A 71,821-nucleotide genomic window follows, 5' to 3' on the forward strand; every position below is an offset into this window, starting at 1 on the left:
TTAAACGGTCGTTGAATTCAAAATTGGATGAAATATACTTTAATGAGCCTGTTTGAGTGTAAATGTTGTTCATAAACCTTCTAGATCTTCTGTGCTTAAATGTTGTAGCCAGGATTCTACGGAGTTCATGGCTGAACTAGCGGACTGAACTGAACATCAAGACAAATTAGCATATAGCTGACATAGTTTAGTCTTGTATGTAGAATATTTCATATTATTTCACATAATATCATACAAACTTAATTTCGAGAGCAAAAGTTCCATTTACGAACAGAAATTCCATTAACGTAATGAGTCCATATGGGTTAAGGAGTTTTTTTCCTGGAAATTATTCAGATATTCTTATATTTTTAATTGTGCATTCTTGTAGGATTTTTCGAAGCATTAATTGATGAATTCTCGCGAAAAAAATCTGATTTTCATGTAAAATTTTGTGCAGGAATCATCCAGTGTTTCCAAAGGCAATATCATTGGATATATCTTCATAAGTTGTTTTTTTCATTCGAAGACTTCTAGAAATATTTCAAAGGATTCTTGCGGAGATTTGAAATCTTTTGAAGGTTTACATCCGAATATTTGACAACCTGTGATCAAATTGAGCTGTTTGCTTAGGGAAGTAAGGATTTTTCTGTTAATCTAGTTGAAAATGGAAATTCAAACCATTAACATTTTGCTATCTGAAGCGCCTGTTCTCAAATAACGACTGCAAACCGGCCTCAAAAACAAACTAGGCGTTCTGCAAACTGCTCAACTGATCGTGACATAGTCATATTGCCAGTTGTTGCGTCGTGTGATGATAAGAAACGCGATACACATGTGCAAAAGTGACCACCACGGCAGGACTTTCAATTCAATTCCGTTGGCGGCAGTGAGCTGGTTAGTACCGGCCGGTTTCCGTCCCATTCGAGTTCTGGACGCCGTCGAGAGTAGTCAGTCGTCCGTCCCAGTTGTCGATTGTCCGTCCCAATCGAGTCTCCGAGTCCGGGCGGCCGGCGCGTTGGCTAAATTAATCGATTACGCGAAGTTATATTCCGCCACCATAAAATAAATTACTTTAAATTGTCCGCGAAGCGTGGCCTGGCGGCAAAAGAGAGCAAAAGTGATCTTCCGCGTGTGAAAAGAAGCCCAGGAAAACGGGGAACTCAGAACAAAACGTAAACAAGTTTGTACAAACAAAAAGTTTGTCGTCCGCCGTCCACTCGGGCCGAATATCTACATATGCCTAGTGGTAGAACGGCGTGCCACTTCACAGTTTTTCATAAGAACCAAATTCGTGATAGAAAAAGTTTTGATAAATGATGTCTTCAGAGAATTTTTTCGGAATGTAACAATCGGGAACTAATGAACTCAAACTTTTTGGTATCTTCCTTCACAAGACAGACGTCCTTAGCGTAAGAAGAACCTCCTCAAATCATACATTTAGCATCCATGCTTTGTACCACTTTTGGTACCGACGGCACTAATTGGGGTTCTGGAAATTTCCTCCAGTTTTCTGGAAAAATCCCCGTGTCACACGGATATCGAACAAAAGTCTTGCTTTTCCTTAAGCATTAATATTGTTTAGATTACTTTTGGCAAATTTAACTAAATAATATTCTCGAGAAAGCCCTTGTTTGAGAAGAAATTTGCGATCTTTAATGGTGTGTTCTTGAAAACAAGTAATTTTGTTTTTAGTATGATTCCATTTATCGATATCGAGTCATGGAACATCGACTCATTGAGGTTTAATTGAAATCAATTTTAGATGATCAATTTATTAATGTCTTCTGAAGAAAAGCGTTTTCGATTGATTTGAACAACTATATCGAGTTAGAGAACCATGGTAAAAGTTGATTTTCATGGTTACCTCGATGGTATCTTGGATCGCAGTTGCACTGGTTTTGTGTTCTGTAACTCGATACTTCCCTAACTCGATGGCCCTCTCAATAAAAAGTTGATTGTAGAACATAATTGAAATCTTAAAAATTTACAAACAAAAATATAATCGTTCACAAATAATAACCCATATATCTTAAACTCCAAAAGATAGAGCTAAAGAAGGGTTGTTCAGCAAATTATCATGCTTTAAAATTATCTAGGTACAACTTTGTCGAATTTTCATTTTTGTAAAATAATGCAAATCTATCTCGCTGTTAGGAAAATTCATCAAAAAAATAATGCATTCCTAAGAGCAGTTCCAAAAAACTTCCTTGAAGATATCATACCTGTGAAAACAACTTTTCGGGGGTAAAATATTTTCGACCACGAACTTATGGCTCAGGAAGCACTGTGACTTATATAATGGGCGTCTAACAGAGTGATAAATCGAGCGAGGAAGCGAGTGCATAATTGAGTTCAGAACTGCTCGAATCTCCTAATTGAATTGAGTCGTTGGATCGAACTTACCGAACGGGGACCCACTTCTGAAGTTTTCGAGGCTAATTGGGCAGTGATTAAGTGCGTTGACAACGGCGCTGAATTGGAGGATATCGATCGCCCACTTCACGAGATTGCCTTCACGTCAACGGTTAAGGTCAGCAGAAGACGCGTCGTGTGAGAAGCACACGACTCAATTTTCGGATGCTCAACTGCTGATTCACGCTTTGTTGTTCCGTAGTTAGTAAATTTTATAACCGAACAAATAGAAGATTAGCAGCGTCGTTTGCCCAATTGCAAATATTTACCGCAGTAAAAGGTAGTATTTAAAATTTTCCAGAACGACATTTGATGATAGCTAAAATATAAGTGCGATCATTTCAGTCTTGAGCAGTTAGTGATCGTGAAAATAAAGTTCCATTCAGGTCGACGCGAATGTGGAACAGTACTAAAACGCAACACAAATCGCGACGAGTAGTAAATAAATGGGTGTTTAGAAGTAGTGAATAATTGAAATTAAGCGTAAGCATCAATTGAATGAAAACTAATGGTGTTATTGAACTGAACCGATCAATTGATAAAAACTAATCATATTGTTTTTGTACTCAATCAGTTTCAAGCTACATGAAATATAATCAAATTATATAGTGGAAGATATTTAAGCCATTTCATAATTTAATTCATAATTCAAAAAATACTGGTTGTGTGATCCCGTTACCCATCTTTGGTAAATATTATCGCTACAAGTACAAAAATAAATTTGAAAATAAGAGAATGAATTTTGACATAACATTTTGATAATGGCCAATCAAAAAAAGGAGGCTCAACAATCAGGAAATGGCTCGATTTCTGTAAATTAATACATCGTCGAATGGTTTTACTCCAGGAATAGTATTGCACATCCAATTTATAGCATTTGCAACATTTTAAGTTTTACTTAGTTTGCAAGCTGTCCATCAAATACTTCTTTCATATATGATGAAAAGTAACACACGAATCCATGAAAAATGAATGTATTTTGAGACACTGGTGAAAAAATTACTAAGATATCATATAATAAATCAAGCTGTCCGAAACTGGGGGATGAGAGGTGCGTGACCAAAATTGTATTTTTCCTCATTTACCGTTAAGTCACCAGTCACCGTGCGGCCTCCATTCACCGTGCACACATACAAAATCGTACAGAATATTCATACAATTTTTACAAATTATTCTTTTGTCGGCAAAATAAGATAAAACTGATGAAATGAAGTAGTTTTTGTCACAAAGCATTCTGAAAAACCTAGTATATGTAGTTAAAATCATGTAAATTCTGTTTGATAATGAGATTTTTCAACACTCTTAGTAGAAACCCCAAAAATTCACATTTTTCAATTTAACGATAGAGTATGAAATTTTTCAAAATTTCAACAAGTTTCCACTGTGGATACTATTAGTAAGATGTATTTCATCGTATAAGCAAAGAGATTATGCAAATTAGATTATTTTATTGTGATTCAGTCTAAACCCAAATGCACGGTGAATGGATCCTTCTTATTATATATGGTTCCTATTACCGTGCATTAGTGTAAAAGGCATGAAATTATTCGGTAATATTAGATTTATTGTTATGTCGTCATTAAACTACTTCATATTTAGTTTTTGAGTGAATATGGAATGTTTTGGACAATACAGTGAAACTCCCTATAACGATTTTAATGAAAAATAATTATTTAGTCAATTTTTAAACTTTTTATGGTTTTTATTGTAAATGAAGATTTGAATACTCTTAAACATGAGTGCGCACACTACTAGCCACACAGTTGCTCCAACAACGTTTCTTCATGATACAAAATTAAATCATGACGAAAACTATACGCACGGTGAATGGTGCACTAGTGTGCACGGTAAATGGTGACATAGAACGGTACGAGGCGACCATAACATGACATTTTCAAACATAATTTTTGAGTAATTTTGTGTTATGCATCACTAGTTTCAGATTTTTCCTTGAATTATTATATAATTGCACGCTACATAGTGGTATTCTAGTACGCTTCAAAATATTTGAAAATGTTATATAATTTTTTGAAGTGCAAATTTTTCTTAAATGCACGGTGAATGGTAGCTTGACGGTAATTTAATTATGTTACAAAACACATTCTTACTTTCAAACTATGATTATATACGATCATGCTTGCGTGATCCAAACTATTTTGCCATATTCAAAACAAGTATTAATTAGCCACAAGTTGAAGACGATACGTTCAGTTTTAATAGGACAAGATCCGCAATTGATTTCGGAATTTTCAAAAACAGTATTTTCGTTCAAAATCAAGAAAATTTACAGGAAAATGTGTTTACAGTATTCTGTTTACAAATAAAATTATTCATAGAAATGACACTCCGTGTTCAAATGATATAGTAGTCAAGCATATTTGCAGTAAGTTTGAGAAAACTTTATCAAAAGACTACATAACTGGACAACTTTGAAGTTTTGGACCTGTCTTCAATACCCGAGCAGAAGAAAATAACTACTGCGAATACCAAACTGAACTCCAATACTTACAACCTGAATGGGGTATGAATGAGCCCTGTATAAGAGGTAAATTACCTCAAATAATACCATTTGCATATACTACAAATACCAAGCTTATAATTAGATCAGGTATTGTAATAGCTAAATAATACAAGATGGATTTTCATATAAAAGTGAAATTTTTCAATAGTAGTTCAATACCTCCAGCAGACCTCAATAGCTATCGAATATCAAAATGAAGTATTTTTAATAGTTTTAAACATTTTTTTCCAATACCAGAATAATACCAAAATAAGGTATTGACAACTGAACAATACCTAATTATGGTATGATACCAAAATATGATATGCAAAAGTTATTGCAAGTCATTTTTTCCTCCTCGGGTATTTGTTTTTTAATCGTCTAAAATAATGTTCACAATTCGCATTTCATCATTATGAAATAAATTAACCGAACAGATTTGTATTAAACTTGAATATTTAATTATAGAAAAGCAGTGCTTCGTTACAGTATAAGCAAATGTGTTCGTTTTCGAAAAAAATGTTTCATTTTCGGCGTTTTGCTGAGAAGTGATTCGTTATGGCCCTAATAAGCGTATTGGTGAACCTAAACAATTTTAAAGTGTTTCCTTGTTGCTCAAGCGATGGATTATCATTTTTGCTACTATTCCAAATGGGTAAATTTGTTTCCCAATTTATTCGTGACAGCGAGGGGGATACTTTTATATATTTGTTCAAATAATAGTTGATTACTTTTGATCCTATTGTCGAAAATAACCTTATTTCATATTTTTTTTAAACATGTAAATGCAACAGTCCTTATATTTGGTTTTGTTTTACATCATTTGCATAAGTCCAGAAATACGGAGTCATTGAACAAATTCTCACCTCATTCATATTTTTTTCAAAATTTCTTCAAGAAACCAAGTAATTCAACACATCTCATAAACATATTTTTCAGATATATTTTGGAATCCTCTTCTTATTCCAATGTTTGTGGGAAATTCTCAATTGCTATCGAGAATCAAGATTTTTCCATAAATTACAAAACATTTCAAATATTTAAGTCTATTAAAATACTCATCTCATTCATACATTCATATGGATACCATTCACGAGATACTTAACTAATTCATTTTTTTTTCTCTTTTTACAATCCTCATCTTATTAAACTATTTGACAAAAGTACTGAATTGGTATCGAGTATTGAGAAATATCCAAAGTTTTCATAAATTACTAAACAATTCCGAAGTCATTTGAAAGATTTTCATCTCAGTTATAAATACAGATGCGTAAGTTCTTAAAAAAAACTTATATTGTTCAAATACTACGATGTCTTATTAAAAGTTGAATTAAAACATACTTATCTCATTCATGCATTCTTCATAATTTCTTTCAAAACATTTCTTTTATGCAAATACCACTGACGAGATACTCCTACTTTTAAGATTTTTTTTTATATCCTAATATCATTCAAATATATGTCAGAAATTCTTAATTGCCATCAAGTATTCGAAATAATTCAAAGAACTCCACAAAACAGTCAAGTATTTCGAAGTATTTTTTCTCTGCTCATTCATATATTTCTCAGAATTTCTTCAAGAAACCTATCTATAATTTTTATATCATTTACAGATTCCCATCTCATTTATATATTTTTCAGAAATATTTGGAATCCTCATCTCATTGAAAAAAAATGTCAATAATTCTCGAATGCTATCAAGAATTCGGAACTAAATTATTCGAGTATTCCGGAGTCATTCATACTCATCTTAATCATACATTTAGCGGAATTCCTTTAAAAAAGCATTTATATCACTCAAATGTCGTTCAGGAGATACTCATCTTATGCAAATATTATTAAGAAATTTTCTGATGCTTGTCTGATTGAAAATTAAATTGAGAAAATACTTTTTCCATTCTCTTCAGAATTTCTTTTAAAACACTTCTTTGTATGCAAATATAACTCTCGAGATGCGTATCTCCTATTATTCAGAAATTTTCTTATAGCCCAATCTCATTCAGAAATTTGTCAGAATTTTCGAAATGCCCAGGTATTCGAAAATTTTCGAATGCTTCCAAAGAGCCTTCAAATATTCGAGAGTCTTCTAGTCAGAGCTCTGTTTGTTTTTACCACGAAGTATTTCACACACTTTATCAAAGACTTTTTTAACAATCACCATTTTATATTGCAAACTTTTTCAGTGTCTGCCAGTAATTGGAATATTGAACAAATTCCCAATAATCGCATTTAAATTGTCTGTCCAAAGTTCTCAGCCACAAAGAATTAGAAAAATTTTCAATGAATTTCAAGCATCCCACGTAGAAAGCCTTGAGATATAAATATTCACTTGCAATTTCCAATGCCATTTGTTATTTGAACATACAGTCGCCTCTCCATATCTCGATATCGAAGAGACCATCGAGATAGGGAGAGATCGAGACAAAGAACATTAATTTAATGAACACTAATTATTATTAAAAATCACTCCGTTACTAGGAAAACAATAAACAAATAAACTGCATTTAGAGTTTCCAAATTGTTCTGAATTGCTTAAATCTGGTCTAGTAACCTTTGATATTGGTCATATCGACATACGGAGAGTAAATTGGGAACGAAAAATCAACAGGAGCACATCGAGATATGGAGATATCGAGATAAGGAGGATATCGAGATATGGAGAGTGAAATCATATGCAGAATGAAGGAACCGAAGCAATCATCGACATAGGAAGAGATATCGAGATGTAGAACATCGAGATGTGGAGAGTCGACTGTATTTAATTTAGGATCAGTTGCGTACTAAGTACGTTCAGCACAAACACGCTCGCTTGATACATACGAGCATGTTGGTCGCCAGGACCAAGCTAAGAATCGACTGTTCTGAAATTAAAAATGACTTAGGGTGCCGGTGCCATTAGTGGACTACCTAAGCTATAAAGAATCATAACGAAAAGCCTTAACAGAGATCTTTTGGCGTCAACAGAAAGATTTCAACCTCTACTATATGGGCAAACATAAAAAGAGTGATAAAACTATTTTTTTACATAAAATCTTTCGAGCTAATATTGGTACACGTGTTCCAGTAGTTGCGCTAGTGCTCCAGTAGTAGACGTTCGAGAATGATACAAGGAATTTAAAACAAAATGGTAAATTTTTACATAGGTTTTACATGTTTCCCTCGGAACAGCATTTAATATCTTTCGAATGAAGCATAAAGATCATCTCTGGGAATTTTTCTTCATTCTTATACATCAATTTTAAAACTGCTTCCATCCGTTGATCCACTACTGGAACACGACGGCAACTATTGGTGCAAGGGAGCAAATTTGTTGCGTAAACCTAATTATTTATACGACTTTTTGATAAAATAAAAAGCTGAAATTTGGCAAATCGACTAAACTAGAGGTGATCTATTCACCAAAATTAGCACATGTCGCTTTTATTCAAAAATGTATGTTTTATTCCATAGTCCAATCTACTGGTACATCACAACCATTGGTACCGGCACCCTATGATATATTATTTACTAATTTAGAAATCTCTCAATTGTTACCATTCTGGTACGTTTACCCTATAATTCCAATCCAGAGCTAGTGAGTAATAAACTAGGAGATAAGAGAGGTATGCCATACTAGAGTTCGGCATGAATTTGTAGAACAATATGTGTATAACAGTTTACTTTTTGAATTATATACTATAGGTAAGCCACTCCCAATCAATCAACCGCCAAATTGAATGTCAGGAATTATTGTTAGCACACTATACATACTACACAAACAACTTGACAATATATATCACGGGATGACAGAAGGATAAGGTGGGCATTGGAAGTTTGGAATGGATCAAGGAGAAGGGTGGTGGATAAGTGGGTGGCTCAGAAGAGGGGGGGAGGGGCTTAGAGGTTAGCTAAGGGGTCTGAAGGATAAGATAGTTCTTTCCAACTTGAACCACCAAAGTGTAAAGAACTATTCAGTTAAAATTCAGTTAGTCACTAAAGTGCCTTATATAGATAAATTGTGATATTTATCGTGGAGGATAATCGTTCGTTAAAAAGAATTCGGTGATAAATTACCAGCGAAGTCAGGTATGGAAGATATTCAAACGCCATTAGTCAGACCCAGCCCTAAGACCTCCCATTCGTGCCACAATAGGACCCATTGTTGCTTCTTAGCTTGAGCCCAGGGAAAATCCAAGCCGGATTTCCAGGCACTCCGCCGTAGGCCCTCCCCGGGTCCATCTACAAGTAGGAGGCACGCCAACCGGCGGCCATCTTGTTGGGGGACACCACGCCACCCGTTCATCCTCGAGAGCCCACCCATCCGCATCGCCCGAGTACCCCGTAAGCTGGCCAGCAACTCACACTACACCATACACGCCACACAGTAAGTGTAATAAAAACCTAATTAAAGTGGTAAAGTGGTGTTGTTTTACTTTGGGCACTGATCAGTACCACAGCGAAGAGCCGACCCTGGGAAAAGAGGTGGTTGTTACCCGCCCCAGACGACTTCCGTGGCCGTGACCAGAAGTCAGGGGTACCCCGGTGACAAGGCCCATCTGGCCGAGTCATCCTAGATTCGAGATTGTTTTATAACAATTGGCGCCCAACTTAAAGAAAGCTTACTGATCAGAGCTCAAAGTAGGAGTGGATTTAAGTAGATTGGAGTAGGCTTTAGTTTTATGCATATTGATTACGTAAATGTGCTCGGATTGGAGAAAGGGGAAGCGAATTAGAATTGTGTAGTGCGAAACACATTCTCTGCAGAAGATATTGCGAGATCTGTGCTTTTACTAGTGCGCGTACGTCGATAAGAGCGAATACATTTAACGAAAGCAGTGCTAAATAGGAGCGCGCGAACAAATTTTAGGTTATTTTTCAATTTTTTTTCTTGATCAATGGGTCTTGACTCGTGAAATATCATTTAACTGCAAGAGGATTCGAACAGTATCTATTTTTCAGAGCACACAATTTTTATTGGTATTGTGATTGTGAGAGAAATATCATGGATTTGCAAGCGGAATACAGGCAGATGAACGTGTCTCATCTCGCAGAAGATGAAGTCGAACACGAGCTCTTAATTCGGAACATGTTGTTCCATTTCGATGATCATGATAGTGTAAAACGTAGGAAGCTTAAGGATAGGATGAAGGAAGAGAGGAATGTGGGAATAAACCCCACTGCTTTTGCCAGAACTTGGAGGTCTGCAAAAGAAGAGATCGAAACCATCAGATCTCACGTCAAAGTTATCGGTGGGATAATTGAGAACCCAAGAACCGATGCTAGGCAGAAAGAGAAAATGAGAACCCGTTTCGTACATTACCGCGTGAGAATAGGTCAGTTAGCGAGAGCCACAGATGCTCGTCGATATTCAGCAGAGATTACCGAAATCGAAAACCAAATGGATCAGATCATAGCTACTCACCTATCGAAGCCTTTGAACCCACAGAGTAATCCAACTAAACCCAAACCAATAAGAGAGAAAATTACACAGGCTTTAGATGAGGTACGCACCGAGATCGCAACCTTAAATGATACGGTTGCGACTCTCGACAGCGGTGATGAGGGGGATGAAATAGATGAGGCAGTTGGAGGAACAAACTCTAGCTTAGTTGATCAGAAAAGGAAAGAGATGGAAGCATCAAAGAAAAGAACCGAGGAAATTTTGGAAAAGCTAAATGAATATGAACAAGGAAAGGAAATCAATATGGCTCAATTGTTGCCAGCTTTCAGAAATTTTGTCATTCAGACTTCAGAACAGCAGAAATCAATGCGTGAGCAGGAAATCAGAATGGCCGAGGAAAGAAAGAAGGAAATGGAATCACAAATGAAGAGAAAACAAAATTTGGAAAAATTATTAACAGATTTGAATGAAAGTTTGAGAGTACAGCCTATGAATGTTACTTCTGCAACTGCAGATAAACATGATAGTCAGGGATCAGATGATTCTGACGATTCGCGACAAATTACGCATTCTCAATCGAAATCGTCGAAAGCGAGAACTGAAACTAGAAGCTCACCGAAAAATACTATTAACTCGACTGATAGTTCCAGCGAGGAAATTGAACAAGCTGGGAAACGAGAATTGAAAGGAAATTATGTAGGAAAAGAAAAACGGAAACATAATAGGAAAACTGAAATCAGAAACAAGAAGAAGAAAAATACTAGATCCGATTCGTCTGAGGAAACTCTCTCGCTAGATTCGTCAGAGAGCTCAGAGAGCTCAGATTTTTCACGTTCGAGTGTGGATAGTTCATCCGACTCGACAGAGGAAGAGAGGAAAAGGAGGAAAAGGCATCAGAAGAAAAAGAAGCATAGGAAGAGTAGGAATACCATGAAGAGAATTCCTGTAGCGGAATGGAAAATCAGGTATGACGGTAAAGATGATGGAAGAAAAATAGCAGAATTTTTGAAAGAGGTTAAAATGCGTTGCCGGTCGGAAGATGTTTCGGATCGTGAACTATTTCGTTCTGCCATACATTTATTTTCGGGTCGTGCCAAGGATTGGTACATAGACGGGGTTGAGAATGGTGATTTCCGAAATTGGTCGGAACTCAAGAAGGAGTTGAAGAGAGAATTTCTTCCTCCTGACATTGATTTTCAGTTAGAAGTTCAGGCAACTAACCGCCGCCAGCTTCGAGGGGAAAAGTTTTCAGACTTTTTCCATGAGATTCAAAAAATTTTCCATTCGATGACTAAACAGTTATCTGAAAAGAGAAAGTTCAAAATTATCTGGCGCAATATGCGTCACGATTATAAGAACGCCTTAACAGGAGCTGGAATTAAAAGTTTGAGTAAATTGCGAAGGTATGGTAGAAAAGTTGATGAAAACTTTAGTTTTCTACAAAAGCAGCCAGAGGCTTTGAATCGACAACGTAGTAGCCAAGTAAGTGAAATTACCTCAAATCCAACTAAAAGTAAAACTGGCAGCTCTGGTAATAACACACGAGTTTTTACCAACAACCGAAACCAGCCAAAGTCGAAAGATTCAGGGGAGGGGAAAAGGGATCGAAAGGAAATCGAGAGGAAAGATCAGGGTATGAGAGAGGAGAGAAGCAAACCATCTGTGGAGAAGCCCACAACTGATAAGGCTTTAGCGGTGCCCACTAGATATCAGAGGCCACCGATAGGGACCTGTTATAATTGCCGCAATCACGGACATCACTATTCTGAATGTTCCGAGAAAAGAGGTATGTTCTGTCGGGTGTGTGGATTTCCTGATGTTTTCACAAGCGCCTGTCCGGCTTGCCCAAAAAACCCGGAGGAATCAGCTTGAGGAGGCAAGCTGATGTGAACATCAAAAATCCTCCCAATCCCAATCTGATTGGTTCTCAACTGAGTTCCTGTGGCTTCGAGCCACTCTTCACATCTGATTACGATTCTCAGCCCAGTATCGAAGAAATTTTTGTACATATTCAGGGGGATGGTAGACCTTTTGCTAAGGTTAACGTTCTGGGTGTTGAAGTTCTAGGATTGCTAGACAGTGGTGCCCAGCGATCGGTGCTGGGAATCGGATCAGATAAACTAATCAAGTCTTTAAAATTGAAAATACATCCAACCCCCACTTCAGTCAAAACAGCAGAAGGGAAAAATGTACCGGTTAGAGGTCTCGTATATTTACCGATCACTTTTCGTAACCAAACCCGAATCATACCCACACTAGTCGCTCCAGAACTACGACGAAGACTCATTTTGGGCTTCGAGGATTTCTGGAGAATGTTTAATATTCAACCCACTCTACAGACAGGGGACGGGTTCGTGAGAATTGACGAGTTTGAGAGTGTTGAAATGAATCCCTTGGGAGAACCAGTATCGGATCTCACCGATGAGCAGAGTGCCCAACTTGAGAACGTTAAACAACTTTTCAAGGCAGCAATCGATGGTGAGACCCTTGGTGTAACTCCGTTGATCTCACATAAAATTGAGATAAAAGAGGAATTCCAACAATCTCCGCCAATTCGGATTAACCCCTACCCCACCTCTCCAGAGATGCAGAGGAAAATTAATCGCGAAATTGACAATCTCTTAACTCAGAAAGTTATTGAAAAGAGTCACAGTGACTGGTCTCTCAGCACTGTTCCTGTTGTGAAACCTTCAGGGGACGTGAGATTATGTTTAGACGCTCGGCGTCTCAATGAGCGTACTCGAAGGGACGCCTATCCTCTCCCCCACCAAGACCGTATACTGAGTCGACTAGGGGCGAGCAAGTACATGACCACGATAGATTTAACTAAAGCGTTTCTTCAAATCCCACTCGACGTTGACTCAAGAAAGTATACGGCCTTTTCTGTGGTGGGTAGAGGACTGTTTCAGTTCACCAGATTGCCTTTTGGCCTCGTCAATAGCCCAGCTAGTTTGTCTCGGTTAATGGACGAGGTGTTAGGCTATGGTGAACTGGAACCAAATGTGTTCGTTTACCTCGACGATATCGTCGTGGTTAGCGACACATTTGAGGCCCACCTTCAGAGTCTCCGCGAAGTGGCAAAGCGACTCAAATCCGCAAACTTGTCAATTAATCTACAAAAATCGAAGTTTTGCGTAACTGAGTTACCCTATCTCGGTTATTTATTAACTTCTGAGGGTATTCGTCCAAATCCCGAGAGAGTGGATGCCATTCTAAACTACGAGCGACCCAACTCAATTCGTGCCCTGCGCCGCTTTTTGGGCATGGCAAATTATTACAGGCGCTTCATTCCCGCCTTTAGCGAAATTAGTGCTCCTCTCTCAAATCTGCTCAGGAAGAAACCGAAAGGAATAGTGTGGAACGATGAGGCCGAAACAGCTTTCGTTCGCCTTAAGGAGAGCCTGATATCGGCCCCGATATTGAGTAATCCAAACTTTGAGTTACCCTTTCAGATACAAACCGATGCCAGCGATAATGCTATAGCCGCCGTGCTAACACAAGTGCACGATGACGGCGAGAAGATTATCGCATATTTTTCACAAAAATTAACCCCCGCACAGCAGTCTTATGCTGCAACCGAAAAAGAAGGATTAGCGGTTATTTCAGCTATCGCTAAGTTTCGCCCCTACATTGAAGGGATGCATTTTGTGGTAATGACCGATGCTTCAGCCCTTACGCACATCATGAATGGAAAGTGGAAAACTTCGTCTCGTTTAAGCAGATGGAGCATTGACCTCCAGGGATACGATTTTGAGATCCGACATCGGCGAGGTAGGGACAATATTATCCCGGATGCGCTCTCTCGAGCTGTTGAAGAGCTCGAAGCATCAGAAGATGATTGGTATCAGGATCTGGTAACCAAAGTTGAGAAATCTCCGGAGGCAAATTTGGACTACCGTGTGGAGGCAGGAAAATTGTACAAGTTCGTACCGACAAAGACAGAAGTCTTTGATTACCGGTACGAATGGAAGTTATGTGTGCCAGAAGGTCTTCGAAAAGAAGTCCTTCAGAAGGAACATGATAACGCGTTTCATATAGGCTACGAGAAATTGCTGGATAAGGTGCGACAGCGGTATTTCTGGCCCAATATGGCCGCTTCTATAAAGAAATACGTTCAGAGCTGCCACCAGTGTAAAGAGGTCAAGCCAACAAACGTTTCTCAGCACCCAGAAATGGGCAAACAACGTTTGACGACTAAACCGTTTCAAATACTTTCCATGGATTTTATCCAATCGTTGCCACGCAGTAAATCAGGTAACACACACCTCCTCGTTCTAATGGACCTGTTTTCCAAGTGGACGATGTTGTTTCCCGTTAAGAAAATTGCCTCCGATATTGTAATCCGTCTGGTAGAACAGCACTGGTTTAGAAGGTACTCTGTGCCAGAGATATTAATTACTGACAATGCCAGCTGCTTCCTCAGCAAGGAATTCAAAGCCTTTCTCGATCGATATCACGTTCAACACTGGGCTAATGCACGCCACCACAGTCAGGCGAACCCAGTCGAGAGGCTAAATCGCAGTATTACCTCGTGTATTCGTACGTATGTGAAGACGAATCAGCGTTTGTGGGATACTCGGATCTCAGAGATCGAGTATACCATCAATAACACACGTCACTCGTCGACGGGGTTCACTCCATACCGAGTGCTCTACGGTCACGAGATTGTGGCAGACGGTGATGAACACAGGCTCGACGTGGATACAAAGGAGATCTCTGAGGGGGACAGAATTGAGCAGAAGCTCAATATTGATAAGGTCATATTCGATACGGTGCAGAAAAATCTCATAAGAGCTCACGAGAAGAGTGCTCATAATTATAATTTGCGTTTCAAGAAGCCTGCACCTGTCTACCTAGTCGGCCAGAAGGTTTTCCGTCGAAATTTTTCCCAATCCTCAGCAGCAGATGCCTACAACGCTAAATTGGGACCTACATACATTCCCTGTACGATTGTAGCCCGCCGTGGCACAAGCTCGTACGAGCTCATAGACAGTTCGGGAAAAAATATTGGAATCTTCTCTGCGGCCGATCTCCGACCAGGAGGCCCGGAGAATGGCAGTTCCTGAATTTATAATCAATTAAATTGAAAATTCCATTAATTCACTATTTTAGCTAATTTAGATTCCCCAGATGGAAATCGTTGGGATAGTTTTAAGGTGCACCATACACTTCGTCAATTCCGAGCAATAAATTAGAGACTTGAGAGTGAGATAGAGTTCAAGATCAGATCATTTGGTATTCGATTGTATGGTAGGATTTCATAACAATAATTTCCATATTTATATAGTTCCTCTTTAGTCATTTTGCTGTTAAGTTAGATGATCACGCTCAACGATATCGTAGTTTGCACAATAGGAGGATCACCGGTCAATGTCGTCAAAAATGTAAAATGCCACCACTCCATTGGGCTACGAAAAATATCTAGCGCTAATATTTTTCCTACGGTTGTCCAGTAGCAATGGTCAAAAATCCAACATAGTCGAAATTCCAAAATAGCTCACAAACTTCCATATCTACACAAACTCGTCCAACCACAATCACCATGCCAATAAATCGCTTGAGATCAGCTTTATCTCGTGTAGCTCTTGCCAGTATATAAGTAGTGTTCGATAAAGGTTCATCCTCTCAACTTTGTTGAGATCTTGGGATGAGACTAATTGATCAAGAGAGTAAGGGTAAATACGTTTGTAAATGGTTACATGCCTATTGTCGGCAAAATTTCTATTAAGTACTCAAGACGTTGAAATATAAGCTCTTTCGGATTCCGATGCTTGCGAAAGGCAAACTCGACCCTGGGAGTATAGTTCTACAATAGTCTTCCGGAAATAAATTGATAGTAGTCATAAATATATTTCAAAATAAATTGATGAATCAATTTATTTTTACGGGGAGTGTGGGGTAGTGTTACCATTCTGGTACGTTTACCCTATAATTCCAATCCAGAGCTAGTGAGTAATAAACTAGGAGATAAGAGAGGTATGCCATACTAGAGTTCGGCATGAATTTGTAGAACAATATGTGTATAACAGTTTACTTTTTGAATTATATACTATAGGTAAGCCACTCCCAATCAATCAACCGCCAAATTGAATGTCAGGAATTATTGTTAGCACACTATACATACTACACAAACAACTTGACAATATATATCACGGGATGACAGAAGGATAAGGTGGGCATTGGAAGTTTGGAATGGATCAAGGAGAAGGGTGGTGGATAAGTGGGTGGCTCAGAAGAGGGGGGGAGGGGCTTAGAGGTTAGCTAAGGGGTCTGAAGGATAAGATAGTTCTTTCCAACTTGAACCACCAAAGTGTAAAGAACTATTCAGTTAAAATTCAGTTAGTCACTAAAGTGCCTTATATAGATAAATTGTGATATTTATCGTGGAGGATAATCGTTCGTTAAAAAGAATTCGGTGATAAATTACCAGCGAAGTCAGGTATGGAAGATATTCAAACGCCATTAGTCAGACCCAGCCCTAAGACCTCCCATTCGTGCCACAATAGGACCCATTGTTGCTTCTTAGCTTGAGCCCAGGGAAAATCCAAGCCGGATTTCCAGGCACTCCGCCGTAGGCCCTCCCCGGGTCCATCTACAAGTAGGAGGCACGCCAACCGGCGGCCATCTTGTTGGGGGACACCACGCCACCCGTTCATCCTCGAGAGCCCACCCATCCGCATCGCCCGAGTACCCCGTAAGCTGGCCAGCAACTCACACTACACCATACACGCCACACAGTAAGTGTAATAAAAACCTAATTAAAGTGATAAAGTGGTGTTGTTTTACTTTGGGCACTGATCAGTACCACAGCGAAGAGCCGACCCTGGGAAAAGAGGTGGTTGTTACCCGCCCCAGACGACTTCCGTGGCCGTGACCAGAAGTCAGGGGTACCCCGGTGACAAGGCCCATCTGGCCGAGTCATCCTAGATTCGAGATTGTTTTATAACACAATATAATTTATTCCACAGAATTAAGAAGATTTGCAGATTTGCTCAGAATGATTTGCAGAAAAATTTAAAATTGAACCAAGAATTCGAGTCTCAAAGTAATCAACATGTGATACCAATATCAATACGAGCAGATCACCCATCCTACATCATTAGCAAAATGACTCACACAGTAGCGTAGCTAGGGGGGTGCGGTGGGTGCGGTCCGCACCGGGCCCCAGATTTCCAGGGGCCCCAAAATCGTGGACAAAATTCTTCATAGCATTGGAAATTCCTCTACCACTGAACTAATATGTAAACCATGAATGCAAAATCCAATTTAAAAGATGCCTGAATTAATAATTTGTAGGGGCCCCTGATCAACTAGTATATGTGATATGGGTCCGTATATTTCTAACACAATTTCAATTTTGCAAAACAGTTAATTGAATCACATTGATTTTTGGGTACACAGTAAAATACTTTATTCAAGTAAACAAATCTGCATATTGGGGGCCCCAAAAATCGTATTCTTATTAAGTCCAATGTTCACTTATTGTTTTGTGTGGTGTCTAATACTTGGAATGGTTCCAACAAGAATTGAAGCATATGCGAGTTTAAGGACTTCTTTAAGAATTTATTGCTAAATTATCTAATAGTAGAACGAGAAAGCTGGAGGTTCAACAACAACAAAAAAAAACGATAGTGTTAAGTAATGTAAGCACATATGCAACAATCCATGTCTAAGAAAGCTGTCTGAGATCTTCTAGTACACATTAAGAATACATACTTGAGGATAACCCAAAAAGGATACACAGTGTAACACAAATGACATTTTTGCGTGTCTCATAGATCAAATTACAGTCGACTCTCCACAACTCGATGTTCTATAACTCGATATATTCTATAACTCGAAGAATTTTGCGATCCCTTCAAATTCCTATACATCATGCTCTCCATACGTCGATATTTCTATAACTCTATGTCTCCATTAGTCGATGCCACGTGGGAGGAAAATTTACCTCCATAACTCGATATCCATCTTGAAACCCTTGTTATACAGGGAGACATGGACCATTTCTGGTTTGGCAGTGAATAAAAGACTTGCAAGTTGTAATAAAAGTTTAAAAACATAAAAATAAAAAAAATAGTAAAAATAAGGAATTTTTCAAACATTTTGAAAAAAGTGTTCAAAGATATATTTTTTCAAAATGCTATCAACAAAATGATATTGTTTGCTTGCAGAAGTGATCATAGAAGTATTGGAAATTTAGGCCTTTGATTTGAAAATTTTTGGTATTAGTATGTTCTATAAATTGATAATTCTATAAGTCAATGGTCCCTTGAATATCGAGTTATGGAGAGTCGACTGTATGTGTCTCTAGTAGATTTGGGGTTACTGTATCTGATGCCGTTCTCAGAAATGTTCCAGCACGTCACATTTTTTAGCTACAGGTCGTCAAAGTTGTATAAAACACTGTTTTCATTCATGTTCACCTGAAAATTAATGCATGATTTAACTATTTTTGTGATCTAATCCACCAAGCATGCAATATACATATGACTTTAACTTCCATGTCAGATATAATTTGGTTGAAATTACAAGATCAAATTTAGATTAAATCGATTTTTCCTGCATGCTTGTAGCCTCCATCCAAAATTCTTCGTTTCTCTTATATGACTAAATTCAACATTTTTCGAAACCATAAAAAAAAACTTTTGAGCATCGAAAGCATTATAAACTTTGTTGATAATAATTGTTATACAAATGAAGTTAGGATTCTGTGGCAAATGAAGTGCATAAATTATCATGCAAGTTGGCTGAAATTTTCAACTGTCAGATCTCAAAAACTAGACGTGCTATGATATTTATGAAAACAGATTCAGCAACCCTCAATTAAATAGATAGCTGTATTTTGATGCTTGAGACAAACAAGTGTTCCGCAGTGTTATTGGTCAAATAGTTGAAAGAAAATGTACAGAAACTAATCCACACTTTCAATTCTATTTTTGAATTGTAGATTTCTCGAAAACATTTTTATTCCAATTTAAGATTTCTTCTCGAAAAAATATATAAAAACTCATTAATTTGAATTATAAATACACCGACATAATTAAATCATGCCGCTATAAATCATGTTGACAGTAAACTAGAGTGGACAATGCAATCCTAACGCAAAGGATTTGTGAGACACCTTAGCGTTATTGGAGCAGCTAATTTAGCCCTAAAGTTTTTTTTTTCAGTAGATTTTCCATGTCTTATTCAATGATGGGTTGTAATCACTGAACTATGAAATATGCTTCGGAATGTTACGAGACTTGCTGGATAGATTTTGAACTTTTTTTCATTCTCAGATAGCTTTCTATGTCTTTAACAATTTTACCAAAAACAAAGAAATCATCAATCATTTATTTTTTAATTCTTCTGAAATACCTTATTTGATTTATATACGAATTATTATTTTTGAGGATTACTTTAGAAAAAAACAACTTTTATGAATCTTTCCAGGAATTCCTCCTGAGAATCTTCAATTAACTTATACAGCAACAGTTCATATCATGCCGTCCAACCTCTTTGAATCGTGGGTCAAATCGCAGTAACAATTTTGTGAGGCGGTCCCTTTTAAAAATGCTCAAATAATTCGCATGAAATTAGACGAATGTCAGTAAATGAAGCAACTTTTTTTGTAGAAACAAAAAAAAAACAGATAAATTCTGGCGAATTTTGAGGGAGTCCTTTCAGAAATCATATAATAATATTGCACAGTATCCTGCTCTTTACGAGCGCTAACGGCTGTCGCAAACAGGCTCGCTTTCAGGTAGGGATCAGTCCATTTTATACTGAACCAAGCCAAACACCAAATCAACTGATCCCTACCAGAAAGTGAGCAACTTGGTGGCAGCGATTAACGCTCGTAAAAAGCTGGATATGTTGAAGAGTCTTCCTCAGAAATTTAGGACCCTGTAATAATAATACCGAAGATTTTATATGAATTATACAAGAATTCCTGCTTAGATCCTGCTTAGAATTCTGTGAGACTCAGGACCCGGAATTTTAAAAGAATTGTGCCTAGGATTCTTTCTGAATTATGCCTAATATTTGTTTCGGAAATCTATCTTGAAATCTTTGAAAATGTTGTCCAGGATTCCATTTTTAACATTGGCAATGAAAATTCTAGCTAGAAGTCTATGGAATCCTGTTGAAGATTCTGTAAGAATCCTACCCATGTTACCAGCGAAGATCGTATCCAGAACTCATGGCAAATCCTGTCCAAGATTTCGTGAAAATCGAGTCTATTTGTTATAATACTGCCAAAGTTTCTATGTTCATCACTCTCAAGAATTGTCAAAATTATTCTATTATTCAGAGAAGTTAGATTTGAAAATATAGCCTCATAGCAATATATTTTGTTAATTCTTCATTTATCGGTATTAGTAAATGGTAAAAATTGTTGTTGTTGTTCAACAGGCGTAATCTTATAAACTTGATTTTTTTTTTTAATTTTTTTTTGATCCTCAAATTTATTTTCTCTACCAAGATTAATTGCAAAATCATTTAAACTAGGAATAATAACTGAATTTCGCCGATGGGTTATCATGACAATATCAAATTCAGTATGGGGCCCAGATAGCCGTTGCGGTAAACGCGCAGCTATTCAGCAAGACCAAGCTGAGGGTCGTGGGTTCGAATGCCTCCGGTCTAGGATCTTTTCGGGTTGGAAATTTTCTCGACTCCCAGGGCGTAGAGTATCATCGTACCTGCCACACGATATACAAATGCAAAAATGTTCAATTGGCAAAGAAAGCTCTCAGTTAATAACTGTGGAAGTGCTCATAAGAACACTTAGCTGAGAAGCAGGCTTTGTCCCAGTTGGGACGTTACGCCAGAAAGAAGAAGAATCAAATTCAGTAATTTGAATGATAAACCAGTCATTCAAATAAATAAGTAGGATATTTTCAATCCAACACGAGTCTCATTATCTTACTATAAATTTAAATGATTTAATACATACACCTCTATTTAAGGGGCCCCCAAATCTGACTCCGCACCGGGCCCCGAAAACCCTAGCTACGCCACTGGACTCACAGTTAGGTGAACATAGTTATTGTGTATTTCTTTCACTGCTGGACTGGGAATAAAGGAACGGGATTGCAACGAATCACGTTGATGTCTACAATGCACTTATTCTTTGGTCTGCGATGAATAACCCCGTTGAAGACACCGACTCGATTCGATAGAATCGCGCACTTTTATTAGCGTTCCCCCACTTGTAAAAACTTTTACGATAGTCCAGTGCTGAAAGAAATACGCAATGCACTGGTAAAGAAATAGTACAAAATTTATGTCCTGCAAAAATATTTAGTTTTTGGATGTAGGAAATATATTTAAATGCTATATCGGAATCCCACTCCATATATGTGTATCGAATTATAAGGATTGTATAGATGTCAGGTAGCATCTATATCACATGATACGAAATGAAATTATCATTTTGAACTTTCACCATAAAATTGTACATATCTACGAAAAAAATATCTATCATCATAACTCACCAACCACCAGAAAGTTTCCCATTAGCTGCAACGTGGATTACTCCTAGAATTCATTTTGCCCTGGTATGAACTAAGACTGGTTCATCGATCGTTTCATGACTTTGGTTGGCCAATTTTATGGTAATTATGATTTTTAAATCGCGTTTAAAAGACATTCCCGTATTCCTGCGTAATTTTATAGGAAATATGTTTTTACAGGAATAATCCTTGAGGAAATATCTACGATGGATGTTTTCCAATTTTCAAAATATGCGCCCAAACAGCTTCTATCACATGAAATAGCAAGCAATGTCTTATATTTTCGGCATTTCATTTACCACTCAAAAGACATTCCAGCTAAGTCTAATAACTTTATAAACATTATTTCTTCACAAGAAATGATCTCCTATCAATTTCGAAGAGACAAATGAGATTAGAATTTTGAAAAAAAGTAGTCATATTTGTTAAAATTGCAATCAAAGTTGTCCGCGCGCATCTCAGACGCGCCACTGACTTGGGCCTTAAGTGTGTATAAGAGAAACGAAAAGTTTTATATGGAGACTGCAAGCTTGTTGAAAAAATGGATTTTATCTGAATTTTGTCGTTCATTTTCAACCAAATTATATCTGAAATGAAAGTTGAAGTCTTGTTTTGCATGATTGGTGGATTAGATCACAAAAAAGTTTGATAAATCATAGTTTAAATTTTATGTAAACATCGATTAAACCAGTGATTTATAGAACGACCTGTAGCTAAAAATTGTGACGTGCAGGGACATTTCTGAAAACTGCATCAGATTCAGCGACCCCAAATCTACTTAAGACATAAATTAATTCTTGAGACACGCAATAATGCGATTTATTTTTGTTACGCGATGTAATGAGAACACTAGTACTTACACATGGAAGACGCTACTGATCCTGAATAGCGACTGTTGGTACAGCTGTTCTTCCAACAATTGAGCGTAGTGTAGTGAGTGGCAAGCACGAAGATTTTCTATGCCCTGGGAAGTTGGGAAAATATTCAACATCCTCAACCGGTGGGATTCAAACCTACAACCTTCAGCATGGTCTTTCTAAATAGCTGCTCGTTTAATGCTACGGCTATTCGGGCTCAGTGGTTATAATTGGGTTTACCGAATATCCAAATCATCGTTTAAGTGAGAGCAAATTTGAATAAGATAATCATCATCACCATGAGGTCAAGAACAACACAGATTTGCAATCGTTTGGCGTAGGAAGACTATACCTACTTGATCGCAACGGAATGGGTCTCAAACTCTAAAACTCCCTAGTTATCGAAAACTGATTGAGTTTCGGAAACAAAAATGGAGTGAGGGCGGATGTCAAATCTGTAAACAAGCATTTGCTTTGAGCACAGAGTACCTATTTAACGTCCTAGCAAAAACAGATCGAAAAGATCGTGATGATGCAGCCTCAACAAAGAAGCCAGTAATGAAAAAAGCAAGTCGACCCTAAATAATGATTTCCACGTCGACCATATCTGCCCCTGATAAAAACCTTAGGAGAACAAATTAAATTCATCAACATACATACCCATGCATATCTGATATTTATCTCAAATATCGCGTATACCTTGAATTGGTTTCATCTGAATAAACAGCCTCAATGAGTTGCAATTACAAACAGACATGAAATCTTCATTACGGCTACAAGATGATACCGAAATGTTTTGTCTGATAGCACCGCCGACGGCTCCGGCGAGGCAAGCTAAGATAAAAGTGGTCAGCATTTGAGTGCCGGTGTTTTATCTCTACAACCAAAAGTACCTACGTCAACGTGAATGATATCGCAAACTTTTCTCCCACAGATTTTCATCAAGCTCTGCGCTGAACCATGTTGTACCACTTGATCAGCGTTTTGCTGATAAGTGCTCTCCTGTTGCTCGCAATTCCATCAACGAACAGTGAACCCGACAATGGCCAGCGACCCCATATCGTCATCATCATGGCCGACGACATGGGCTGGAACGATGTCGGATTCCACGGGTCCAACCAAATCCCGACGCCCAACATCGACGCACTGGCTTACGACGGAATAATCCTTAATCGACACTACACCGCACCGATGTGCACTCCCTCGAGGGCATCGCTGATGACCGGAAAGAATCCGATCAACATTGGAATGCAACACTATGTCATAGTTTCCGACGAACCATGGGGCCTTGGCCTGGACCAGAAAATCATGCCGGAGTACTTTAAGGAAGCCGGCTATCGGACACATCTGGTGGGCAAATGGCATCTCGGATTCTCGGCAAAGCAGTACACACCGACAATGAGGGGGTTCGACACGCACGTCGGATATCTGGGACCATACGTAGACTACTGGGACTATACCTTGAAATTCTCTCCGCCGAAGAGCTTCCAGGGTTATGATATGCGTAATAATCTGAACGTAGACTACGATTCCAACGGAACCTACGCAACGGACCACTTCACTAAGGCGGCATCGTCCATCATCGAAAGACACGACACGAAAGATCCGTTGTTCCTTGTGGTGAACCATCTTGCTCCACATGCGGCGAATGACGACGATCCACTACAAGCTCCCGAAGAAGACATTAGGAAGTTTGATTACATCTCAGATGAGAGGAGAAGAATCTATGCGGGTAAGGCCTCGCAGATGGTTTCAGGTCTTCAGATATTTTAAGCCTAATTCTCATTCTAGCAATGGTTTCCAAACTGGACGACAGCGTTGGACAAATCTTCAACAGTTTAAGATCCAAAAATATGCTAGACAACTCGATCATCCTTTTCATGTCAGACAACGGAGCACCAACGGCAGCGCTACATGCGAACACCGGATCGAACTATCCACTAAGAGGGGTAAAGTATCATATATAACGCTGAACGGCCTTGTTTAACCAACTTTCCCCTTTATCAGATCAAAAGCGTTCCGTGGGAAGCGGCAACTCGTTGCGTAGCTGCCATCTGGAGTCCACTTCTGCAAGAGAGGCAAAGGGTTTCGAACCAGTTCATCCACATCTCCGATTGGCTACCGACCCTGGCCTCGGCCGCAGGCATAGACATCCCGTTCTCCAAGGACCACTCGGAAATTGACGGCCAGGACCAGTGGGAAGCCTTATCGTACGATACGGGCAATCCCCGCCGCGTAGTCCTGAACATGATCGACGAAATCTACGGCTACAGTAGCTACATGGAAAACGGCTTCAAGTTCGTCAACGGCACGTACTCCAACGGATCTTACGATGGGTGGTACGGACAGCCTAACACCTCAGATCAAACACTTAGCGATGATCAGTACATCGACTTGGTCCTGCAAACCGAAATAACCCGATGGGCTGGGGAAACCATTTCTCGGGATACGATCAAGTATCTACGGAAGCACGCCCGCGTCAACTGCAATCATCAGCCAGAAGCTAACAAATGCAATCCGCTAAAGCGACCATGCTTATTCGATATCATCAACGATCCATGCGAGTTGAACGACCTGTCCCACAAGTTTCCCATGAAGTTTCGGGAACTTCGCTCAACAGTTCAAACCTATCGTCGGCTAGCCACCAAGCCTCGCAACAAACCAGCAGATCCAGCGGCAAACCCGGCAAACTTCGGTGGTGTTTGGACTTGGTGGAGGCCGGACCAAACTCGCGAAGAACTCATTAAGCTCGCTGAATCCGAGCTTGACGATCGACAGGCCTATCTACCAATTCCACCACCTCACTCAAGTCTACCGGAGGACGTCCGATTGCCAGTAATTATCACAATTGTTGTTGTTGGGGTCCTCTTTGTTTCCGGGGCCCTGCTCTATATGTCCAATAAAAATCTACTGCGACTCTGCTCTAGGTCCAAGGGAACAACAACGGATTCGACGGTACAAGCTACCGATTTGTCCCAATCGGAGAGCGCTAGCAGTGATGGTAAGCTTTCGGACGTGTTCGCTCAGTCTCCGCTTCCGTCGTCATCGCTGACGGCTAGCCCCAAGGTATATCAAATCAGTAATAGCCGACTGGATAGGTATTGAAATGACTGGTGGGGGTTTGAATTGTGATTGCACCGTATCGGTACTAACCTTTCAACTCTTTGGGGCGAAGTTTACATTAGGTCGTAGAAGTTTGAAAAACTAACCAATGGTATGGCTACTCTGTAGATATTCGCTGTGAGTGACGCACGACTAACTATTTGCGGGCAATATTTGTAAATATTATTAACGATTGCACAAAGCTTTAGCTAGGATTTTAAGGGAACTCTGCACAATCGGAATTAAATATCAAAATAACGTCATTTCATATTCATCCATCACCTTCATTCTTTGCAGGGCCAAAGGAATGATTTTAGGAATTTAAGATCTCGCTGTGAACATCCAAGTGTACTTAATGAAGCAAAAACAATTGTCATTGACATGAAGCCTTTGTTGATTGAAAGAATTGTCCCTGCTCTAGTTCCAGCTAAAACTGTGTTCAGCCATCTCTGTTCAAGAAATTGGAGATTTCAAGCTCTAGCCCACGAACTTCCCTTTTCCGCCAGGGGATTCGAATGAATCCCGCCATGGGTTCGAATGAATTTCGTCAAGGGATACGAATGCATCCCGTCAGGGGATTTGAATGAATCCCGCCAGTGGATTCGAATGAATCGCGCCAGGGGATTCGAATGATTCTCGCCAGGGGATTCGAATGATTCTCGCCAGGGGATTCGAATGATTTTAGTGTATAAGAGCCTATTGTTACTAAAACATACAATGAACATTTGAAAATATGCATAAAAGTTGAAAAAATAACATTTTTTTAAAAGGCCCCATCTCATTTTCCGCTAACCAGGATATTCATCGCAAATGCGGCCTTTTCTCAAAAAGGCCTGATTTCTATATCTGACGGAAACCGAGTTGAGGCCTATTAAACAAACATCAAAATTGCAATGTAGATTGCGAAAAATGTTCCAAATAGGGTCCTAAAGCCCTGTCCCAATTTTAGTGCCAAACGCTTAAGTTTAGCTCAAAAACATATGTTTACTCAATTTTCTAATGTTTTCCGTTAGTTGAAGACCAAAAAACATTTTTTAAGTTTATTTTTAAATTTTGTCACACCCCTTGGTTTAAACTCAAATTTTGGGTGTATTTTGTTTTCCGTGTGCCTTCCGAAATGTCAGACAGGAACAACCCCGGTGTTAAAAAGTTGAACCTCTGTGGTATTTTTGTCGACTAAGCGAACGTCAAACATGATCTCAAGTGTCAAGGTTCATTTATGGATCCAATTTTTAAATTAAAGTTTGAATATGATATATCCGTTATTTGAGCGGGAAAAAATGCTAAAGTAGTTGCAGTAACATGCTCTTTCGTGTTATCAAATGAAAACAAGATTTCATTAAACATTTTTGGACCCTATTCACTAAGTAGATGCAGGTTATACTACGGAGCGACTGCTCCTTGTATTATTTTACACAGAGTTTGTCTAAACGGCGAACATTATCAAGTTTTCCGTCGGGTTCCGGTAGACTGAAGTATTTTGTATCATACTACCAAATAATACCGGTGTCAGCCTGTCTGTACTTCACAACTTATCAACAAAAACATCGATTTGGTTTCAATTGCATGAAAAATAACGTTAAATTGCAATATTATTTCAATTGAATCAATATTTCCGTACATTTTCTCGACAACATACTTGCGTAACACATACATTATGTTCATGGATGACGAAGGATTCAATCAATCACATTTTTCATCGACCGCACGAATCTTCTCTTGCTGTAGGGATCTCCATGTACCTTACTTCACCACTTAATACTCTTCTACATTTTCTTATTTCATCATCAATTTTCAATGATATTCAAAAGACCACATCTGAAGATGGTGAAAAAACAAGCCACAACTAGAAGGCCTCAACACATTTTAGAGTAAACAAAGGCGTCAACTCACAGGCCTCATCAGCGTTGGCCGGCGTCTATGGGCACAAATCAAAAGGGCTCAAAAGCTTTTGGTGAAATAGAAGCCTCATTTTCTTCAACTCGTTTTTTAGTACAATTTTTACCTAAAATGATAGTAATGAATATTCATTGCTATAAATCAACTTTTTCAGCGATTTTCTGCACAATTAAAAATACACAATGCTTAAATTTATGATATAAAATTGATTTATTGTATGACAAAACAAGATTGCATTTTTCTTATTGTTTACTTTTTGGAGATGAGGCCTTTTCAATTGTTAGTCTTGAATTTTGGATGGATTTGCGGAAGAAATCATGAGGGATTTTTGTATGAAACCCGGAATGATTTCTGGAAAAATCTTCAAAAGATATTCAGAAGATTCCCTGATCTTTTGAAAGAAATCCATCCCTTTGGAAAGCAACCATAGAAACATTTTCGACAAAATTCCAGGGAAATTTCATGGAAAAAAATAGTCCGGAATGATGTCCATAAAAATCCGAGAGGAATTTCCGAGATAATCCAAAAGCTGGAAGATTTTCGGAAGAACCACAGAGCGATTAGAGAGATGACCTTAATAGTTTCAGAAGGATTTTTGAACGAAACTAAGAGGATTTTTTGAGAGATTTCTGGAAGAACTCAGAATGGTTTTTCGGAAGAATCTCACAAGAATTCTTGGAAGATTCTCTGAAAGATTTTCCGTAGTATCAAAAAGAAATGGCAAGAGGAATTCAAGAAGCATATTCGGACGGAACAACCCGAGATAGGTTTATGAATGAACTATACATGGATTTTCCGAAGAATCTCAGGAGGATTTTCAGAAGAATCTCAGAGAACTGTGGAATTTCTTGAAGAATCATCTTTTATTTCATGTCTGAGCACACATATCTAAAAAACAGCTTTTCTTAAAGCAAAGATTGTTTCTTGGGAATTGTCCCTCTGTCACTGTTTCGTTCCGTATACTATAGTTGAACTATAGTTAATCGCGTTCAAATGAACACAGAATGACAATTTCATTTGTTGATACCCTGATATACATAATTGCAGAAGGTTGTTTCTGGATTGAAGCTATTTTTCATTAACATTTCAGTTGCTTAGATCAGCACTCCGTACTTGTAGTAGATAATGGTTTATATTTGATTGGGGACAAATTAAAATGGTAATCGTAATAAAACATGTGGTCAATTTTAGCGTGTGTAACATTGAATCGAAACATGCTATAATAAAACGAATAAACTCAACACATCCAGCAGAGAGCTTTGACATGTAGTTGTGTTCGGGTCGAGTGGGATACTTTCGGCATAGGCTAGGAGAAGTGGATGAACAAGGATGAATCTGTCATTCAAATACTTGTCAATTTTCATACAAAATCTACTTTTTCTCAGCGATAAGTTCATCCCTCATTCATGCTAGGTGAACCACTTCCCCTAGCCTATGATTAGTAGAGCGAGAGAAAGGAGGAGAGATTATCTAGACGTTCGCCTTCGGATGATTGGCAACGACGCGGTGTGTGTATCGGAAATGAACGTGGAAGGAGAGAACATAAACTGCGGCTCTCGTCGGAGAGACCAATGGAAAAAAAATGAAGCTAGAAACGAACTCAAGCTGTACCGCTCAGGGATGGGAAATGTACTGTAGCAAACATTTACCACCTCGACATTCACATTTTTCTACACGACCATCACAATCCAAAGCAAACCATGACCGTTCAAAACAAAAAAATGTCACGGCTCTTCAAAACTGTAATCTTCTTCTTCACAACGTTTTTTCAAACCCGAATGCGAAATGACTCGAGCACATTGGTGACCCGATTTTTCCGGTTTTCAGGGTTTTGCATTTTTTTGAAATTGAACTTGTCAATATGTATTGCAACGGAATGATTGTGCTCTTGCTATTAGCGTCAATAGATTTCAATTAGTTGAAAACACAAGCGAATTATTAGCGATTGAATCATTTAACATTTTTTCAATCATTCACCTCAAGATGGCTGCCTGAAAACGATCATAGTGGAGAGACAAAAACATTCAAGCAGTGTGTGAACCGTTGGCAGCGCAACGCCTGATGGTATTGATGCTGCTGCTGCTTTGTGTTTTGGTTGACTGGCAGAATCGATGAACTGTGATAAATAGTGGTCATAGTTCCCAAACCTGGTACCGCTACTCGGTACCGAGCATCGTGAGAGGTTTAAAGACTTCGCAATGTCGTCGTTTTGTACCTCGGCTCGTAGCGCGCTTAGCGTAGGCGTGGCTACTGGTGACTCGGATCATTCTGTTGGTGAATGTTTGCTCGATAGCACGTGTTTCGTTAGAAGTGTCGCGTTTCTAACAGCGATGTAATAGTTTAATGTTCGGGTCAGGAAAACTGTTTCGGCGAATTTAAGATAAATTATATATCGTCACGACAGTAGTTACTTACTTATTTGGCTTTACATCAATGATCTTGATAAAACCTCGCCAACAACATTTCACCAATTCACTCGGTTCATGGCCGCTTCTCTCCATCCTCGACTGCGACCCACGCTCTCCAGGTCCTGGTGCAACTGGTCAATCCACCTAGCTCGCTGCGCCCCACGTCTTCTTGTTTCGACCGGATTCATAGCGAACACCATCTTTACAGGGTCCGGCATTCTTGCAACATGCCCTGCCCAGCGTATCCTTCCAGCTTTAGCTACCTTCACGATACTGGGTTCGCCGTAGAGTTTGTGTGGTACCAATATCCCTAATATAGAAACCTTGGTAATTTGCCACAAAACCCGATCATCTATTTCGGTCGGCAGCCCGATTACCGCCAAGTACTCGGTGTAGTATAGCGGTATCTTCGAATTGTTTACGGAATCTCGTAACTATTATTCGCTTTGATAGCAGCCCCGGTTTATTCCTGTATGATTACCTCTAAACGTTCGCACCATCGAACCTGTCCAGCACACCTCATGCAGCGCTACGATGCCGAAACCACGGATCTTCAGTACATCGGAGAGTATGCGTGTGCTTCCGATGAAGTTGAGAGGTTTGCAGTTCCAAGTACCGATTTTACAATCGCTAGTCCATTTCCGTCGCTGTGGTCTTTGCCGATTGTTCCTCGTTAACGTTCCTGTGCTGATGTGTTTTTATGAGTTTTTATGGTTGGCTTGCAGGGCCTGACGCCAACCCCCTAGATTTCCGGAGGACCATTCCCCCTAAATATTTGGAGGGTCATAGTGCGCAGTTTAGCTTAGAGTCCTTCTCTGGCACTTGGACGATGATCAGCCGCCCCTGACATGGGGTTGGTTCATATATTTCATAACGCATAAATTGGCCATTTTGGACACCCACCCACCCCCTCGTGACGCTTTTTGTATTGATACTCTACAATTTTTGTATGAGCCGTAACAACGTTAGGACACCCCCCCACCCCCTAAAGCGTTATGAAATTTGTGAATGAGACCATGGGGAACAGACGCTGTTGTGAGCCGCTCCTATCATGGAGAAAAGACGCTTTGATAAGCTACACCCTTAGAAGAGAGGAGGCCCCTTCCCTGTCAGCATACGACCAAAGTTCCCACCGGGGTTGGTTATCCGATCTTCCCCAAGGTTACTCGTACCCCGGCCAGTATACTATATATATAGCAATCCTTCATAAGAGAGATTCGCGGAAGCTGACATTTCTGTCAAAGCGTGAGCCAAACGAACATGCGTTATGTTTGTTTCGAACTTTTTCTTGAGGGGTAATGTAAGCAGCTTGAAGTTATTTCGGTAAAATAAAAAATATTTTCTTTTTTTTTTTATTTATTTAATGCGATATTTTATTTTTGATTTATTTTTGCTGTTTATTAGTTTTGATATGTAGTTCAAAGATCTATAATGAAACAAAATACACAAAATTTTAGCAATGAGAAGGTCATGTCCAAGTTACAATATTATTCTCGATGCTGAGCAAACACGGTCTGTTGCCAAATCATTCTGTTTTACTTCCGCCAATCTCTTATAAAGGATCCCAAGGCCAGTGCTGATTACAATAGTCCATTTTACAAAACGGCAACACTCATGATATTGCTGTTACTTCCACTCGTTACGACACCGCCTGCTGTCAAATTTTCATTAAAAATATGAGCGATCAGCTGTTCAAAAACGTCTCGTAAACTGGACTAGGGAAGGTGTACCGGTATTCACCATGTACCACACTGAAAATAATCCACACGTTCGATCCACATTCTTTTCAACGTGGATCTGTCGTGTCAAATGGCAAGGTGAAATAACGTGTAAAACTTGTAATTCTGTTAAGGTTTGGCTTTGGTTCGATAGCAAAGGCTTTTACATACAATTTCAACGTGTTTTACGATTGCGATATCAATCACTAGTAGAACTAGTTTGCCTAACATGACAAGGACTAACATTTACTATCCACGCGTGACATGTTTGGCAACATGTTATATTTTGAGAAACCGTGCGCCCGTAATGCCTGGTATCAGAGAACCAAGAAATCGCTAGCAAAATCTGCAGCAAACTTTTCGAAAATTTGAAAATTAACGTGTTTTACATTTGAATTCGGATTGCCGATAGCGACTGGTTTTACACCATCGATTGATGTGTTTTACAATTAGTGAAAATTCTCGTGTGAAACACATTGATCGAGCTTGTAGAATGTTTTCAGTGCAGTTATTCGCCACCCCAGATTTTATACCATTTTACTACATACACGCAAAAAAATTGTGCGGTAAAAACTACCATTTTAGGGGGTTAACTTAAGCGCTCGCACCGGCAATTTTCAGCAGACCAGAAATGCGCTCGATTTTACCATGTCTTTAGTTGGAATCAAATTGTTGTAAATTATTTCCGTCAAATGTACCAGTAATGCGGTGGGGTGTACCGTAAACATAGTAAATTGGTCTGAATTTCCATGGTAGTTTTAAGAATGGGCGTAGTCAGCTAAAATAGTTATTTTTACCACAGATTTTGTTCCCGTGTATATGATTGCCAACTGTTTAGTGTTCGCTAAATTGCTTTAAGATGATACGGAAACATTCTTGGAAACCGCAAAATTTTCTCAGAAAATAATAATAAAAAAATCATTTTCCTTAAAATGTTTGCTCTTCTTCTTCTTCTTTCTGGCGTTACGTCCCAACTGGGACAAAGCCTGCTTCTCAGATTAGTGTTCTTATGAGCACTTCCACAGTTATTAAAACTGAGAGCTTTCTTTGCCGATTGACCATTTTTGCATGTGTATATCGTGTGGCAGGTACGATGATACTCTATGCCCTGGGAATCGAGAAAATTTCCTTTACGAAAAGATCCTCGATCAGCGGGATTCGAACCTACGACCCTCAGCATGGTCATGCTGAATAGCTGCGCGTTTACCGCTACGGCTATCTGGGTCCCTAAAAAATTTTTGCTCCTTTGCACCTATTTTTCGCCACCTGTTCCTGATTCGCCACCCTACATAAGAAATCAACGTAAGTGGCGAATTTAGGAACCGAAATTAATATCGTGGCGAATACTGGTGCAAGTGGTCCAGTAGTCGCCACCTGGGAGGGAGAAACCAATACTAAATTTCTGTACGTCATAGTGAGCCGAGATTCCGCTGTCACGAACTGTCGCTGTGAGCCCAGATCTCAAACATTGGACTAACATGGAAAAAGCGCGCAACTGATTAAAACACATTTTCGCATTTCATCAAAAGTGACAAAAATTGAATGAAAATCAATTCATGCACAAAATGTAAGTAATGTCACGTGAGCATCTTCCAACTGATTGAATATAAAGCATTGAAAAACGCATCGTTTTACTTTTTCCAATGAAAATTATTATTTATTGCATAGAAAACTGTGGCCCTTTTTCCATGTTTGTCAGGAAAGATCGAAAGTACACAACAAAAGGAAACGCTCTTGGTTTTATAGGGTGTAAGACCCTACACAGCGGTTTTCCCCAAGCCTGCCTTGATTGTTGTTGGCAAGCTGGAGTTATCTTGCAGTTCAAACAAACGTTGTTCTATATTTCGTGTGTAGTATCGGTGCCTCCCTCCCAGGTCGCCACCACCATTTTTAATACAAAAACAAAGTTTCTGATTAGTTTTTATATTTTCCCTGCTGAGCATGGATTGAAAGCTTTCGTTTGATGTATTGACAGTAACCAAAGGTCTTTTGATTCATAAATAAACAATATTTTTCCTTAGGGTGGCCAAAACTGGTACACTTACCCTATAAAAAATCGTTGAAAATTTTTTTCGACTTTCCTAGCCTAACACCTCCGATAACTCGTGAGTGAAATATTTCCAATATTTCACACCTCTCCCTCGCCACTCCTGGAGCCTCCTGAGTCCTTAACCGTAGCCTAAACGTCAAAATTAGCAAAACAAAAACGAGGTTTTTCTTACACAACTTTTAGTTAAGTGAATAGTTTTCAAAGAATCATACTTAAATCACTAAAATACCACCGCCGGTAAGATGGCTTCGATCCGGTTATTCACCGCCAGCCCGAGCAATCGAGTTTTCATGGGATACCTACGGTTTCCCCGTTTCTACGCGTCCCAAGCCACCAAAGGAACAGCTGAAGAGCCCTCTGCCGAATCCGATCTGCCGGTAACCTTTGTGGAAGATGAAGATCTACAAGCAGCCCGAGAGGCACGGATCGAGCAGCTTCGGAATAAATCTCGCCTGTTGCCACAGCATCGGAACATGCTCCACAACCAGCTACCTTACGAGCAGTCCCAATCGTGGATTCACGAAACCGTCAAGTACAAACGCATGATGTTGGGTCGATATGGACTGGAAGGAAGCAAGGTCGATCCACGTAAGTTTCCCTTAAGAGCCAGTTTGCGCGAAGGTTAACCTCCTTTGCAAGGGCTGGTAGCAGGTCTCAATGTAGGGACTTGGAACTCTATTTCAATGCAAATCTGTAAAGTCCTTTTTTTATAATGGAGGGTCTAGGAAGTTTCTTTTTCAACCAAAACTTTGGAAAGTCACTATCTATTCTAGAGGCTGTAAAGAAACCTTCATGGACTCTTAATTATTCTACATGAAATCCTTTTTAGACTCCCTGAGAAAAAGCTAAAGGAATTCTAGTGATAAATCCAAAGCCAGAGATTTCTTCTGAAATACTTTTGAGAGCTCCCCTAGAGATTTCTCACATACTCATCCACAAATTCCTCCAATGATTTTTTTAAAGGAATATTCAAAGGAATTTATCTAAATTTTTCCAGGAAATTCAACGAAACTATATCCTGATTATTAATGTCCTTTATTAGAGCATTTTCTGAACCTAGATTGTTGTTTGTTAAAACAGGGAAAAACCTGGAAATATCAGAGAATTTCATTTTTATAAACGATTTGATTTTTGTAAATTTAATTTGATCATTAATCGCTCAATTAATCATTGATTTAATTCTGCTAATACATGATTATCACAGGTGTTTGCTTTCCCACAAAACAAGAAAGGCTCGAAAAAACCGAATACGAACGCGTGGCTTACCGAAACACCCTCCAGGAGATGATGGCCGAGAACAAGAAATCGAAGGAAGAGAAGGACACTCGGATCCGGGCTCGTGAAGACGACGTAGCCAAAAAGATGGAAAAACTGGACAAATGGGTGGCTGATTTGAATGCCAGAATCGCCAAGAAGGAAGCCGAAGCCCGCGCAGCCAAGGAACGAAAGGATCGTTTGGTGGAGGAAGTGCGACGCCACTTTGGATTCCGGATTGACCCACGGGACGAACGATTCCAGGAGATGTTGGCCCAGAAGGAGAAGGCAGATCGCAAGAAGGTCAAGGAAGCCAAGAGGAAGGAGAAGGAGGTCAAGATGATGGAGAAGCTGAAGAAGCGGACGGCCGATCTGGAAGATGGTGAAGGCAAAGCTTCGACAGAAGACGCTGAGGAAGTCGAGAAAAAGTAAGAAGAGTATTGTTCAATGTCAAGTGTAGCGAATCATGTTTTATTAGATGGGAAGAGAATTGCTACTAATAAATTAAAATATGATAAAGCGCGTTGATTTTTTATTTGGCTTTAACGCTGTCCTCCCGCGGCTTCTGGATTAGTGGCTCCAGAAATAAGAACCAGAATTGCAACTGGAACGATGTACATCCACTGAAATGCAAAGATAATGTTTAACCAGAATTGAACATTGAATCGTCACCTGACACTTACATATTTTGCAAAGAAACCTCGATTATCTTTGGTTTCACCACGCTCCCGAGCTTCCCGCTCGCGTTCCATCTTCTGAATGAAGCTAGCAGTGTCCGGAATCGGAGCGCTTTCCATCGGTTTCACATAAACGTCGGTGTTGAAATCGTCCAGTGCCTCAAAATCCCGAGCGGTCAAGTCGCGGCAGTTATCCGTATTGCCGTTGTTCACCGACTGCGTGACCGCAGTAACCGATCCAGCGTGATCCAACGATACCCACAGCACATCTGCCAGCTGGGATTTGGCCAGCGCACACTAAAAACGTGAAAAATGTAGAATTACCACTCCTACAAAGTTAAATGACCATTAGCCTGGGACAGTTATATGGAACATATGAATTCTCGCTGCAGTTTATTTTTCTAATTCTATTATGGACCCATAACAACTGTGCAAAATTTCAACTGGATCGGTAAAGCTATAATTAAGCGCTACCGGTTCAAAATTTGTATGGGTTTTACTATCGGAAAACTTATTTTTACAAAGAAAAATCGCCAAAGTCATCCTTTGACCTCTGGACAAAAAAAAATCTGATTGCAGACCCCAATGAAATTTTGCGATCAGTTGACTAGATTGTTTTTTAGTTCAAATTATTGATAATTGTTACTGGAATATGTATGTGTAATTTTATACACACTTTACACCAAATCCGTCAAAAGAATTGTTTCAAAAGGCCTTCCGCTGATTGTGGGCAGTGATGCCATTGCAGGTATCATTTGAGAGCCTCCAGTCTGATGGAATATGTAAGTAGTACAGATCTTGGATTACTTAACATAGGCAATCGCCCAACCTTCATGGTATCTGCTAGAGAATAAGTGTTAGACATAACGCTCTGCTCGAATAGAATCAGTCACGAGTTGACGAATTGGCATGTATCAGATGAGGAATCATTATCTGACCATCGCTACATCTTTGAACATTCGAATGTAACTGTGCAGACTTTGCGTTATAGGAATCCCCGCTCAACAAACTGGGAACTGCGACCAAATTTCATGGATATGTTATGTCCCATACTAATGACCTTCAAGAACACCTACCGCCTTGGACGAAGTCAAAAACTTGGACCGGGTTCCATCGGCTTCCAGAACGTGAGCCTCCAACCTGTACAGTCGATTCTCTTCCGCCAGCTTGCGGAGTTGGTTCCGCTCGTGAACCGTAAGTGGTTCCTGCGATACGGCCGATGCCCCGCTATTCAGACTGGTAATAGTAACATTTCCGCGGCTGGTAAACTTTTGCGGTTCGTGGACATCCAGCGCGTGGTACAACTCGATATTGAGCCATCCATCGTACTCAAGATGAGACTGGTGGGTAGAAGAAAACCTCTTATTTGTGGAAGATTACTTATCAACAATTGTTACCTACCGCCTGAATCACTAAGACTAGACTGCACAGTACTGTGAACAGTATTCTTTGAACCATTGTTGGATAATTTATTGAAAACTAATTGCTTTTTTAGGAGCAACTTCTTCAGAATAAAATTATTGATTAGAAAATTCAGCAAATCGGCTGATTTTGTTGACGTTTCGTGAGTGACATTTCAACTTTCGTTCATCTGTCAGATGAAATATTTCTCACTCACAAAGTGGAAGCAATGGCATGTTTCCTCTCGTATCGAGTATTGTTTCATTTACAATAATTGAATTTGGCTATTGTCGAATTCGTTTTTGAACCCAGGTTGGAACTGGCGCAACCCGTTCTGAATCACAGTTTCAACCCCAACCCGATTCAGGTTCGACCGGACTACAATTTGTTTGACGTTTGTTTGTTTATGTGTTGATCACCGACCCAGTTCCTAAAAACGAAAACGACATATGTTTGGACCTGGGAGGGAGAAACCAATACAAAATTTCTGTACGTCATGAGCCTATGCATGCTATAAAACGTTTGACTTTTACTGTGCGCCCTGTTTTCAAGTTGCCCGTGAGAGAGAGCGAGACAGCACCAACACACGGCGCACAGTAAAAGTCATGAGAACAAAAGAATTTATGGCACGTACAGAGGCTCATAGTGAGCCGGGATTCCGCTGTCACGAACTGTCACTGTGAGCCCAGATCTCAAACATTGGACTAACATGGAAAAAGCGCGTAACTGATTAAAACACATTTTCGCATTTCATCAAAAGTGACAAAAATCGAATGAAAATCAATTCATGCACACAATGTAAGTAATGTCACGTGAGCACCTTTCAATCGGATTGAATATAAAGCATTGAAAAACGCATCGTTTTACTTTTCCAATAAAAATGAATATTTAGTGCATAGAAAACTGTGGCCCTTTTTCCATGTTTGTCAGGAAAAAACGATAATACACAACAAAATAAAACTAGCGATTTTCCCCAAGCCTGCCTTGATTGTTGTTGGCAAGCTGGAGTTATCTTGCAGTTCAAACAAACATTGTTCTATATTTCGTGTGTATTATCGATGCCTCACTCCCAGGTTTGGACATTGAAAACCTATCAGAAAAGTTCCTTTCGTCATACGGTCTCCAACCCGTACCTTCGAATGTTATCAAATTTGTGAAAGCGTTGGAATAACCCGGTGTTGGAAATAAAATATTCTGTGAAACCGGCAACACGGGCTGACGATGCAAAAGCGGAATAGTATAAAATATCATTGTTGGTAGGAGGTCTATTTGAAGACAGCGCGAGATAAAATACCAAAATGTATGTATATAATAAGTTAGATTTAAAATATATTTAAGTAAAATAAATTGAATTTCAGCATTGAAGCTGCTATTGAGAATGCTGCTCTCAGTCTTTGGTTTATCGCGGCAAATGTGACTTCCTCCCCAACAAACTTCAATGATTTTGCGGAATCATTTGCAGTAGTAAGAGCACAATGGACCCGCGGCTTCAGCAAATAGAAGCAGAAGGCAACCTATGGCGGAAATATTGTGATGATGAAGAACGGCGCATCGATGAAGAATATGAGCGTCGGCTTGCTGAAATCGATGCAGAATACGAGGAAGCTGCTAGGAAAATTCGACAGAAATTCTCCCAAAAGACGGATGCAGTGAAAAGGCAGTTTTGTGAAGTTAATTCATTCACAAAACCTTCCACACAACTCGCCTGTACTTCTGAACAACAAAGCAGTGCACCTATCCCTCATCGACGAACATCAGCACGTCATTCAAGTTCAATCGCGGCATCTGTAGAGGTGCACATTAACGATATAAGATCGTCACAGGTGGTACAATCAGCTGTTCCACAAAATGTGTTAACAGTGTCTAGTGGTCAGAATAAAGTTTGCCATCTCGAGAACACGGATCCTAAAACTGTAAATATGCCCAAACTATACATGGCAGGAAAGTATGCATTTGAAAGGCAGCCAACCATCCAATTTCTATTATGTGAAATAATTATCAAATGTGAAGTCTGTGGAACAGTGGCGTTAACAACAGATAGAGCAACAACAACGAAAACGTACATCGAGATCTTCGATCCCGGGGGAGCGTTTGTTTTTTTTCTCTCAGCTCAGTTCGATAGCTACACGCGTTGCGACGATTGTTTTTTGCCATTCTGAGTGATCAATCATATCGTTCAATTGTTGTCATTCCATGTGAATGTGGCAATCAAATGGTCAGACCTGTTACCTGTTTCACGGGTGGGAGAATGTTGGAAATAAAATATTCTGTGAAACCGGCAACACGGGCTGACGATGCAAAAGCGGAATAGTATAAAATATCATTGTTGGTAGGAGGTCTATTTGAAGACAGCGCGAGATAAAATACCAAAATGTATGTATATAATAAGTTAGATTTAAAATATATTTAAGTAAAATAAATTGAATTTCAGCATTGAAGCTGCTATTGAGAATGCTGCTCTCAGTCTTTGGTTTATCGCGGCAAATGTGACTTCCTCCCCAACACCCGGAATTGTTTCTGGAGAAGGATTGGGAAGAGTGTATGATCAAGTCCTATATGTTCAGTTTGTACGTGGACTAAGGGCTTGTTCTACCCGTAATGCGGGTAAGGACTGTTCATTTTATAAAGTGGACACTTTGTTTATGCTATATCTTTTTTATTTATTGATAAAATCGTAATCGGTTCTCTGTGTATCGTTGACCTATTATTCTAAAATGCTATGAAAATATAAAATCTTTGAAAATGCTTTTGGTTGAAGAGCTAAATAGTTTTTCAAAAAACTCTTAAAAAAAGCTGTCCGTCAAAGTTTAACATTATTTTTCGCAAAACAAAAATCCTTATTTTTATGAACAAATTGTATGTTTGTATCCTTTACTATTCTACTAAAGGTAAAGCTTTAAAAATATCAATTATTGTCGCACCGCCACCAAACCGGATCGCGCCAGTGAGACTCGCGACGCGCCTCAACTCGCGCGATTTTGAAATCAGTTTTTTAGTGTGGCGCTGCATTCTTACGATTTTTATGAACACAGCGCACTATTCACATATTAGCTGCGACGCACGGAGCCCGAGAAAACAATAATTATAAATAAATGTTGGTCTTGATTTCTACCGGATACATAATATATTCCACCATTCTATGACATTAGGTAACTTTAGTGATTTACCCATTTATGGCCAAATTTGCTGATACACCATCCTTTCACTCCCAGCAAACGAGAAAAGTAAAAAGCGTGTTCAAAACTAGTTTGGATTACTAAAGAAACTATATTAGTATAAACGAAAGCTAAATCGTGAGATTAAACTACAGTCTTAAGCACAGACAAACAGACGTAACACTTAGAACAAATCCTGATCAAAATCATAGTCACGATGACATGTACGCCCAATGCTAAAATCGGTGTGTTTGGCCGATGGACCAACAGATGGCGGTAGTGTGTAAACGTCAAACGCGAACAAAAACGATGCGAGCGCTGCGGGTGGTGGATTGGCCACCTACCATATATTTGAATCGGCCGTTAAAAAGGTGGTCGATAGACATCGATGAGAGTGTGACGTCTGTTTGTCTGTGGTCTTAAGTATACATTTTACTGTTTATGGTAGTTTTACTAAAAAGTCTCATACTTTTAAAATCATGTACGCATATTTATCGATCTACAGCAAATTGTAAACAGTTTTCTCCGAATTTTTCAATTGGTAATCTCAGAATAACATATTATGAAAATAATATGTGGAAAATATAATCGATTTTATTACAGCAGTGTTGCCAATTTTGATGATAGTCAATGTACTTTGATAGGTCTTCTAAGAATAAAACAATTGTGTTTCTGTTGTGCTTTGAATGTGACGTGGGGACTTATTAAGTAACTCTATGAAGGCGTAAGTTATTTTTCATATTAATACTATATTAGGACTTCCGTCAGGACGTACTTTTACACAACAAATTCTACTCATATCAATTCCCATCAAATTTAAAACAAAAAATCTTAAAAAATATACGGGAAAATTGATTTTATATTATCTGTAAAATTGTTGCTCCAAAAATAACTTGATTTTTTCCATCAGGCTTCTGATTGATGATGCTTTCGAAGAACAAGCCTTTTTTGAAAATAGAAAATATAAATTATCGAATTTTTCAGCCAATTTCTTACAATCATTGATTTTGATAACCTCAAAAAATCGACCGATCTAATCGTTGTTCCATATTCGTGTGAAATTTAATTATTTTGGAGAATTTTTATTATCATAACATTGTACAATACTAGTCGAACGATGTGCAAAAAACCGATTGAAATTTCATTGATTAATAAGAAAGATACAGCATGCACAAGGTGTCCACTTTATAAAATAAACAGTCCTTAGATCACCTTTTCGTGGTGCGTTACGGGGTAACCCAAGTAACATTAGTAGCTGAACAACAGTTTATTTAACTGATATAAGCTTAAGAGTGATTTGTTCAGCTCTTGTTCAGCAAAAATGTTTGTTGGGAAGATCTACCATTTGAACCCTAGTCTCATCTTGTTTGTCGGGCTAGGGTAATATGTTCTGGTAATTCAAGGATTCGCGGTACAAAGTCCTTGCTACTGGCAACAGTTTCTGAAAATTAATCTATTTTACCTAGCAGATGGTTAAAAAGACAATTTACACCGTCTTCAGCACATAGGCTGCACAGACTGAACGATCACTAACATTAGGCAACGGACAACACGAAACACCCAGTAGCCCAGCGATGAATTTTTCGTTTGACGAAAAGTTTTCACCGACTGGAGCGGGAATCGAACCCACACCCCGTGGCACAATACGCCTAGACGACTGACGCCACTAACCGCAAGGCCACGAAGCCCGGAGTTGGTCAGTCCCGAGACTACACTTGAAGTTCGGATAAAAATCATGAGTATTAACTCAACAAGGACTGTAAGTACTGGTAATTCAAGGACTCACGTGAATTCTGATTATTAAACAAATTTTATAGCTTGATTCGGTTTTGCTGCTAGCATAAAGCCCCTTTTTTCTAGTATTTTTCTGGGACTAAACTAAAAGCGAAACAAGGATGGGACTAGAGTTCCGTTGCATGGCCAAATATCAGTAGTACCGATTTGGTTTCTCAGAAATTTAATCGATTATGTTTGCTAAGGGGCGCGCCTTCGCTGAGATGTAAATTTCTATGAAGGGTGTAAATAGCGAGATCTTTTCATCATAGTCGATTTGTATCAATATCTGAGGAATCAAAACAAGAACTGTACAGAAATCGATGATTTATTACCTATCAATGGAAATGGAGTAATGCGACATGCACTATACACTAAGGATACGGGTAATGCCACAATAGATCTTAATACTGGTCGCAGTGGCGCATCCGAACAGAGAGAAAAAAAAAATTTCATAACGCTGAAAGGGTTGGGTGGGTATCCTCACGATGTTACGGCTCATACAGATTTTGTAGAATATCCATATAAAAAGCGCAACAAGGGGGTGGGTGGGTGTCAAGGATGGTAATTTTCGGCGTTATGAAAAATATGAATGAACCCTAATTTGTAGCATTTTATTGTAAATATTGTCGAGACATTTGAGACAGTTGAAAGAGACCAAAAATAAATCATAAGTTCAAACAGCACAAGCTCAGAGGTGACTACGATGATTTTGATGGAAAATTTTCTGATAAATGGACCTGGATTTTCCAGGGATCAATTTTTTTCTTGCAATGCGTAATAATGAGAGCACCAGTACTTACACATTGAGGATGCTACTGATCCCGAGTAGCGTCTGTTAGTTCCCTGTATAAATACAGCTGTTCTTGCAATAACGGAAAAGCATCTGCAGGCGGTCAATCATGCTCATGCTCATGGAACATGAGTGAAACATTAGTTTGTGTCATTTTACCTCACTACACCTTTTGAACATAATACAAACAACGCGTTGCGTTGGTTTGAATAAAAGTATCATTTACTATAAAGCTTCTGATATTTAGCTTCAGTAATTTCAAGTAATGAAAATAATGTCAGATTTAATATTGGGTCTTTCACGAGTGATTAGATTTCTGTGATTATTTTTACATCCCTCCAAGCATGATTTGGCTGTGAAATTTTCCCCCGATAAGACTCAACCAAAGACAAAATAAAGACGTAGGACTTCCATATAAAATGACTTTATTTTTGGGATCATGAAGTACTAGAATAGCAAACACAATACCTACATTTGTATCTGCCTTGCAAAGCTGAAATCTAATTCATCTCGCTACCCGCAAAATTCAAATCCGCGTTGCCATGTGATAATAAATAAACAATTGTTGATTCGCCGTCTGTTGCATCGACAGTTGCAAAACTCGGGACAAATTCAGCATCCCATCCCATACAGTGGTTTTCCTATACCGTTTCCCGAAGACAACGACAAGTAAGTTATCGCATTTATAAACTTCTTTATACATTACTTTATCTTCCGTTTATTTTTAGATTGACCGTTTGGAAAGAATTCTGTTATAAACACGGCACGATAGTCAAAGGAAAGCTAGAGCATCGTCGAATTTGTTCTCGGCATTTTAATGCATCATGCTTCAAGGATCCGTTTGTAATTTTTATTATATTACTGTTTGTCGATATATAAGAAATACACCACAATGAAATTGTTATTCATTATTGTAGTTTCAATTAAATTTGAAAATTCATTATTGTAGTTTCAATGGATAAATAACTGGATAAATAACTGGATTAATCACATTGGAGGGTCGAAAACAATGAACATCTAGTAGAAAATGGGATGGCAGGTCTAATCCTTTTTACTTCGGCAGGGAGTTTGAAATCTCGCTTTTTGCATACAACATTAGCGTGGTGCTTCTGGTGATGGTCAACCGCGGGACGACCGGAAGGTTGAATTTTCACAAGGAAATGTCCCCATAGAAACCACCCTCCTGTTATCATGAGCAGTAACATCGCAAAGCTGATATAAAATTAGGTGTTATGTTCAAATGTCAAACTTGGGTACCGGGGACCAAATGTAGTACTAGAAGTGGTACCCGTTGTGAGCCCGAGTCCTATGTCTCTATTTGTCTCTGACTCAACGATTATCATAGTACGATTTATTGCGCACAAATCACACAATTGAGCACAGCAAGAACTTTTTAACTAGGTGAACTAACTGGCCAACTATCAAAAAGCTGAAACAACCACAGGACTGAAACGGCTGTCATCCACGAACAACTGGAGTGAAGCCAAAAATTTGGTGCTGAAAAAGGTGCTGATTTGACAGCTCGTCCAAAAATACCGTTTTAGGCACAAGACACACTAGTTTTGGAATGCGACATTCATATTTTACTTATCATTTTGGTAATAAGTGCGTAGTACATTATCTGATTTTCTGTAACTGCTAAATAATTTGACCACACTTAATTAGGCACAATAATAAACGATTGTCAATAGAATGTATTTTTCTCATAGTGTAGAACTAGCCCTCGTGCGTTAAAATACACTCAAATAAAGTTTAAAAAAAAAAAAAAAATATTTTTCTCATACGACATTTGTCGCTTTCGCGCGGGGTTTGATGAGTGCAAAGCCAAAAATGTGTTTACTCGGAACTAGCGCCAAGAACTAGCGCTACCTTCAGGGGGTTTGAAACAACCTATTTTATGACATAGCTTGCTTGTATATGTTTGCACTGCGAAATTGTATGCGAGATTTTACTGTGATAATAAAAAAATCGGGGTGAGTCAAAATGGGTGCAGAAGTCGCAATTTTTTTAAAGATTTTCTTCTCGAATTTTGGGATTTATGAAGAAATTCTGGTATAGATTGGACTCGATTATCCGGAGTATTGATTTTTTTTGCACTCCGGATAATCGAATCCTCCGAATAATCGAATCACCGGAAAAAAATAAAATCTGTGATAAAAGAACCTATATTGCTATGTGCATTTGAAATGCAAATATCAAATGCGGGAACACCAAACGCGGTAAGATTTTTAACAAGGAAGGCAAAGTCAAAGATTAATTTTCTTTGCTAGGTTGGCGGTGATATGGATCATAGTTGCTAAGTATCCTTTGATAACTTTGTGTTACCGCGATTGAAGCACAGTTTGACTGGGTTTGCACGTTAAACGCAAACAGCAATATATTACGATTCTTTTGAAAATTCTCCGTTCTGCGGTAGCCGCTAAGTTTTACCGCAGCTGTCAAAGTTCTACCGCAGCCTTGAAAATCATTGTATCATTGAACGGAACCATCTAATCAAAGTATGCTGGTAAAGTCCCAAGCTTTGAACCGCGGCAGAAAACAACAGTCATTAGCGTGGTTTCCAAGGTATCATCGCAGCCGATCGATGATGCTTTGTGAAAATCAGTAACGTGACGGCTGCGGTAGCTTTCCGTAGAACGGAAAGTTATCTCTAAAATACCAATATTATAATTTTTCGTTGTTTTATTCATGTGATACAGTGACATAGCCAGAAGTTATTTCTAAGAACTAGGGGTCTAAAGGAGAAAACAAATTTTTTGACCAGCATACACAACAAAACCCTTTTTCAAACCCCCCCTTTCCTTACTACGTCCAAAACGGCGAAACTATTCATATTGTATATTGCAATACTAAATTATCTCATATTTATGCATAAAAACTAAAAAAATAAAAATATCAAAAAACATACTCCGGATAATCGAGTTGCTGGATAATCGAGTCTCCGGATAATCGAATCCAACCTGTATTCTGATAGACATTCTAGATTTGTTATAGTAATTCTCGAATAATTTAAGTTATTCCGTTACATTTTACTTCATCTTACATCACAATCTGGAATCTAAAAAATCTAGTAATTTCATAATTTTTAGTTGCCTTAATCTCAAGATCTCTCCATAGGATACAAATTTTTAACTAAAATTCCAAAATTCTCAGAAAAATCTTTGATGTCAAATCATTCTAAAATTCACTACAAATCGTGTCCATTTTCGATTACGCGATTGCGGGAATCCAGTAATATTCACACTTTCACACGATTTGTCGTGTGAAAAAGCGACAAATTTAGTATTCCCTTTATGCACTTCAACAGAAAAGTAATCGCCTATCTCGATGCGTGAGAAATTTCTTGCAAGAAATGCTCAAGAAAAGCATTTTTCTTTGATCGCAGTACGCAGTTGAAAAGGAATGTCATTTCAAATGCAGCTCACTGTACGAAATTTCTTGACCATTTCTTGAGCAGAAATTTTTACTTTTCTTGAGCGGAACAGCATACCTAGCTTTACTCGATATTCCGTATCTTGATATAGAGTTAGAGAACCATAGTAAAAGTTGGTATTCATGGCTAACTCGATGGTCCCTTAGATCGCAGTTGCACTGGTTTTGTGTTTTGAGGTTTATTCATAAATTTCATAACGCCAAAAACGACTACTTTCGACACCCACCCAACCCCTCGTAACGCTTTTTGTATGAACATTTTAAAAATTTTGTATGAATCGTAACAGCACGACGACACATACCTACCCCCTTCAGCGTTATGAAATTTGTGAATGAGCCTTAAGTCGATGGTCCCTTCAATATCGAGTAAAGCTAAGTATGCTGTTCCGCTCAAGAAAAGTAAAAATTTCTGCCCAAGAAATGGTCAAGAAATTTCGTACAGTGAGCTCCATTTGGATTGACATTTCTTTTCAACTGCGTACTGCGATCAAAGAAAAATGCTTTTCTTGAGCATTTCTTGCAAGAAATTTCTCACGCATCGAGATAGGCGATTACTTTACTGTTGAAGTGCATACTTCGCTTAAGGGAGAGATGACTGTATACGCTTAATCAATGTCAGAGTGTGTCTTACCATTTTCGGTGAGTTTTCGTTTTCGGCAATTTCCGATCGCACCGAAATATTTCATCCAAATTGAAGTACACAAATCACTGACCGTCACTGTAAAACGAACCTTTCTTCGCGTTCAACTGTCATCCTTACTTTGTTTACAAATCACACAAATTTCTCCGTCTCAGCTGCACTTAAAGTTACTGTTCGCGGGTTGCATTTAATCATAAAACTGCAGTTTGATGCAAGATGAAAGCAATCTAGAAGTATGTCAGTGTTCGTGTTAAGTGATAGAAGTGAGTGTGCATTGTAGAGCAAGTCCTCCCTTTGCTGTCAACGGCTCTTCATCTGCATCTATCAAAAACAATGACATCATCTTGAGACGAGACGACGTTTTGTCGGTCGGACGCGAATCGAATCGGAAATCATCCATCAAAAATCCCGTCATCGCCTTCGGATTAAGGAAAAGAAAGGTGACAAGCTTAAACCCGGCGATAATTGGACACGATCTTGAGGGAAAATTGCCATTGTCAATATCTTTGTGTATCGTATTGTTGTTGCATTTTGCGTCTACAAGTCAAACAAAGAGAAGAGGCGAATGTGAATAATAATTGGACGAAGGCGACAACCATAGGATAGATAGGGCTCCGGGAGGGACATCCGGAGAATGGCAACGACGGTAACGTCCGGAAGTAGCAGCAGTAGCACCGGTAGCAACGGGACCATCACCAACTATCACGACATTTACGTTCAACAGGTAAGAGATGATGCTGCGGGAGAAGACGTTTATTACGGTGAGGTCACGGCGAGATCAATTGGAATGGAATCGGTCGATGCGGGAAAGAAGGTTCGGATGGGTGTTTTGGAATTTGACCTTGGTGTCCTATATTTCTCAATTGATCAAGCGGTATCGTGACCGTTGGCAGGGCTGGTAGCAGGTCGCTTTTTATAGACTTGGTCCTTGACCTTGTGAAAAGTTTAAAACTAGTACCATGAAACTAACTAGTATCATGAAAAAGCCACACATTTTGATTTATTTAAAATTTTTGAAGTTGCGGAGGCGTATTCTTCACCCACCGTTCGAAAGTAAAGGGCTTTCGATGCTCGATAGCGCTGAGGAATCATACAGAATGATTTATTTTGTATGCTCTATGCTGGGTTATATTTCCCTGAGTCCTTAAGTGTCCGTAATATGAATCAAAACGGTAGGTTATAGTCAAAAAATATTTAATTTATAGAGGCTTCAGAGAAACCTTCAGAGACTGTTACACGATCATTAGCATTAAGCATTTCGCACAAATTCGTAGATGGATACGTTCCATAGGATACGTTCGGTAGACATTTTGGCCGACAAATGGTTAGTATTTACGCATTCAGAACAAACTCACCAAATTCCTTTTCCGAAAATCCGCTGCAATCTGTCGCTCCTCTAACAATGAACAATAGCGTGAGCCGTAACTTAATAGCACTGCCCATCAAAATGCGCGCACTGCAGTTTTTAATCCATCCCGAATCGAGCATCCACGAACCACATTCAATTTTTGAATCAACACGCACGGGAGATAAAAAAAAAACAAGTCACTCGAAACAAATTCAATTGATGATGCCACTACAGAGCACTCTCGAGCAAAACGCAAGCAAATCGAATAATAGTAAACAACAAAACTTCACAAAACATCTTCAGATATAATCTCCTATAAAAAAACACATCTTCTTCTCCTTCTTGGCATGACGTCCTCACTGAGACAGAGCCTGCTTCTCAGCTTAGTGTTCAATGAACACTTCCACAGTTATTAACTGAGAGCTTTCATTGCCAAAGTTGCCGACCGGGATTCGAACAAAAACACCATCAGCATGGCTTTGCTTGGTAGCCGTGGACTTTAACCACTCGGCTAAGGAAGGCCCCAAAAACACATCTATCACTTCCAAAAACATGTTTCCACAGAACATTTGCACGTGGCATAGCACCACCGAATCTAATTTTCACCAGCGGAATTGAAAAACAAAAGAACGCGGACGTGACACAAAATCCAAAACGCAGCCGCCCGCGCGCATGGCTTGCTGCGATTCAGAGAATGTTACACAATCATTATTCAGAAATTTCTTTTTCGATTCCTCGAGGAAAAGCTTCAGGAATTCTTCTAGAATAGTTTCGAGAACTCTTCCAGGCATCCCTCCAGAAATTCGTCTAGACTAAAATTCCACCAGAGATTTGTTTGCAGATAATGAAAAGAATTTACTCCAGGAAATCAAACGCAGTATTTTTTTGCAGGAATTACTCTAAAAACTTTCCTAGATTTCCTACATAGATTTTTTCGCTAATTTTTCCATCGATTTTCTCAGTGGTTACTCAAGTAGATCTTCCAAAAAATTCTACAGTTTTTACACGAAAATCCTCAAAGTTCCATCCTAGAGTTTTTGAAGAAATTCGTTGACGGCTATACGTTTGAGTGTTGGTTTTTCTTGTGTCAGAGTAGTAAGTGAACGTCTGTATTGCTCTCGTGTTCTTTTGTCAATGAGTTGTTGTATTGTTTGTCTTGTGTAACCGTTTAATTGTCCTGTTTCAAAAATGTAGTTAAGTTCCTTTCTTCTACCAGTTTCACTAAGGGGGATTGTTAGCATTCGTTGTAGGGTAAGTGTTCCCTTAGTTGTGGGTGTTCCTATAGTTGCGGTAGTGCCGTTTTCACTGATTTTATTACATTAGCCACAGAACCAACACTGCCAATCGACGTATTGGCTTGTTGATACACGGAATACTTGAAAAAAGCGTTGCTTTGAAAACTAAAAAAAATATCACTAAAATTGCTTAAACTTTTCTTACTGGTACCAATAGTTGCGGTAAAGTGTTCCTATAGTGGAGGATCCCATAAGAAAACCACGGATACCGCAATAATAGGAACTCAAATCAAAAATATACTAAACGAACAGTGTACCAATAGTTGAGGTATTATTTTGCACTGACATGCCGTGGATTACTGTGATGAAATCATTTTTCTCATTAAGTCAATGGTCGTTCCTTCCCGTTATAACATTAACATGTACACTAATTGTGCTTCTTGAATTTAGGTAGTTAAATGAAGTTCAATCGTGCTTAGTACCTCCACTATTGGTACATCTACCCTATCATGTAATTGAAGGAAGATATTTTGTGTTGGTGTGAGTGATTTGATGTATTTGGAATAATACGTTGAGTGTTAGTTGGTTTTCTATAGATTTCAAATGTGAGTTGTAGGAACTCAGTAAAAACACGTGTTGACTACTTGAATGTCGGTATCGAAAGAGAGCGTTTATTTCCCACCAGCTTGCTATGATTATAATTTATGATTCTTAGCTTGATACATCTCTTCCTTAGTTTCTATTGAAGAATCTATTTGTATATTATGAATTATTACATTTTGTATTTTTGACTACGTTACATAATTTTTAAGATACTCTGGTTTTCGATGATTTCTTGTTAATCTGTTTCGTATTGGACCTGAATTTGATAACTGGTTCTGATTAGACATTTTCGCGCTGTCGCTTTCAACGGTAGTCTTCGGTTTAGTACAAGATTTTTCCTAAATCGGAGACTTTACTGTGTTGTTCATTGGAGGGTCAGAAAGTTCCAGACTGCGGAATGGACTGTTAGAAATAAGGGTCTTTACATGATTAACATGCCTATCTAGCTCAACTTCTGTATCGAGATTCCTTAACGTAAGGCGGGTTCCGGTTTTCTTCACCACGATGTGAGGCTGAGGGTTGAAAGTCGGAGTGAGCTTATTTTGTTTAACCACATTTTTAATCAACACGCGATCACCGATATCGACTTTAGAGAGCTTTGCTTTCCGCTTCCGATCGCCATATTTCTTCCCTTTTTCTTTATTCTTGTCATCTATGCTGGTTACATTATCCTTTTTCTCCGATTCCTCTGTCAGTATGCCAGGTATTTTGCCTTTCAAATTTCTACCAAACATGAGTTTTACTGAAGCAATGTTTGTGACCGTATGCGGTGTATTCCGGAAAACCAGAAGAAAATCATAAAGGTCGTTCTTCCAGTCTCTTCCCATTGCTACGTTGATCTTGACTGTTTTCAGAAGAGTTCTGTTATGTCTCTCTACTAGTCCATTTTGAAACGGGGCGTATGGGACCGAATGCTTAAGAACAATACCAAAAGCAGTGCAAAAATGTACGAACTCGTCTGATGTAAAAGGTAGCCCATTGTCACACACAATTTCGTGAGGGTACCCAAATCTTGCAAATATTGTACGAAGTTTGAATATCGTAGATTTGGCAGTCATAGAAGTGATGATTTTAACTTCGGGATACCTTGAATAGTAATCAACAATTACCAACAAATGAATTCCTTTAGTCACTTCTGTGAAATCCAACGCCAGCTTTTTCCATGGTTTGTCAGGTAATGGGGACCTTACCATCGGTTCAGTAGCCGGTTTGGAAACTAAAAGGCATCCATTGCATGAACTGACGTATTCTTCTACCATAGAGTCCATTCGAACCCACCAGACTTTTTCTCTCAACCGCTTTTTCATAGCTGTGTTTCCCAAATGTGGCTCATGACCAAGTTTAAGTATCTTATCATATAGTTTTCGTGGAATGTTAATCTTCTTATTTTTCAGAACAATATCACCGTCACTAGAAAGATCATCAGCTATTGGTCTATATCGTGTAAGAGTGCTTGGCCAACGTCTTGGCGGATATGGCAGCCAACGCATCAATTTAGTCAGCTCTATGTATATCATGCTGAGTGGCTTCGATAATTACATCAAGTGAAATAGCAACCGGACATACATCGGTCGAGACTAAACGAATTACTCTCTCGCACTCTTCATCGTAATTTTCTGCATCACCAGATTCTCCTTGACACAATCACGAAAGAGTGTCTGCAATGTTCGTTTTGCCTGGTCGATAGAGAACTTTGTAGTCGTGGGACATCAATCGAATCTTCCACCGTTCGATTCTTGCTGAAGGTTTGATTCTATGGCCAAATATTGAAACCAAAGGTTTATGATCAGTGACTATCCAAAATGACATTCCATGTAGATAGTAATGGAACTTCTCTGGAGCCCATACTAATGCTAAAGCTTCTCTCTCTGTTTGAGCGTAGCGTCTTTCTACCTCAGATAGGGTCTTTGAGGCGTAACATATAATGTTAAACGTTCCATTTACAAATTTTTGGTACAGGACAGCACCCAACCCTACTGGACTCGCATCGGTTTCTACATACGTCTCTAGATTTGGGTTGAAAAACGCCAATGTTTCAGATTTGCTCATAATATCCTTCAATGTTTCAGAAGCTTCTTGATGTGAATCTTTCCATTCAAATGGTGTACCTTTCCTTGTTAATGCATTCAAAGGACTACTTATTGTTGAGAAGTTTGGTATATGCCGACTTACGAAGGTAGCTAACCCCAAAAAACTTCTAACTTCTTCGGCAGATTTTGGCATTCGAAATGTCTTTATGGCTTCTAATTTTCCAGGTGAGATTTTGATACCTTCAGCAGATAATTAATATCCAAGAAAATCTATCTCTGTAGCACATTCTACCGTCTTATTTTCGTTCAAAACAATACCATACTGCTTAAAACGATTCTTTACTAAAATCATTCTTAGTTTCAGTGATTCCTCATTCGGAGCATGAACCAGAACGTCGTCAATGAAAATTACCAACCATGGAAAATCTGCAAGTATGGTTTCCATACATTTCTGGAAAATTTCTGGTGCTGCCGACAATCCAAATACTAATCGTTTGTAACGCATTAGGCCCAAAGGCGATATAAAAGTTGTGATATATCGACAATCTTCTCGTAATAGAAGTTGGTGGAAAGCTTGCTTAATATCAAGTTTTCCAAAAACTGTACTGCCCCTTAATTTAGCCATCATTTGTTCCATTGTAGGAAGGGGATGAACTTCTCTTACAACGGCTTTGTTGGCTTCACGAAGGTCAATAATAATGCGCACATCATTCAAACTTTTCCGCTTGACGAGCATTGGCGATATCCATTCTGATGCCTCATAAACTCGTTCAATTACATCTTGACGTTCCAACTCCTTTAGTTTCAGAATAGTAACTTCTTCTAAAGGAATTGGGATACGGCTATAACTCTGACGAACAGGGGGTACGGTTTTATCTATTTTAATGCTTGCACTCATATCTGCATAATGAATTTACAATATAATAATCTATCCTATTTTTAAATTAATTACATATTCTTACCTTTGATAATCGGGAAAATCTCTTCACTCACCGATCTCAGAAATTTACCTACACCGAGCTTTTCTGCGCTACGTCCGCAAAGTAGCGAATGCTTACCATCCTGAATCACAAACAATGTGGTTCTTAAAGATTTATCTGCTGTTTTCAACATCGCGTCGACTTCTCCTAGAATGGTCAGCTTGAAAAACCTTAGCGCTTCCCTTTCCAATAGCAAACGCCTCAAATCCAGTCCTTTTTAATGTGTTCCAATCTTCAATACTCAAAACGTCCTCGTCTGCCCCAGTATCCACGATAAACCGGAGCTGGACCCCACCTACGGAGACGACTGTTGTGCGCTTACCATTCAAATGGAATAACTCGCGTATTTCCGCTGTCTTGGTGACGTCATCAACTTCTCGTACAAACTTCGGCTTTTGTTCACGACGATCTTCCTGCATTTGTTCGTATGCTTGACGCTTTCTGCTGATTGGTTTCGAATGGTGTTGTAGAAACGGTTTCTTCATACCTCTGCAACAGCGCGCATAATGTCCCATTTTATTGCATCGGTTACAATGCGATCCACGAGCTGGACATTTTGAATCAGTAGGCAGGTGATTCCCCAAACAACGACTGCAGGACAGCCTGGGTTTCGCTTGTTTTACGGAATCGTCTATCACGTTTAGCTCGGAATTGTCGGTTAGATTGATGCGAAATTCTTGAACCTAATATTTTTTTTTTAAATTTGTGAAAAATAACCAAATTATTAATATATACCTGCTTATTGACGGTTTCATGCGTGCGACCAATTTTCAACATTTCGTCTAAAGTACTGTTGACCTCCAAATACTTAGATCGCAGTTTGTCATCCGTTTGAGTTGCGTAAATTGTTTGGTCCATTATCATTCCCTCAATTTGGTCACCATAACTGCAAACGGCAGCTTAAGCCCTTAATCGTATAACAAACTGATCCAGCTTCTCTTTAGTGTTGAAAGACTGGAATAACTTTATTCCCTATACTTGAATGCAGAAACGGACTAGAACTTCCGGAAAGTTCCCTACGTTTCTTCCAGGAATAAGACTGAGATTATTTGAACCTCCTATAATTCCTTTGAAACAGCGAACTGGAATCCCCTTCGCTTGTTCCTTCCGGTGGGCTGGAACTCGAGGTTCCCACACCGTTTGTGTTGCTCATGGAAATTAACTGGAATATTTTCGTATGAAAAATAGATTTTCCATTTTCTCGATGGATTTGACGATAGAAATAAATATCCCATTTTCAGTTAACTTCTTGCGTTCACGAATGTACTTTTTTCTCATTTAACCATCACACAAAATTGAATGCTATACTTTACCGATGTAACTTTTCCAAAATGGTACTGATGTCCTCGTTTGACTTCCGCCGATGCTCCAGAAAAAAAAATCCAATCACTCGTATGCCAATGTAGGAACTCAGTAGAAACACGTGTTGACTACTTGAATGTCGGTATCGAAAGAGAGCGTTTATTTCTCACCAGCTTGCTATGATTATAATTTATGATTCTCATTCTCTCGGGCTACTACCCGATCACGCGCCTCTGCATAATCATCACTATAAAAGCTGTTCCCAGCTCGTGTGTGTTGCCGCAGCTCTGGTAAATGTTCGCACCATTGATCCCTTCCAACATACTTCCTGCAACGCTACGATGCCGTATCCGTGGTCCTTCAGCACGTCGGCGAGTATGCGTGTGCTCCCGATGAAGTTGAGAGATTTACAGTTCCACGTACCAAGCTTCCAATCGCCAGTCCCTTTACGTAGCTGTGGTCTTCGTCGATTGTCCTGGTTCGTATCCTCTCGTTAATTACGTTAATATATTACGGACACTTAAGGCCTCAGTGAAGTATAACTCATCAGAAAGCATATTAAATGAATCATTCTGTATGATTCCTCCGCATTATCGATCCTTCAAAACAATTAACTTTCGAATGGTGGATGAAGATTTTGATTCCGCAACATGAATAATTTTAAGTAAATAGAAATGTGTGGACTTTTCATGATTCTTATTCCGGACGCATCCGTACTTTTGCCTCATATTCCGGACTATTTGATTCGAATTACGGACAGCTCATGAAAATCATAGATAGAAAAGTCAAATAATTAATTGATATCTGTAAACCACTAAAAAAGCGTCTAAGGCAGCTGAGCAATATAAATTTTCATAGATATCTATGGAAAATGTTGACTAAAACGAGCCTCAAAAGTGGGAACTTTGGAAAGGCAAAAATTAAAACATTTCGTGTGAAATGTTTCCCATACAAAGTACAGTGTCCGGAATTTGAAGCTGTCCGTAATATGAATCAAAACGGTATTCGTTGCTTGATTTTTTACGGCTGGCTTGCAGATCCTGACATCAATTCCCTAGTTTTCCAGTGGACCATTCCCCCTAAATGTTCGGAGGGCTATAGGAGTTGCTGGACAGGAAGCTAAGGAGCACACAAAAGATCTAATTTATTCCTTCAGGTACGCGAGGTACCAATGGTGCGCCATGCCCAGCATTTGCCAAACAAATGACTAGGCTTATCCTTATTAAAACTCCAGGTTGAATTTTATAAGATATCTTGAATCAAATTCTTGGTGGAACACGTCATCATAAATATACTAATGAATAAAACTGAAGTTAAACCTGTTTGGTCTCATCTGGCCACTTTTTGGTTTCTGTTTGGCGTCTAAAGTTCCTTTTTAAAACACTCAGTCGCTACCAGCCCTGCGTCAAGAATTGCATAAGTACACTCAAAATAATCTAAACGTCATTGTTACGTGAAAACATACGTGGTTTTTTTCCATCGCACTTTCCACGTAGCTCTTACGTTAATCATAGGTAGCCCAGAATGAACGCATGAACTTTTGAACTTCGTCCATTCCACCGGCGCTACACGTAAGAGCTACGTGGATTTTCCGGTAGCCTTTACGAAGCGTTTTAATAGGACCTAGATGGTTTTGCATTAAATTTAACTGGAATAAAGACCAAACTTATCTCTAATGGGCTTTGGAAGAAAACTAATTCCCAATTGGAAAATGTAAACAGACCTAAAAGATTGTGATATTTTTATATTCAATCTGAGCATTGTGAATCCTGTTTCCCAAATGTTGTGAGTTTGTTCTGTCTTGTTGTAGCCTTCGCCTTCGGCGTGCTATAATTGATAGAGGTTATAAATCAGGTATAAAATATGAAGTAATGCAGAGATTCTTCGGTATTCAAAGCATATTTACCTTGAAATCAATCTAACACAGGGTTTAAGGTTCAGCAGCTTCTGAAGTTCCTCAAAAATCAAGCGGGTGCCATCTTAGGATTTGCGCTCAACACCGAATGTACGTACAACATGCAGATGTCAAAATGAACTTAGGCACTTACGTGAATTTCACGTAAGTGCGATAGGTAACCTCAGTAACAATTACCGATTCACTATTTGATGGTTATGAATGGCTTAGTGATCTTTATCTTAGTAAGGTAAAGTGGAGGCAAAATGAATTTGGAATGATCTACGTGATTTTTCACGTAGCAATGACGTTTGGATTTTTTTGAGTGTAAAGTAGAATCAATCAATGATCAGATGTCTTTTCTTCTAGGGCGGTGTTAACAGAAACAGCAGCAGCAACAACGACGACAGTGAACTAGATAGGATAGAACAAATAATGAGTACAAATCCGACTCCTCCGCCTTCATACAATCAACTTCCTCCGACAGCAGCGACCACGACAGGGATCAACCAGAACAGTAGATTAGTAATTATCAGCAGCGAACGGTACCAGCTGCCAGGCCCCAGTAGTAGTAGCAGCAGCAGCAATATGACCGTTCACACCCCCGGGAACGTTATCATCGTCCACGGAAGCGGTGGGAATGGATTTACGTCCGGTTCCAGTCGTCGAGGTGATCCCCCTAGCTATGAGGATGCAATCAATCGTGAAGAACCGCCTCCGTCCTACGATTCGCTGTTCGGGCGGGTCCGCGAAGCGCACAAATCGTCCACCGGAATGATGGACTTCCTGAAGAACGTTGTGATACTGCTGCTGGGAACACGTAAGTATTGAATGTGTAAATTAGGTTGTTCCACACTTGGAGTCTCGGGATCGAAACCTTTCGAATAGATTAACGGCTGAGTTTTTCAAAACTAATTTCACATATTCCATGTCCTTACCCTCAAAGACAAAAAGGTTTCCAGGACTGTTCAAATCACTTCTAGAGCAATAAAACCAATACAGTTTTGTTGTTGAAACTGCATGAGAATCGTGTCAAATCTTATCACAAGTGAAGATCGCTTTTTAGAGATTGGTCACTATTTTTATACTTGTCTCTAAAAAATCTCCATTTATAACGGAAGGTCTTTGAAGTCTATTTTAACTTAAATGATTGTAAAGTCACTTTTTTTCTTGATCTTATTACGTGACTATTCAACAACCCCTTCGTGAATTTCTACTTGGATTCCTAGCAAGCTAGTGATTTCTCCCGAGATTTTTTCTAGAATACTGTCAGAGACTTCCCTATGGATCCCTCCAAAATATCTTCTAGAGTCTAGATATTCCTCCAAAAAATCCAGAAGAAATATTATATTATTTATCATTCGTTGCAGTGGGCTGCACAATCATTCTGGGCATTACGATCGTGATCCCGGTGTGTATGATCGTGTTCGGAGCCATCTATCTGTACGACTGCCCCCAGGGCGAGTACATCCCGGTATATCTGCTGGTCGGAGGAGGATTTGGAGTGCTCAAGCAATTGCTGCATCTGTCGACTCGCGTTCGTAGTCGCGAGGAACAGGCATTGGAACGCCTCAGGCAATCACCAACGCAAACGCTGATCAACTGCTTCATGCTGGGATGGTTCATCATCGGGTCTTTTTGGATCTATCGGATCTACGAACCGAACTACGATCCGGCCATGGGCAAGTACTGCAATAAGTCGTTGTATTTGTTCACGTTTTGGTTGATCACGTCGGTCTACATGACGCTGGGTATCGTCACTGTGGTTCTGTGTGGCGTGAGCATCATCAGCATCGCAATCCATCGGAGAACATAACAGTTGAATGCGCTGTTTGAGGTGTGAGTTGGCCGGACCTGAATGGACGGCTCACCAGGTGTACAGAGCGAAGACAAAGATTATACTGCTTTTGCAACAAGTTTTAAGAAGCTGTGTAGGCTTAACGATCGAGTTAGAGATATTTCAGCGTACTCCAAATTTTACTGTACTGGGAAACGATCTGATGAGCCAGTATTTTATTTTTTGCTTGGCTAACAAAACCATTGGATTTGATTGTGCCATCGTCTACTCGACCTACAGCTCTCTAGCCAGTAAGGATACATATTTACATTTGATTCTATAGAGTTCTATCAATCCGAGCAACTCGTGTAGACCAAGGAATGATACACAGATTTTTGTATATTGAATCGATCCATAGAAACGATTTAGGTATATATTAAGGATCTCCTCATGTGTAGTAGTACTACTGTGGTTTATATTTCACCAAAATAGATTTTTGTTGACAGGAAAACGTGATCCTTTTCAATCGATTCCCTCATCATAATTAGGCTTAAGGAAAGTTGCTAATAAGAATGTGCATCTATCGGCATAGTTGAACGATACACTTAAGAGAAATGAATCGATGTTTGCACTCATACATAGATTTTCGATGTTAGAATCTTCTTTGATTACGTCTGATTCAGCTCGTTCTCGAAAATTAATTTCAACAACAGCAGGTACATTTTATATGATTTCAAGTAATTACTGAAAAGCAAACACGTGTACTGTTTCAAAACACACATCATATTAGAACTATGCCGATTGGTTTGTACAAAACTTAGGTAAGTTATCCGCATTAAAGCATATCGTTAGGAATCCCTTTTCGGTTTTCTTCGTGGAAAACGAAGCGTGCGCTGGTTACGCCATTAAACATATTCATAATTTGCGAGAGAAGCACCACAGTACATACGTTTCGATTTGAGGCATTTGAATGTTAGTGTCAGTTTCTTTACCGTGCAGCTTTATATATTACCTAAGTTTATTTGTAATACAGAAATAAAAACCTTTCGAACGAAGCTAAAATTATAAAACACTCAACGTTTTTGACATTCACATTAAACCTGTATCCATTCGACGTAACGAGTTTTTACATTTGAAAGGTGCGCGACAAAGGATAACGCTGGTACCCCATACTGTACGTTACTTATTACAGTGCTAGCTGCAACAGAACAGTGAAAGGGCACCGATGAAGGTGGCAAAACTTATTTCCTTCGTATCTTTATATATTTATATTATAGCTCCTAAACAACTTTTTCCCAATACCAGTTACAGACGAGAATATATACCTTATCTGAACATTAAATTTAAACGTAGAGATTCCTGAGTAATCCGTTAACGTATATCACAAATCCGTATCATCGTACATCAGTTGTCACTAGTCGAAATGACTACGTGGACCAGTTCAGTACTTTCAGAACATGGTACAGGCCACAAAGCGTCATTTTGGCGGATCTGTGAGAAATTCTTTAAAATGCTTCTTTATCAATTACACTTATTTGTTTTAGAAAAAAATCCAAACGAATGAATTGTGCAAGTGTGGAACCTTAAACACAAATAAAACTGTCTATGGAAGGCCTAACAGTAAGCAGTGTGTTTTCTTTTGATTTTGTGTCATGCTTCCGGTAGGAGAGCGCAGGAATCAAGATCAATCGTGTCCGATTAGCGTTGTACAAGTGCGAAAAGATAGGTATTCGTGTTCAGCTGAGGATGGATTATCAACTGGTGAGCTCGTTGTTTGCTTCTTGTTTCAAATATCTATCTATCTATATAAATAAAAATGAAGTGGTGTTTGTATGTCACGAAATGGCTCACGTACGGGTCAACGTATTTGAATGATAATTGCTCCGTTTTGTTCCTCAAGGGTTCCGACGTGTTTGCATGTATAAAAATCCCAGGATATTCACCTGGAAAAGTAAGGAAAACGAGAATGAACGGAACTGTCATTTTGTATGGGACGATCCATAGCGGTTTTCAACAGCCTACTTGATGGCAAGACGAAGTTTGCCGGGACCACTAGTTTTTTAATATAAACATACCCTTCCTTTCTCGTCGTTACTAAATATAACCTTCGAAATAGTTCATTGACAATCTGGCCACTCCAATCAATGGAACCGAGAATCTCTACCTCCAACCATGTCTGCAAGTTTCTGATAAGTTTAACACCCGTATCATCCGATCTGAGGATCATTCCGATCAACATTTTGCGAGTTTTCGTCGTTTGATGATCCTAGAGCATACCTAGCACTTTATCGTCACCAGCTAAGTTTTTTAGGTATACCACTAACCCCACCGAAGCAGGGGAAGATACTACACAAAACCTGAGTCGAGTATCAAACTTGCAGTCTACCAAACATCCTATCGCGTATATCATTTCAACTGGTGAGCATTCTATCCATCCGTTTGCCACGTCGGCTGATGTCTCAACATCGTACAAGGTACGGTACCACTTTGCCGCACTTCCTATTTCACCAGGTGAGTTATATAGTGGTCTATGTCTTGTCGAAGCAGGGAAGGATGCTGCACCAAATTTGATGAGATGTCTAAATTTCCAGTAACGCCACGGTACAACAAACTGCTGCATTGATCAAACAGACAAAGCGGTGCGTGAATCATCATCCAACGATCACAACATCATATTGTCGCACCGCCACCAAACCGGATCGCTCCAGTGAGACTCGCGACGCGCCTCAACTCGCTGCATTTTGAAATCAGTTATTTAGTGTGGCGCTGCATTCTCACGATTTTTATGAACACAGCGCACTATTCACATATTAGCTGCGACGCACTGGGCCCGAGAAAACAATAATCATAAATAAATGTTGGTCTTGATTTCTACCGCATACCGTTTTGACCCATATTCCGAACACTTAAGGCCAACAGTGACTTCAAATGCATCTGATAGGCATCAATTAGCTGATATTTGTAAAAAATTCCATTTCTTCGCAAAGTCTAACTGTTAGCTGTTGGTTGTGACGATAAAATTATTTATTTTAGCTTGTTTAGTATTGTTTTTACGTAAAAGTATGGAACATCATTTTAATTCAAATGCCGAACACTGTGTTCATTCTGTCTCATATTCCGAACACCTTGATTCAAATTCCGAACAGCACGAATAAATCGTATTCAAACAAAAAAAATCGCAAGTAAATTTATCTGAGTTAGTTTTACTGGTCTCGAACTAGAGAATCAGCACTACTTTAGAGGTATGAAATAAATTGGAAGACGTTAAAATTGAATTGCAATTGACTGCCATTTCATTGTAGTTTGATGACATATTTCAGCGAAACATTTCAACCACATCGCCATACAAAAACGAGTGTTCGGAATATGAGTCTGCTCGGAATTTGAGACAAAACGGTACATAATATTACCAATCGAAACCATCAATGATCAGAACAGTTTCAACGATAAGAAGCAGTCTTCCCATGAACCGAACCGATGTACAACTTCGGCTTGAACCTTGCAACTTGTGTTCAACCGCAAACGCGCTTCGTCTCTGTACCAGTGTATCAAGCCGAACCCGGTACATATGTACTTCGGTTCAAACTTTGGTTCAAACTTGGGTTCAAATAATGGCACAAAGCAGGCAGACAGGGAACGGTTCAAATCCACGCGGATATATTTCTACGATCATATATGGAACTTCTTGGTTCAAATCGCAAGACCCTTGAGGCTTGAATAAATGTTTCATTTAAGCAGATCGACTAAGATTAATACTTTAAATAACATTTGGCAGTAACTTTATGAAAAAAACAAGGATCTCTTACGACATTTCAGCAATATGGTTGACACTCTTTATAATGACATTTTTCAATAACAAGTGTGTTTCACTCATACTCGATAACGAAATTGACTCAATATTGTTTGGTGAACAGATCATCGTGGTTAATTTATATAGCAATAAGTTTTGTTGTATAAAAGTTATTATAAAATGAGTGCGAAGCTACGAAAATCACTCAGCCTGCAATGAAAATTAGATATTATAAAAAATTTCGACGCAGGTGTTAAAACAAACAATTATCTGTGGAATATGTGTGCCGTAAAATACAATATCATCTATTATAAAAAAATAAAGATCATATTCTGGAAAAGGTAAAAATATTCTGCTAACATGTTATTTCGTTCGGTTCATCTAAAGAAATTGTGAACTTCAGGCTAGCAAATTTTCGCTCCACATGAAAAAGTCACGATCGCCCAAATTTACTTTGTTGGAAGAAGCGCTGATATTTTTTTGCCAACAAGCAATTGCTTGTAGAATTCCATTGTCCGGCAGAATTATAAAAGAGAAAGCAAGTGAATTGGCACGCAAGCTGAACCAGAATTCGTTTCAAGCAAGCGACGAATGGCTCCAAAAATTTGTTAAGAGGCATGATCTTTCGTACAAAGTAGCAAGCGGTGAGAGTGGAGCTGTTAATTCAAACGAGGCGGATTGTTTCAAAACTAAAACCCTACCTACGCTACTTGAAAAGTATAGTCCCAACAACATTTTCAACATGGATGAAACAGGTCTATTTTTCAAATGTGTGCCAAACAAAACATACTTTTTTAAAAATGAAAAAAAAATCAGTGGGGGTTGTGTACAAGACACGACCGCATGACGTTAACTACGCCATTTAATTTGCTGCATTTGTATTATAGTCAAATGTCATAATTGCAACCTTCCTTTAGTTATAATCCAGAATGTAATGGTTTGTGAATTTAGAAAATATATATGTTTAAAATAAAATTTTGCGTTACGTAATATTTGAATCATTCCTTAACAATAGAAAATATATTGCATCCCAACGGCACAGCAGCAGCGTCCTCGGAAACATCCTCAAATTGCCGTATTGTCAATTATTCGTAATAAATCAATTATTGTATGCTGCTATGAGATGAATTAAGAAATTATAGCAAGTATATGGTAAACACATAAGGGAATATTACACAATTAACTCTTTAAAACACATTTGTTGGCTCTGGAAAGGGCCGATTGAATTGTTGAATTTGCGTAACACGGACACATTTTGACGGCGCACTGGTTGCAATCCTCCTCGCCCGATGAGATTTGCGGTGCGGATGACGATGTACGCTTCAACAAGCGGCTTTGGTCGATTTTCTTCAGCCATCTCGCACAAACTTGCCGCCGCTTGGTGATCGGACACACTTTGACGGCGCACTGGTTGCAATCCTCCTCGCCCGATGAGATTTGCGGTGCGGATGATGATGTGCGCTTCAACAAGCGGCTTTGGTCGATTTTCTTCAGCCATCTCGTACACACAGCTTGCCTCTGGTAGCGAGGAGCTGAGCAGGTTTGCAGGAGCTCTTACCAGCTCGAAAACGAAAACAGAATGAAACCGGATTGAACGAAGAAGGGATGCTTTATACCCTTAGAATAGCAGGTGATGCTCCTCCTTTCAAATTCTTCGTTTTCTTATCTGGGAAATAGGCTATATGAAACTGATGTCTGGGTAAGGGAATTACAAGATTAGCATTATGCTATTATTGCATCCCGACGGCACTGCAGCAGCGTCTTCGGAAACATCCTCAAATTGCCGTATTGTCAATTATTCGTAATAAATCAATTATTGTATGCTGCTTTGAGATGAATTAAGAAATTATAGCAAGTATGTGGTAAACACATTAGGGAATATTACACAATTAACTCTTTAAAACACATTTGTTGGCTCTGAAAAGTGCCGATTGAATTGTTGAATTTGCGTAACACGGACACACTTTGACGGCGCACTGGTAGAAATCCTCCTCGCCCGATGAGATTTGCGGTGGCGATGACGATGTGCGCTTCAACAAGCGGCTTCAGTCGTGGCGGCGTGTTGTTGTTCCATTCGCGTTCCATTGAAAACTGAGCTGAGAATGCGAATGGCACTCGAGACTTGCTCGCTGACCATGTTCACAGTCTGACGGCAAAAAGAAGAATGAGCGAAGAAGCAGGAATCGGTCTGCTTTTATAGTGCGAAGCGGAACGCAAAAGAAGCGTGGAAAACTGCTTGCACGTGATTGGTTGCGTAAGAAAGGGGTCGACATTTTCCAAATTTTCAATAGTTTATTGTTGATATTCAATAGTTTTCTCCATTCGAGAAAATTGCTGTATACATTTCCGACCGATTGGTGGAAAAATTTTTAAAATCTATAGATAAATGACTGAGTTATTAGCGTTCAAAATCATTCAAAATTTCGTGACGGTCGCAAAATTTTAGATTTTCAATTGACACCCAGTATATTGCCGTAAGACGTAGTTAACGTCAAAAAGTCATGGTTTCAAACATTCTAAAGAACGCATTACTGTTGTTGTTGCTACGAACATGGATCGATCTGAAAAATTGGAACTGCTCATAGGCTAAGAGCGCTAAGCCTAGATCCTTCAAAAATGTTAAAAATCTTACTGTGACTTACAGAAGTAACTCGAAATCTTGGATGGTGAGTCCAATTTTGGATGAGTGGGCATTAGCATTGGACTCAAAAATGAAATATGAAAGTCGTGAGATAATTTTGTATGTCGACAAGTGCCCAAGTCACCCAAAAATGCAAACTAAATTGAGAAACATTGAATTACACTTTATTCCTCCTAATATGACCTCGGTGCTCCAACGCCTCGATCTTGGCATAATCAAATGCCTCAATGTGCATTACCGCAATTCTTCTTCTTCTTTCTGGCGTTACGTCCCCACTGGGACAAAGCCTGCTTCTCAGCTTAGTGTTCTTATGAGCACTTCCACAGTTATTAACTGAGAGCTTACTATGCCAATGACCATTTTTGCATGCGTATATCGCGTGGCAGGTACGAAGATACTCTATGCCCTGGGAAGTCGAGAAAATTTCCAACCCGAAAAGATCCTCGACCGGTGGGATTCGAACCCACGACTCTCAGCTTGGTCTTGCTGAATAGCTGCGCGTTTACCGCTACGGCTATCTGGGCCCCGCAATAAATTAGTTATAAAACAACTTGATGCCATGGAAAAACAAGAAGATTATCAAGTAAACTTATTACAATGCATCAATATGCTAAGCGATGTATGGCACAACAATGTGAAGCAGTGTACTATAGTCAACTGCTTTGTCAAAGCTGGTTTCACATAACCCTCTATGATTATTCACATAGACGAGAATGATCTCAATGACGAAAATATAGATGGTCACAGCAGCTTTGAAAAACTTTCGGATTCTGGATTCGTAAGGTAATTTTAATAAGTATCTAAACATTTAGGTTAAAAATAAAATATTATATTTACAGATTTCGTTACTTTCGATGACGATATATGTTCAAGTGAACTATTGTCTAATGATGACATAATTCAAATAGTTCGTGGGGAATCATTAACAAGTTTCGCAAACAGCACAGACGAGGTAGCAGGAAGGAGCGACATTGAGTTAACCACTCCATCTGATGCCGACTTATCGAAAACTTTCTAAGTTATTTATTCAGGACTGATGACCAAGGAAGGCATTGAAAAAATTTATAACAACACATTTTTATAGCGACATCTGCCTATAACGACGGTCCTTTGTGATATCGTTATAACAAGCTTCGACTGTAGCTTTTTCAAAACATGTTTGATAAACTTAAATCAGTTCTGGATGAGAACAGGATAAATCCCATCTGTTCCTGGAGATTTGAAAGAAGCAAAACTATTGATTGCCCATTGAATCGATTCAGTAGTTACGATACTGCGAGCCGAAGCCAGAAACTCATAACTAGATGAAAATAAATTTGGTTCATCCGTCCACACAGCGGGGGAAGTGTGTACTGAACAAACATTCTAGAACTTCTTCATCAGAAGAAGTAAAGTCACCATTAGGTAAGCAAATTTCGTTCACTTGGAAATCCTTAGATTTTGGAAGGATTTTGTTCACCCGACTAACTTTACTCGAACTGGAATACATCTTTACAAAGGTTTTTCTAGCCGGATCGTTAAGCAGAACGAAGAGCCTTGCGAACCGACTTGAACGACTCTGATCCAGCTGAACGGCGTCTGTTCCAACTCCTGAGCCTAGTCAGATCGGAATTCCACCATGGGGTCCCTCTTGTAGTCTTCACAGACCGTAGAAGACATGCTTCTTCAAAAGCTTCCATGATGTAGGATGTGGTACTATCAACGGCATCGTCTAAATCACTTGGATTTTCAATGGACGGAGAATATCCATGAAATTTTGTCGCAACCAATTCAGTGTAGAGTTCCCAGTTTGTTGAGCGGAGATTCCTAAAACGCAAAGTCTGCGCAATTACATTTGTATGTTCCTTAGTAGATAACATGAAGGTTGGGCGATTGCCTATGTTAAGTAATATAAGATCAGTACTTCTTAAGTATTCCATCAGACTGGAGCCTCTTAAATTGATATCTGAGCTGACCCAGATGATGGGATGAGCATTGGCATCACTGCCTACAATCTGCGGAATGCCTTTTGTTACGCAGTATACGATAGCTCGTTTAAGTCATCCGTTGGTGATGGTTCATCATGTGGTAAATGTACCGAACAATAGACGTATTTCCTGTTGAGATCACCAACAGAAACATCGATTGTGACAGCACTTGCATCTCTGGTAGTCAACTCAGAAATGAGTGTAGCAACGATTGCTTTATTATCGAGCACGCATGCGCGGGGCTTGGAGCGCGAGTTTGCCATTTCAAGTTTGCTGAAAGTAGTTCCCCTTGCGAAAGTAAGGTTTTTGAATTAGCGCCACTTCGGCAGTAGCATTTTGCATGAGTTTGCAAAGATTGATCCTTGCTGTTCTTTTATGCTGAAGATTGATCTGAGCTAACCTAATCGTAGCCACTACCCAAACTAAATGGTATTATGTTTTTTTTTTCAATCTCAGCACACAAAAAAGACCAGCAGCGTAAAAACCAGATCGGCTCTGTAGTGATTGTCGAATAACTAAAAGGTGGGTTGCAAAAATCTAAATATAGACATTTTTTGTATAGAAAAAAGCATTAAATTAAATACTGTTGTAAACAACTACATATTACTTAAAACAATGCGATTTTCTTTCAAGTGAGGCACTCATATCTAATCGAGAATAATGATATCGAATATTTGTTTCTTAATTTATTTATTAAATACATTTCATCGAATCCACGGTTCACACTTAAATTACATGATTCATATGCATATGATACGTAAACTAACCCGATATTGGTATGAAATTACAATGCTCCCTTAAAATTAGATAGCACTAGAGTCTTGTTCGTAAATTATTAATTTATTTGACTTTTGATTAATATTTTATTGCAATATGATCAATTAAATTCATATGATACCATGATGATTGGAAAAAGATAACGAATTCTCGTTAGCACAAACGAAAATACTGCAATAAAATGATTTCAATTAAACACAATGATCATAATGTGGTGTGGTAGAATGTATTTTTGCATTGCCGTTCTAAGTTAAAAACTTTTAGTACGATCTTGTCTGATTTGGGTTACATTATTAAAACGATTATTGCCTCTTAACATACATAACAAGCATTCATTTCTTGTGTATTTTTCCTAATTCACATAACATCGAGAACACATTGGTAATACTAACACGCAACCTCTCCAAATAGGTATCGTAAGCTTTGCGCCAAATTGTCCATGTGTAATTTGCCTCGTCAGCTTTGTCATCACTTCTCAGCCTTTTTCAAAGTACCGCCAGCAGATAGTAAGCCATCACCATGGCGGGAACCATCGCAAAAGCCAGTCCCACACTGGCCACCCCAAGCAGCCCCGCATTCATCAGCAGTTCCTTGGACACCGCATCGTAACATCCATCCTTGAAGATCGTCAGCGAAGTCTGCAGCTCCTGGCAGGGTCGCTTCCGGCCACCGTAATCATCCTGGCAGCACGAGTCCGGAATCCGATCGCGCCAATCGACGAAACTTTCCACACCGCAGCACTGCAGCTCCTCTTGGGTCATGTCCCACGAAATGGTCATCATTCGGCGCCGACCATACAACGACATCGAGTCATAGAGGATTTCCCGGAACGATTCCGTGGCACGATCGCGGAAAATGTAGCCCAAAACGGTGCCCAGGAAGAGCACCACGAACAGCAGGAAAAAGATAAGAAAGTACTGAGAGAGGGAAGAGAGAAATCGTTAGTGACTATCGAAATCTAAGCATTTCTAGTAATGTTTGTACAATGACTCCATTGAATATTCGAATAGGACACTGTTTTCACATGCGGTTGACAATAAACTATCAAATGATATATTGAAATTAAAACACTTTATTTGCAATAAAGAACTTGAAACTACCGAGAACCAGAGCTACAGGTCCAAAGTCCTGTCAAAAGTGGATGGTTGTGATGGCTATGGCCTTGGTCATCATGTAAAGAACAAAAACGGATAATGGCAGCCTTTCTAACACGATGTAGGTAGTGCAACCCTGTCTAGGTGGCCTATCGAAGACTCTTCACCAACCAAGATTAGGCAAAAGTAGGGCAATCGAATTGATTTTAAGGCAACAGACCCGGCAACGAATACAGGACAACGATTGGAAAGTCGGATCTTGAAACGTGAGAATCTGCCCGTGTTGGGCTCCTTGATCGTGAACTGCGGAATGTCGGCGTGAAACTGGCAGCTATCCAGACAACCGGAGAACATGATTTCCAAGAGGTGGATCCCATCGCCAACAATTCATTCAAGTATCACATCTACTACAGCGGCGGCGACAGAGCAGAACGTGGGTTGACTTTATAGTGATTGGGAAGCAGATGGAAACCGGCAGGTGATCGAATCTGTGTGTTGAAAATAAAGGCCAAGTTTTTCAACTAAAGCCTGATCAGTATTTATGCGCTAACGAACGAAAAACCCGTTGACAAGGAGGATGAGTTGTATGAGAGTTTAGATAAGGCACGGAGAGTGCCCAAAAACAAAATGTCAAGACAGTCATCGGCGTTTCAAATTCGCAGATTGGGAAAGAGGGCTTCTTCAGACCCGTCATTGGAACGGAAAGCCTTCATCCCATTACCAACCCTATCCACGGAGCTGTGACAACAACGGCACGGGAAGTGACTGACACTGGTCAACGATGAAGACAAAACGACTGATTCGAGAGTGACAGACAGAAAAGGCAGCTCGAAAACAGCTGACCGACAAAACGGCGGTTCTTGCCAGGTAGTATGGGCGCTTTAAACAGTTGTTAAACGGTGAAAATCGAAATCTAGTAAGAAACAGGATGAATATGATGACGATCAAGCTGTGGACCCACTTACCATATAGGGGAACTTACGTATTCTCGGCAGTCTAAGCCGATGCCGCGCTTCTCGTGTGATTTTTTCGGACATCAGCAGACAAATTACGTATTTGTTTGTTTACATTTATGCGCTGATCAATCATCTATCGATTCACACCGACAGACTCGTTAAAAGCTTTTTGGAAACGTTTTTACAACGCTGCAAAAATCTCTTGTCAGTGTGACTATTGTTGGCAGCCTCATTCTGTTCGGCAGCTTTCCCATAAGAGCTGCAAACGAATCACTTCGGCAACTCCAAATCAGTCGCATTTTGAAGCGTGTTCATTTGAATTGCTGACATCTTTGGCGAAATTGTTTGTTCCGTCTCGGAAATCTCGTTAGCGGGTAGCTGATAGAACGAAGAATCATCTGAATGTTTTCATTGGTGTGTTTTGATAGTAAAATACTGCACTCAAGATAATGTCCTCATTTGATGCATGTGTCAACCCATATGGATTTTTGCAATGGGGGTTTGCATATGAAGGGTATGTGCGAAATCAATGGATTGTCGTCAATCTTTATTTCCATTGAAAGTATGATTATTTCATATCCAATCCATAACCCAGACACATACTTTACATGGGCGGCTTCAATGGAGTATATTGATTGGACAAATGATATTAATGAACGTTTTTGGTTTTCCTTGTTATATTCAATAATGATCAAAAATAAAGAAGAAAGGTTTATTGTATAGATTAATAGACATATTACAACAGCCTCAATATGCGATATGATAAAAAAAATAATTATAATAAGCGGGTGAAGCAGACGAACCAAAAATTTCTTGTTGAGGCAACTCGTTTTGGTCTTTATTCTCATCACATCTCTGTGGGCAGTGAGGTGGGTAGTTCATCAGTCGGTTATCGTCCTGGTTATCGTTTATTGCTGTAATATTCTCTGCATAAAAGTAGATTAAGTTATGACAATATCATAGAGTTGATTTTCAGCCATAATTACCTTACAATTCAAACAAAGTATCGCTGAACAAATGCAGCTTATTTAGATCACCACCGCGAAAACTTTTTTACGGACGCCATGTTTTTACACAATGTGCTTCAGAAGAATGTATACATTGCACATACTTTGAATACGTTTCAAATGGCGTATATGTGCTGCAAACGGAAGGTATTTATTACTATCATAGTGTGTATATGGCACATATAAAACTAATGATTTTGGAAATTTAAGCAACGTATGTGCAAATCCACATTAATTCAAGGGAGCCATTTTCTTGAGTGTGTGTATTTGGTGTTTGAAATTTGGTTGCCGATAATAGTCGCAAGGTGCCGAAGCCGTATGTCTCTCTACATAAAAGGTTAAAAAGGCTGTCAGCAATTTGGAGAACTGTAATGCTGCTGAGAAGGACGAGATCCCGGCCGACCACGATAGTGAGCAGTTTTACCAATCGATCTACTGAGTACTTCTGAAGGTATGGAAGGACGAAGAAATGACCACCAGCTGGTTGGATAGCATTATACGCCCAATTCAGTGAAAAGAAATAAGCTGTAGCAGATAATGTCTGAACATGGTTTTCCGGCGACACTAAATAGGCTGATATGTGCTACGCTGGATGGTTCGGAATCAAGTGTTCGGATCGCAGAATAGGTGTCAACCTCGTTCGTGACGTTAGACGGATCGAAGCAGAGAGACGCACTTTTGAATTTACTGTTCAACATTGGACTCGGGGGTGCTATTAGGAGATCTGGCATGCAGAGAAACGACATTATCATCACACGGTCGCACATGCTCCTTGTCTTTGCGGGTGATATGGACCTTATTGAAATCGATCACAGAAGGAGGACTTCGTACCTTTGAAGAAGGAGACAGCGAGGATAAGGGATTTTACACTAATTATGTCACGCTAAATTTCGAATTTTTCGACCCCCCCCCCTTATGTCATGTTTTTTGTATGAGTCTTTCGCAAATTTTGTAAGGCTTGTCACGCTTGGCTTGACCCCCCCCCTTGGAGCGTGACATAATTTGTGCATGACCCCTAAGCCTGACTATTAACTCTATCAAAAGGAAGAGCATGGCTACAGATAAAGATAGAGACAGGCTTGGTGATGTAGGTGCTGAGGTAGTGTTTGATGGGGATCTGTTTGAAGTTGTAGCATTTTCTTTCCTTGGAACACTTATGACATGTGACAACGACGTTTCGCGCGAAGTAAAAGTATGTGTTGTGGATGGGAATGAAATCTTTTACGAACTACGTAACTAGCTTAGGTCCCGCAACTTGCAAACGGAAACAAAATTCACCCTGTATAAAACATACAGGGAAATATGAAGACACAGAGAGTGTCCATTCTGACTTGGTGTTCATACTGCCCCTAGTACCCCTATAACACTTTTCAAGAACAAAAAAACACCGCATAAAATGTCCTTAAATCTTTATTCATTATCATTAAGAATTAGCTTTTACAATGACACAGACGTTCAGATCTATTGTGCATAGACGAATAAGTTTGAT

General features: G+C 39.2%; 6 protein-coding genes and 1 long non-coding RNA gene across 12 annotated transcripts in view; 4 read left to right on the forward strand and 3 right to left on the reverse strand.

Annotated features, from left to right (window-relative positions):
• Positions 1 to 878: 878 nt before the first annotated feature.
• Positions 879 to 26,111, forward strand: LOC110680266 (arylsulfatase B-like). 5 transcript variants are annotated; one of them, XR_002502808.1, is made up of 7 exons: positions 879 to 1,154; positions 2,296 to 2,512; positions 23,564 to 24,361; positions 24,421 to 24,578; positions 24,637 to 25,464; positions 25,557 to 25,695; positions 26,029 to 26,111. XR_002502808.1 is itself a non-coding variant. In XM_021856085.1 (6 exons), the coding sequence occupies exons 3-6, from the start codon at positions 23,590 to 23,592 to the stop codon at positions 25,620 to 25,622; spliced, it is 1,824 nt and encodes a 607-aa protein (XP_021711777.1). In that variant the 5' UTR covers positions 879 to 1,154; positions 2,296 to 2,512; positions 23,564 to 23,589; the 3' UTR covers positions 25,623 to 26,111. The 5 variants fall into 5 exon arrangements, 4 of the variants coding, with proteins under 4 accessions (XP_021711777.1, XP_021711775.1, XP_021711774.1 ...); XM_021856085.1 differs by having other exon boundaries at positions 25,557 to 26,111; XM_021856083.1 differs by having other exon boundaries at positions 879 to 1,228; positions 24,637 to 26,111.
• Positions 26,112 to 33,921: 7,810 nt separating this feature from the next.
• On the forward strand, positions 33,922 to 35,580 carry LOC110680267 (growth arrest and DNA damage-inducible proteins-interacting protein 1-like). The gene is made up of 2 exons (XM_021856087.1): positions 33,922 to 34,394; positions 35,011 to 35,580. Exons 1-2 carry the CDS (start codon positions 34,049 to 34,051, stop codon positions 35,490 to 35,492), a joined length of 828 nt encoding a protein of 275 aa, XP_021711779.1. The 5' UTR covers positions 33,922 to 34,048; the 3' UTR covers positions 35,493 to 35,580.
• Positions 35,504 to 37,308, reverse strand: LOC110680268 (ER membrane protein complex subunit 10-like). The gene is made up of 4 exons (XM_021856088.1): positions 37,139 to 37,308; positions 36,814 to 37,077; positions 35,744 to 36,034; positions 35,504 to 35,683 (listed from the first exon to the last, which is right to left on the reverse strand). The coding sequence occupies exons 1-4, from the start codon at positions 37,193 to 37,195 to the stop codon at positions 35,603 to 35,605; spliced, it is 693 nt and encodes a 230-aa protein (XP_021711780.1). The 5' UTR covers positions 37,196 to 37,308; the 3' UTR covers positions 35,504 to 35,602.
• An 832-nt stretch (positions 37,309 to 38,140) lies between these two features.
• LOC110680271 lies at positions 38,141 to 39,659 on the forward strand. Of its 2 annotated transcripts, XR_002502810.1 has the most exons (3): positions 38,170 to 38,438; positions 38,497 to 39,511; positions 39,570 to 39,659. It is a non-coding gene; the product is annotated as an uncharacterized LOC110680271 (long non-coding RNA). The 2 variants fall into 2 exon arrangements; XR_002502809.1 differs by having other exon boundaries at positions 38,141 to 38,438; positions 38,497 to 39,643.
• Positions 39,660 to 47,021: 7,362 nt separating this feature from the next.
• On the forward strand, positions 47,022 to 59,442 carry LOC110680265. The gene is made up of 3 exons (XM_021856080.1): positions 47,022 to 47,655; positions 56,693 to 57,143; positions 57,694 to 59,442. Exons 1-3 carry the CDS (start codon positions 47,566 to 47,568, stop codon positions 58,137 to 58,139), a joined length of 987 nt encoding a protein of 328 aa, XP_021711772.1. The 5' UTR covers positions 47,022 to 47,565; the 3' UTR covers positions 58,140 to 59,442.
• Positions 59,443 to 67,631: 8,189 nt separating this feature from the next.
• On the reverse strand, positions 67,632 to 68,216 carry LOC5566054 (CD63 antigen; the record flags this gene model as incomplete). The annotated part of the gene is made up of 1 exon (XM_021856086.1): positions 67,632 to 68,216. A coding segment is annotated over one exon (456 nt), but the record flags the coding sequence as incomplete, so codon positions are not given.
• A 3,508-nt stretch (positions 68,217 to 71,724) lies between these two features.
• Positions 71,725 to 71,821, reverse strand: part of LOC110680269 (tetraspanin-11-like) — an 11,178-nt gene continuing 11,081 nt past the window's right edge. The window contains exon 3 of the mRNA XM_021856091.1: positions 71,725 to 71,821. This exon is cut by the window's right edge and continues 1,032 nt beyond it. The gene's annotated coding sequence lies outside the window, so the exon portion shown is untranslated.

Source organism: Aedes aegypti, unplaced genomic scaffold (assembly GCF_002204515.2).
Source record: "Aedes aegypti strain LVP_AGWG unplaced genomic scaffold, AaegL5.0 Primary Assembly AGWG_AaegL5_hic_scaff_1138_PBJ_arrow, whole genome shotgun sequence".
Lineage (NCBI taxonomy): Eukaryota > Metazoa > Arthropoda > Insecta > Diptera > Culicidae > Aedes > Aedes aegypti.

What these genes read in the sequence shown, in the direction of transcription:
- LOC110680265 (XM_021856080.1), top strand. Translation starts at nt 47,566, where the DNA reads ATGGCAACGACGGTAACGTCCGGAAGTAGCAGCAGTAGCACCGGTAGC. An exon ending in ACGACATTTACGTTCAACAG is followed by an intron (nt 47,656 to 56,692) that starts GTAAGAGATGAT and finishes CTTTTCTTCTAG; the next exon opens with GGCGGTGTTAACAGAAACAG. An exon ending in GATACTGCTGCTGGGAACAC is followed by an intron (nt 57,144 to 57,693) that starts GTAAGTATTGAA and finishes CATTCGTTGCAG; the next exon opens with TGGGCTGCACAATCATTCTG.
- LOC110680268 (XM_021856088.1), bottom strand. Translation starts at nt 37,195, where the DNA reads ATGGTTCAAAGAATACTGTTCACAGTACTGTGCAGTCTAGTCTTAGTG. An exon ending in TAGTCTTAGTGATTCAGGCG is followed by an intron (nt 37,078 to 37,138) that starts GTAGGTAACAAT and finishes TCTACCCACCAG; the next exon opens with TCTCATCTTGAGTACGATGG. An exon ending in TTTTGACTTCGTCCAAGGCG is followed by an intron (nt 36,035 to 36,813) that starts GTAGGTGTTCTT and finishes TCACGTTTTTAG; the next exon opens with TGTGCGCTGGCCAAATCCCA.
- LOC110680266 (XM_021856083.1), top strand. Translation starts at nt 23,590, where the DNA reads ATGTTGTACCACTTGATCAGCGTTTTGCTGATAAGTGCTCTCCTGTTG. An exon ending in GAGGAGAAGAATCTATGCGG is followed by an intron (nt 24,362 to 24,420) that starts GTAAGGCCTCGC and finishes TTCTCATTCTAG; the next exon opens with CAATGGTTTCCAAACTGGAC. An exon ending in CGAACTATCCACTAAGAGGG is followed by an intron (nt 24,579 to 24,636) that starts GTAAAGTATCAT and finishes CCCCTTTATCAG; the next exon opens with ATCAAAAGCGTTCCGTGGGA.
- LOC110680267 (XM_021856087.1), top strand. Translation starts at nt 34,049, where the DNA reads ATGGCTTCGATCCGGTTATTCACCGCCAGCCCGAGCAATCGAGTTTTC. An exon ending in AGGAAGCAAGGTCGATCCAC is followed by an intron (nt 34,395 to 35,010) that starts GTAAGTTTCCCT and finishes TGATTATCACAG; the next exon opens with GTGTTTGCTTTCCCACAAAA.